Source organism: Rhipicephalus sanguineus, chromosome 4 (genome assembly GCF_013339695.2).
Source record: "Rhipicephalus sanguineus isolate Rsan-2018 chromosome 4, BIME_Rsan_1.4, whole genome shotgun sequence".
In the NCBI taxonomy this organism is placed as follows: Eukaryota; Metazoa; Arthropoda; class Arachnida; order Ixodida; family Ixodidae; genus Rhipicephalus; species Rhipicephalus sanguineus.
The window spans coordinates 4,586,728-4,658,816 of NC_051179.1; positions in this window are offsets into that span (position 1 = coordinate 4,586,728).

Genomic DNA, 72,089 nt, shown 5'->3' on the forward strand with positions numbered 1-72,089 from the left:
CAATGTCGCTTGCAGCATGCAGCGGCACTGTTAATGAGACGTCACCCGAAAGCTTCAGTCAAAACAAAAGATACACGGCACACGAAATTTTATCGTCGTTAAATAACTTAAAAAAAACTTCGGTTGCGCCTAGTTGGTACATAACTTTCAGTGCTTGCCTGATCTCTTCGTTGCCGTCCGTCCTGGTTTGCACTCAGGGGCGTAGCCAGAAATTTTTTTCGGGGGGCTTCAACCATACTTTATGCATGTTTGTGCGTGCGTTGTATCTGTGCGTGTATATATACACATGCAAAATTGAAAAATTTCGGGGCGGGGGGGTTGAAACCCCCAACCCCCCCCCCCCCCTCCCTTGGCTACGCCCCTGTTTGCACTGAAGTTTTCAGCTTGAAAGAAGAAAGGACTGTCTCATGAAGTCGAGTGGTACGTGGTAACAGAAAACGCACACAACGGGACACTGTGACAACTACGAGATGCACGACGTAAACGAAGTTTCAGGGGCTTTAACACGACGCGGAAGCAATTAGTGTGCCTCGATGTGTGCGCCCCTTAGGGTGTTGCCATTCTTTGAAGGGGCTGATGCCGCCACGACGCCATTTTTTGCCCCGCGTCTCGTGCCTCTCAGCGCAGCTGCCGTAGAGGGGTGAGACGCCGGTAAGAAGCCGTGGGCTAAAATATGGCAGCCGCGCCGCAGTAGACGCCGCAGATGTCCTCACCCTAAAGCGGACAAAACGCGCATCAAGGCACCCTAGAAGCAATCGGCCACAAGCGCACTCTCGAGTGTTGGTGCTGATATGGTGGCGCCATGTAGTAAGCCAGCCTGCAAACGCTCCTTTCTGTGCACAGTAAATTGCATAAATAGGCGTCGTATTCTTTCGTAAAAGTATTCAAAATAAACACAAAACAATATCCGCGTGTTTTAATTGTGCAGATGCTTCTTTAGAATTGATATGTGATGACAAGAATGACAACGTTCCGAGATGTCAGCGTTCTTGTGGTTAGCGGTCTCGCGGCCCAGCTTTTCCTCTAGAGTCAGTATATTAACTCTATGCTCGTAGGGGGCCGCCATGCCTGGCCGACCGAGGAGCCGCGTTGCGAGCATTTGCTTGGGGGCTGCTGAAACGCATTGGCGCACAACGCGGTGCACCACGTTCGTGGATCTCAGTTCGGGCGATGGCAGATTCGCAAGCGCTGCAGCCGCTCAGTCTTCTCTGAGTGTCGGAACGTGCATCTTCTTTCATGCGACTACATTTTCAAACAGTGGAATTGTGCCAGGGAGCTTGTCAAACATCGCGATAACGGTCAGCAACATCGTCGCGAGGGTTTGAATAGTTGCAATACTGTGCAGTTGACCATTCTTTTTTTAGAACTGTATAATATCAAGAAACCTTTTAAAGTTACGCATTTCCGTATGCTAATGGCCAGATGAAGTCTAGTAAGCTGTACCTCTTTTTTTCTGAAAGGCAGCAGCGACAGATATTTTCGTGCCGCGCTGCCGTCCAATTTTGTGCTGCACGATGGCTGTTTTGTGCTCTCTCGCAAAATGCAACTGGATGAATTTAATTAGGCAATTATGAAAGTTTTTAACGCAGAACGCTGTAGCTGAGATTACGTGCGGTTTCTAAGCGAGATTACTGCGAAAACACGGCCCGGCGTAGTGTCCGAAGCCTCTTGTAGCAAAGCTAGACGCAGCCCGCATGCCGGCGCCCCAACCTCTGTGTTCTTAAAGGGACCGACAACTGATTCCTCTCGACCCAGTTTTTTACGGCGCGACAGGAAGCTTACCCTTCGTAGCGTTTGTAGCTGTAGTGGTTTATCCTAAAAGCACGTAGTTATTTTATAAGCAGTATTTTTCGATCTGAAAGGCTCCAAACACGCATGAAGGCTTGCTCCAGCAACGCTGAGAATTGATAGCAATGCCGCTAGTCCTTGTGAAAGCTGTCGTTGTTCTGCTTTCGCAGGAGTTACTGTAGCTATGCTTAACCACCTTTGTTTCGAGCTTTCCAGCCATTTTTGAAAATAGCAAGCTGTTACAATGAGATGATGTGGCTTTACACACCTTCTCGGTATTTGTACAGCGTTGTGAGCGCCTGCGACCAAGGTTGCCTGCGCCTGTGTCATGGATAGCTTTTCGCGGCATGGGATCATTACACCAAGCAAAGGCAGCGCCACTTGGTTGCATACAACTAACGCAGGCCTATATGTGCATTTTTATGGAGTAATATCGGTTAATATAAAGAAATGAACAATATTTCAGTACTAACAGAAAAGTCATCGAACGCATACACCAATCAATGGTCACGTGACCGGCTTCATCGGACCGTGTATGATTTTGCCGCCAGAGGCGCCAAAGGTCATTTTTCGCGACTTTCAATGAAGAAATAAAAATATAAATCCGCGTCTCACGAGATAAACAGGGTTGGTTTGAGTCAATGCGACGGACAATCTTTCTATCAGTGCAGTCATCTCATTTCATGTTCTGGGCAGTTGTCGGTCCCTTTAAAGAGCAGTCTGCAAAAACACCCCATCGCACAGGTGCTTTGAATCATGATCAAAACCGACGAACATTACCTTTGAGTCCAAAAACTGTCCGATATTTGTTAAGTTCGATCCTGACCGAGCGGCGCGCACGCGTGCACTTTCTATCTCGACATGCCTTGGCAGGATATAGTTAAGTTAACTGCAATTGAAGGATCGCCCCTGCAGTGACAAGATCCCCGTCACACGGGCACTTTCGATCCCGATTGAGCCGGATCAGGATTTATCGACTCGGCCTTCCTTCACTGTCAAAGTGAAACTTCGTTCTTATGAAACCACAGGTAGACATGCCTCCCTGCTGTGAGGTTCAAAATGCATATGTTCTGTGGACATGAAGTTGTAAAGTGAAACAATTCGTTACTTTGAGGTTTACCTGTGCCTTTTTGAACAAATTTATAGCCAGGGTGGCCGCATTTTGTATTTGGGAAGCAAGCTTAAACACCCGCGTGTTGAAATTTTTGCGCATGTTAATAACTGAAGATGTTTCCAGTCTGCAGCTGCGGTGGTGCCTGTAAGTTTTCAGGAAAATTGAGAAACATTTGTTGGTTGGCTTCGCTGTTTGAGACAATATCTGGTGCGGTGCATGGATACTGTCTTTCTCATTTCAAGATTCGTTGTTGCCGTTCTAGTAATTCAGTTTATTTTTTTCATCCAGCAGGTGGCCCCGTTTTAACCCATGCATTTGCAGTGCAGCAGTTTGAATATGTAGAAAATATGGCCTCCTGAGCAAGAGCACCAGCTCACTTACTACTTATTGAAATCAAGGGCCTTGAAAATGTCTAGAATATACGCTGCACAAACAAAAGCCGCTCATCGTCCCGTGAACGTCGCAGGTCTGTTGCATCAGACGCTTCCTTTTTCGCTCGTTGTTCGGGCACCTAACGGCGGCGTAGTGCGATCCGGACAAATTTTTAATCATTGCGCTGCCGTTCCGAGTATGCGGCAACTAAGCAGCTGAGACCGCCACTTTCTAACAGCTCTGGAAGCAAAGCCAAGCAAAGCACTGACACAAGCGAACACGCGACGCAAGCACGGCTATCACCTCCCGCCATCAGCAGCCCCCGCAGTCGTCTGCACCACCAGGCGGCGCCTGGTGCCGAGAGTAGCAGCGCGGCTGACACTCGCGCTACGAGGCTAAGAATATTCATTGTCAAATTCCGCCATGTTGTCAAATTCCGCCATGTTGCTGATTTGATTGGTCACGCGAGGTCGTTCGCATTGTGGCGCTGCAATGGCGTTACGACACAGGAATCCGCGATGACGTAACGTGACAAAAAATAGTAAATTTTTTCCGAAGTAACGCTTCGCCGTACCCTGCCATGTAGAAATATAGGTTTAGGTTGAACAACGAAACCGAAATGTGGTAGTAAGCTGTGCCTACGGTCTACTTGCGGTTGATCGAAACTACTGCTCGCTTGACGAAGAGCCGTCATGTCTGCAACACGATTGGACATTGCACTTATGGCGCCCATTGCGTCACAGGACGTCACTTTTTGTAGCGTCAATATGACGTTGAGTGACGTTGCATCCTGCCAAATTTGCAGCTTAAAATGTGAGAACGATGAAGTATAGTACCTAGAATATACTTACTAGTGTGCCGACCGCGGGCGTCGCGGTGGCACGGAGAATGATGCTTTCCACCGGCGGCCACCAGACGGCGATAGCCGTAGGGACCATGCTATGCCGAGCGGCGTCTCTAGCCGACGCGCGCGCCTGCGAGAGACGCCGACGGGCTGTCCCAGCCAGCTTTGCGCTGCGGAACGTTGGTTGGGGTGCAAAGCGTAATCGAAGGAATGGGATTTCGTAGTACTAACAAGCGATCGTACGCACAGTTATCATTATTACGCTGCGCGATACTGCCTGTTCCTTCGAAAAATACTATTATATGCGACACATGACTGCAAATGCTAAATTCACGGCAATTTGTAGCTAATTACCTTAGATTTACTAATGATACATATTTTACTAATTATCTATTTAATCAGCTAACGACATATAATTATCTATTTAATCACCTAACGACACATATTTTACTAATTATCTATGTAGTCACCTAACGACGCTCAATGTAGCAATTATTGAAGTGTCTCTCACAAACGACAGCCGCCGGAGTTGGTCTTCGATTTGTGCTCTTTATATTATTCTCCCACTCGGCTAAACTTAATTAAATATCTGTGTCCGCAGGAGCGCTGAATAATGAGACCTGCTCGTTGTTTGAGCGGTAGCCACTAGTACAATATGGGACAAAACAGGTGCTGTCTTTATGCCTCGTTTTCTGCGACCACATCGCGGTTCTGTGAACAGAAACAAGTGCGAAACGCGCGCACAGAAAAGAAACCTAGCAATGACATGCGGAGGCACCATAAGCTACTGGCTCGAAAGCGACAACGCCCCACAAGTTTACCGCAACGGAATATTTCTTAACTCCGTGATCACAACCTACTGCGCTTACGAACAGGCACGGCCGCTACATAAAAAAAAAAGGGTAGCGGCCGTGGAACGGGCATCCGAAGCGCTCGGCGGTCGGCACACTAGTAAGTATATTCTAGGCACTATAGATGAAGTGCCCAAAATTGGCCGCCATATTGTTGTAAATTGAGTTGCTTGTTCGATGTGCAGCCTCACATACGTATGTGTAGATGTCATTCCGTGAGTTACTTTACAAGCATGTTTTCGGTTAATAATAATATAAAGTGTTGTACATGAAGCTTGCTTGTAAAAATAAAAGGTTATTGTTTAATTTGGCTTGTTCGAAGTTGCGGTTCTCGCCGCAAGAGAACGCTAGATAAGTGAAGCAAAATGGCGCTGCCCTTTGTCGTGTAGTGGCTGGAGCTGCAGGAAGAAAGAGAATTCCGCGAGTACCGCGATGTTTTTGTGATGACCGATCAATTGTTTCAACTGCGGTGCCAGCTGACGAAGGACATTGTGCGATGGCTGTGCGGGGAGCTTCGCCAGGACCTGGAGAGGCGGCGTACGGACACGAGAACAGCCCCGACCGTTGTTGTTTTTGTTGAGCTACAACGGTTTTGCACCCTTCGCTTCTTCGCACCGGCAGTTACCACGACGCGATCGCGAACAACGAGGACGTGGCGACGAGCTAGTCCAGTGTGGGTCTCACGATTCATGCTGTCATGGAAGCGATCGTCGAGCTCCTCGGCAATGAGTGGATCGCCCTCCCTGCCGAAAGGAAGGCTTTTGGCACATAGATGCAAGATTTGAAGGCTGCGTCGAGGTTGTCGACGACACGTTTGTGTGCATAAGTGCGCCACGTTCGTGTGCATAAAAGGACGACGGCAACAAGGCTCCCTACTTTTGCCGCAAGAACTTTTACGCCCTCAGTGTCATCGTGGTGAGAACAAATTTCATCTTATTCAATCTCGCGCATGCCGTTAGTAGAATGCAAAGCAGGAACGTGAAATATAGCTTTTCGCCACTATTCAATATTTTAACACTTGCCGTGGCTCCAACTGCAGTAGTCTAAAAGAACGCAGTAGTCGCGGTAAACGGAGTTTCAGTCACTATAAATAGTTTTGGCAGGGGTGACTTGACATCATAAAGATTCATCGAGCTTCATATTTGATCGTGGTAGCTTTTAACAAAAGTAATGCATGAAAAGAAATCAAACGTACTGATTGCGCTCAAATTTAAATAATAATAATATCTGGGGTTTAACGTCCCAAAACCACCATATGATTATGAGAGACGCCGTAGTGGAGGGCTCCGGAAATTTGGACCACCTGGGGTTCTTTAACGTGCACCTAAATCTAAGTACACGGGCCTCAAACATTTTCGCCTCCATCGAAAATGCAGCCGCCGCGGCCGGGATTTGATCCCGCGACCTTCGGGTCAGCAGTCGAGCGCCATAACCACTAGACCACCGTGGCGGGGCTTGCGCTCAAATTTCATAAACAGTGATATGCAGACATGCAGTAACTGCCACATATGAAATGAAAGATAAAGCTGTCGAAGCTGCGCTTCGAAAGCAACTCGGGAGAAATAAGTGCGTTGTACCACACAGTTACAGTTGTTCTGCATGTAGCTGGTTGTACTGCTGTTGCCGACTTCCTTCCAATGCAAACAACACTCTGCAGGTATGTGACCAACCTTGCCGATGACTGCCCTCGTACTCGGGGCCCGTGCACGACGCCTTCATGTGGAGGACATCCGCCGTGAGCCACGACTTGTAGCAAAGACATTATTCATGGTAATTTTATTACACGCTGCAGGGTTCTAACTGCTCGAGTCTCTTTGTCCAAATTTCTGCCCCATATGTTGTTTCTGGCAGCATACCTTGGTCGAACACTATCTACTTTAGTGGCACTGGTGTTCCCTTAAATGAAAATTCTCTCATGCACACATTTGACAAAACAAGTCATACTGAGACCCAAGGCAGCACACAATAATCCAACTTGCTCTCAGTGTATAATTGCAAATTGTCTTTCTATGTTCATGGGAAAGTCTACTAGTGCAAGGGAAGGTCAAGTATGAAAGAAAATTTCATGAGACATCCTATGATCCTTTATTGTAAAGTGGTGAAATAAATAGTCAGCACATGGTGATACAGAAATAGAATGCAACACTCTGAGGCTATGTTAATAAAAATACATGAAATGCAACTGCCATAAATGTTGTACATTTATAAAAACAATTATGCATAGAATGATAAACTTGTATGAAAAAATAAATACAAATAGGCAAGCGCAGCCAAGTGCTGTATAGCAATAGAATAAGTCAACAGACATCTCAAAGGTGCTTCAGTCATGGTTCATAAAAATAACTAAGAAACAACTCAGAAGATTGCAAAAGAAACATGCTGTCACTTTACATTCACGGCCCAAGCACAAAAAACAAACTAAGGGAAACCAAGCCTTTAGTGAACTGACCGTCTGCAACCACCCCTTGCACACCAGTCCCATGCAACCAAAGGAAAGCACAACACCCTTAACACCAACGAAGACGCGCCTTCTGTCACTCCCCTCACCTGGTCTATGAAAGAAGTTAAGGGTTGCAGTTTAACATATTTGTTGTCATTGCCCCTAACGAAGAAAGTGAGTTGATTCTAAACCGTCTGGAAGTAAATCCATTTTTTCGTTGGAGCCTTTCAAAAGTCGTAATTCGGTAACCTAACCAGACAAGCAATTCTGTAAATATGTCTAGCTGTAAAAAAAAAGGAAAGCAGTGCATATCAGTGACATGATGTCTTCGAATAAGTTGAATTGAGAAAGGAATAGTACATGTTCAAGTGTATATTCATGGTATGCTAATTGGATCCCTGTCCTCCGCAGGTGCTAGTGCATACCTGCTGCAACCTTGGCTGCTTAAACCCATCCCGGAGCACATCCTGCAGGATCCCCTGCTGCCCGATTCAACTGTTCCCACTCGTCACTGCGGTGTGTCATATAACCGTGCATTGGAGTCCTCAAGGCCTTCTTTCGATGCTTGCAGAGGTACAGAGCACTGTACTATGGCCCACTCTTCAGGTCAAAGATTGTCGCAGTTTGCGTGGTGCTTCACATCCTCGGTGTTCTGCAGCAGCTGTCTGAGTCAGACGACCTCCCTTGCGCTGAAGGAACTTGAATGAGGAGATGTGGACCTTTACAACAACAATAGCGACGATACGGCTACAGTAGGCATGTACCAGGCGGGATCACGTTGTGCAGTGGTTCACAGCTGGGCACCACTGAATGTGATGGGGTTTACATTCCTGCGAGATGTGCACAGAAACATGAAGCACAAGAAGCTCTTGTTTTTTTCTCATGACAACGTAGCCACTTGCAGTGTGTTCGATCATATACCTATCTCCTGTACTGGTGTTCTTGCAGGAATTGTATTCTGACAAAAGCTTCGTTGTATTGGTTCACTGAGAGTATGGTAACTGTACCAGGCAGTTAGGCAAAAGCCTGTTCATATTCTGCGGTGAATCATAACAGGAGTAGGTTGTTGAGACATAGTAACTCGGGAAACAGCCTGTGTTATTTCGCAACAGCACATGCAACTTTGAATGCCATTCTAGAGCCTTGTTTTCAGCACTTTGTTCACAATGAAAACCCAGTGAAAGACATTTCACATCATGTGATGACTGTACGAGTCTGGCAGTTGCTGTACAAACACTCTATTCATGTAGTAGCCACTCGTACATGCAAGATCACAAGCTTGCTCTGGTTGGTAGTGTATGTAAATACGTATAGTGCACAAAACGAACCAGCACCGAAAGGGGCGACGCGGACACAGCTCCTGTCCTGGTTTCTCCTGTGCACAATACAGGTTCACATGCAAGAGTAATACGTGATGTTTCAGAATGTATTGTGAGGCAATTGCAAAAATCCCCTTGTGGGGCAACCATATTATGGTTTGTCCTTGCAATAATAAAAAAGCACAGAAGTTGTCTCATTGTTTACATCATTGTCTCATCATTACTGCTGCCAACAACAACAAAGGATGCCTCTAATGTTGTGTCAGCCAGTTTTGAAACGAGGATAATTAGAAAAAAGACATCTCGTGCACAGTTTGTTCACTTCTTAGTGCTGCCAGTCTAATGCAGCATCAACTACGTGAAATACTACAATTCCTCTTCTTTGTCTGTGGCCATTATGCACTTCTTATCTGTATTGTGTAAGCAAAGTAGAAGTACCTTCTCTAGCTAACACCTTCGGGGATGCGTCACTTCTGCGGAATGAGATTCGCCTGGACCATATCTTTTAGATTAAACTGATCGTGCATAACAAGAGGTCCTGATACTTAACTCTTATTGCTTCTGCTTCTGTATATTTACATGATTGTAACTTTTATTTACAGTAGTCCTTACGCATCCTTAGCAAAACATATATAGCACCATCCTAATGATCGACAGGTCAGAACATACTTCGCGCATCGGAGACGTTGTAAATAGCACAACTGGCTGTTGGGCTAGTTCGTACACCACTTCAGATAAAATAGGCACTGAACCGCCACCACAACAAAAAAGACAGAAGAAAGAGAAGGGGCGTTATTAATACTTGCAATGCAGTGCAGCTCCTTATCTCTGTACTATCTGCAGCGCTTCTGGACGCCGCGGGCCTTGGGAACGAAGGGCCGCCGAAGCCCAACATAGAGTCGACGCACATAATTGTAACGATGCGGGCGTTGTCCACCGAAACATGCGTCGCCAAATCAAACGGCCCTTCGCCAGTACTCCTGCAATAAGCATGTGCATAGCTGAAACGTCAAGACCACCCAAGGGAAACTCAAGCTTACCTACTTCGCCATAGACGCCGTCACTCCGGCGGCGGCCTGCTGCTGGGGCCCAGGCAGTTAAAGCGCTCTGTCAGCGTCTGTCAGAGCTCCCGTCGTACCTCCGGCAGTAAGTCGCAGGCCACCCCTCCCATACGGGGACGATCGGTAAAAGAAATCCAACATCGCGGCCCACTGTTCGGCGATCCTGCCGACAAAACCACAGAACACGTACACAAAATAACCAGAGATATAACGATTGCGGCTATGTCGACGCTGGCTTGGCTGGCTCGCTTATTGGCTAGAAAAGTTACTATGGCTTCATCGCTGATCTCCAAAATAGGCGCTAAATTGCGGACGGTATCGTCTGCTTCACGACTTTAAAACTAAAGACATCACTTTTCTTTTATTTTTCTTGTTGCATTTACAATTAAATAAACAAAGTGTTACTTGATTCTACGTTTTCTTATATTTCATGTCCCCTTCACGTCACGTTTCGCAAGCAGTTCATGCGTTTGCGTCATCATTGTGTACACGTCACGCCTACGTCAAATTCGACAGAAAATGGCGGAAGTCCAGAATAGCACCATGGCTATAGTGTACTAGAATATTCTCCTAGTGGCGCGTCCACGAGGGAGGGACAATAGGCCGGTTCACGGCCGGTCTAGAGGCGCGCGCTCGCTCCTTCCCTTACGGCCTGAGCAGCCGCCGGGAGTACAATGGAACTTTTTCTATACAGTCACGACGGCGCGCTCCGCGTGAGGGCGTCGCGAGCCAACCGCCGAAAACGCGTTTCACCGCATGCGCTTCGTGTTGTAAACCAGCTGTGCACGGCCAATTTCTCGTGCTAATTACTTCTTTCGGTTGTAGCAAGCGGTGAAGGAAGTACAGGTGCGTGTGGGGACAGTCTGCCTTTCTCGGCACTCGGCAATAGAAGACGCAACGCAGCGCTACTAGCAACAATATATTTTAAGACCCGACCACCTTATATTCGATGGAGGCGAAAATGCCTGAGGCCCGTGTGCTTAGATTTAGGTGCACGTTAGAGAACCCCAGCTGCCACAGCAGTGCATTTTTGGTGGGCCACGCATATTTACAACGTCACAGAGGGGATTACCCATCTAACCTGAAAAAGATGAATGTAATGCGTGCAGTGCAAGTATTCTCGCTCCAAGTCATTGGCGCACTGGAACATCTGCGAAACTTGAGGGGCAACTCCTCTATTGTTCTATTCAAGGATGCAGCATCCACAATCAACTTCATGAAAGCCATAAAGAGATGGTTCGACATTCACAACACTACGTACAGTGGAAATGACTGCAAACTTCCCATCTCAAGGCAGGACGACAGCCGATTGCTGTGGCTGGAAAATGAATTTTCAGGCTACATTAAGCGCATCCAGGATTCTTCTGTCGCCGCTGGCGTAGGAAACTTTACATACGAGACGTACACTGCCCTGCTTTTCACCACAAAGTCCACAGTGGAGACAGTCCGATTTCTTCTGAGAAAAGGAGTAAACTATGTGCTCACGAAGAAATTTAACAGTGATCCTATAGAGGCAATGTTTGGAAAATTGAGGGCAATGTGCGGGGGCAATGACGCGCTAGACGCAAGAGCCGTCACAGCTGCTTTGACTCACATTGTCAAGGAAAAGGCGCTACCTTCAAAAGACATGGGCATTCACGACGAAAACATTGAAGACGCGGTGATGTCTATTTCGGAAGATGTTATTGAGGAACTTGAAGCTCTGCGAGAACCTCCTCGCAAACCACCGAACTCTGTTGCCTATTCAGGCTTGGTGTATTCAGGCTTGGTGTAACAGAAGCGGGCTTATGAGCGGCCTGCGCCACCACTTCTGTAAAGCGGAATTTACCAGAGTCATCATATATACTTGCTACCATGTTTCTATCGCATTGGTACCATGAATACCTTATAGAGTAACTTCAGAAAGCGCCACGGTAAGTCGGAAGCCGAGCACTCCCTGCGCGCGCTAGCCTCCGCAACGGCCGGGAGTGAGTTAGGGAGCAGTTAGGGTGCCTTGATGCGCGTTTTGTTGCGCGTTTTGTCCAGGGTGAGGACATCTGCGGCGTCTACTGCGGCGCGGCTGCCATATTTTAGCCCACGGCTTCTTACCGGCGTCTCACTCCTCTACGGTAGCTGCGCTGAGAGGCACGAGACGCGGGGCAAAAAATGGCGTCGTGTGAGCAGTTGGCTCGGAGCGCCCCCACGAAATTGCGGCCACAGGTAGCAACAGCCCCCCGTGCGCAGGCCGTAAAGGAAGGAGCGAGCGCGCGCCTCCAGACCGGCCGTGGCCGGTTGAAGCAAACGCCAGTAGACGCCACTGGTGGCGTTGCTGCGCCTTTTTCTAGTCGCCGAGCCCGTTCGGGCTGGATTGGGCCGGTTCGGACGCGCTTTGCGGCTGCTTACTTCGTTCGTCTGTAGTGCGACGCTACACTTTCAACGTGGTAGCACTTGTGAAAAAAACGGTGGAGGACTTGTTTGTGTTTTCTTTTTTTCTCGGATGCTTCTATGTACGATGCTAAAAAGAAAAAGAGAGTCTCGTTGTACGCCGTGAAATGGTGTAAGGAAACGCCGGAATAATTTTGTTTAGATGCGGTTCTGTAACTGATTACAAAGTACAAAAATTTTATCACAATCAATGTGCGTCTGTCGAGGCCTTTATTTATTTGTACGCCTTCTGGCATAGGAACGCAGCGCAGACGTTGCTGTGCACTTTTATGTAGTTTGTGACCAGCACGCTATTTAAATGTGATAGATATTGCGCCATAGAAGAAAGACAGGTCCATACATGCTGGGTTTGTGCAATGTATGATAAAAGTTGCGAATACATACTGCTGAGGCGATGTCCCGAACTGCAATGAATTCGCCGGTCTGCAGCCTTTACGCTAGCAGACGACGTTGTCGATACTAGTGTGTTGACGTGGTTTTCAGAAATTTTTTTTACACTATACTACAGTAAATACAGTCTTTTTGTGCTGTAATAAAAGAATCCGTTGCATAAGGAACGCCTACAAACTCGGACAACGTCAAACGCACCGGGAGACAGCGGCCGGTCTACTAGAAAAAGGCGCAGCGGCGGCACCTGGTGGCGTCTACACAAACGGGCACGCGCGCTCCTTCCCGGACGCGTCACTAGGAAATTGTTCCAGTACACTATAACCATGGCCCATGGTTACAGTGTACTAGAAGGGGGCAGTGGAACGAACGAAGCGGCCGCGCCTCATCGCGGATGATGCTCCGCCGGGCGATCGTAGCGGTGGCGCTGTAGTCACTTTGTACTGAAGCTGTGGAGAGCGTCTGCATTTGGCGCGCGCGTCGCAGCCTACGAAAGCGTGTAATTGCGTGTTTTGAGCGCGTTTAATGCATTACTAAGCTTTAATAGTTGTCTCAACGCCTGCTACGCGCCGTGGTGCAGGAGTGAATATGCAGGCGTGCCAAAATTGCGCCGAGATATTCCCTGGTTGTGGAGCCTACCGGCCCCTATAGAAGGCGACAATCGGATTTTGCACCTAGCTGCTCACTGATTGCTGTGCGGTTTGCAAGCAACACTTCGAGCCGCGCTACACTATAAGTCCCTACGAACATTGACTACGAAGAAATAACAAACCAGCGACGAAAGCCTACCATTCTTCCGCCGGCAGTCTCTACGATATCCAGAGCATTGATCCTTATATGCGCTCCAATGCGCTCGACTCTTTCAACAGTAACCTAAGCACAAATAACTCTATCACAACATTTATATTAGTGACGGCTGAGTTCTGCCAGTTTTGCTCTGTTTTTTTAATGACGAAAGGCTATCTTGTTTCAACAGCGTGCTTCCGCGGTTACTGAGTGCTTGCGACCTCTGAGTGCCTAAAATACCAGGAAACCGAGCCAAGAAGCCGAGCGGAAAGCGCGTGTTCACCTCCGAGGCACAAATTCATGCATCAGGGCTTATTTCAAGCATCTTAAAATGGGCAGATGTAAATATAGCCCGTATGTATTATCATAGGCGTGCGCAGGGTTCCCCATCAGGGGGGCAAAGGTTTATCGCAGCGCCCCCCCTACTTCTAAGTCAATGTATGGGGCAGATTTTGCGCCCCCCCCCTCTTAGGTGATTGGGGGGGGCGCCCCCCCTGCCTCCCCTGTGCGCACGCCTATGTGTATTATAATTTCATTGCTTTATCTGTAAAGTGTCAAAAGTGAAGCCAGGAGGGGCGGTGGTGCTCCACGCTTTGCGATATTATGTTTATATATATATATATATATATATATATATATATATATATATATATATATATATATATATATATATATATATATATATGGGTCATTCCATGCCAAGTGTCCCAGACGTGGCGCTCGCACATCACGGATTTCGCTGATAAAATTTGTGCCTTTTTCCTGTGCCACATGGAGTATTGTCGCAAAACATTTTTGCTCGAAAAAAATTTTGACGATCATGGCGCCCCCTCGAAGTTCGCTTGTATTTGTTAAACTGTGCCCAATAAAAAAATGTGTATAAAATCTATTTTTGTGTATTGAGCTTCTAAACCGCGCTTGTGCTATCGCAGAGGTTCTGTTTAGTTGTCCTATTCATTATTTCCGAATTTTTTATGTTTCACTACCAGTTACGCATCTTCAAAAACTACGAAAATCTTCAATGTTCGTGATTTTTTTCTGAGCTATCTGGAACTCTCCCTAACCAATCTTAATAATAGTGTGATCTTCAGAAAAGTGTATTGCAAAACAAAAATGTTTAGGAGTTAAATAGACTTTAAGTATTCCCAAAAAAAAAAATTGTGAAACTAGAAAAAATGTACGATTTCTCGCATGTTTGACCGTATTTTTCATACTGATGCGGTCCAAGTAAAAATCCTCGTCATGCGGCGTTTGATAGAAAACTTCATTGTTAAGTAATGCAGAAAGTCTAATCAAATCATTTTTTGTTTTAAGGAAGAAAATAATTTTTGAATTTGGCCCTCCGAACGCGTCCTGCATTTCTTTTTGTAGGTGCTTCGCCGCAAAGCACGTGGTCGCCCTTGCAGCTGACACTCGTCACAGGCAGAGGCAAGATGCGAGATGTATGTCAGTGTCTCGTGAGTGGTCGAAAGTCTTGTTGCGTTGGTGTCAGGGCGACGAGTAATGAATTCGCGTTACAATGTGAGCTTGCTTGGCGGTCCCAATGGGAAGTATGGACGCCTGAGAGCGTCGTTGGCACAATGTGCTAGATGGCCGTCTGCACAACTAGCATTAACATACTGAAAGAAATAATTCACATTGTATACACTTTTTTTCTGTGTATACGTGTTGTGCAGACGGCCCTCTAGCCAGGGGCGGATCCAGGTGCCAACTTTGGGGGGGGCGGTTCCTTCATCTGAGCGGGGGGGGGGTAGGGTAGGGAGGAGGAGAGACAGGCACTACAGGCAGGCGGGGGGGAGGACTGACACATGCTTTGGGGGGGGCGATCGCCCCTACCGCCCCCCCTCTGGATCCGCCACTGCCTCTAGCACATTTTGACAACGACGCCATAGGCTGCTCTCTGGCGTCCATACTTCCCATTGGGCCCGCCTAGCAAGCTCACATTGTAACGCGGTTGGAGCGGTTGGAGCGTCTGCAGCGCCGCCGCTACGGTCGACGCGGAAGGCATCAGGCGGCGAGGCGCGTTCACGCCACTCGACAGTTCTAGTACACTCTAATATGGTTCCGCCCAAAGAGTTTTAAATAAATCTTGCTGGAGTGGAGGCCGCCTATACTCACCAATGGGCCGCAGTGAAGCCGCGCCGCGCGCGCGGCGGCCATCTTGCCATAGGCAAGAAACGGGGGCTAAAGCGCACCCGCCGCGCTGACCGCGTCTCTCTGCCGTGGTTTTTAACGGTTATGGCGAGCATTAAGGGAGAAGTTGTCACGAATAAGAAGCCAAATGGCATATAAGAATACAGTCAGTTTCATTCTGTCTCTTTGGCGTTTTCCTTGCAAGCATGCACCGACGAAGTGTCTGTATCACTGGTTTTAAAAAAATAATCATCCTCGTAAGAGCACACCTCACGTTCTCGGCACTCATTTTCCTGTTTATGTCATTTTTCATGTGACGGAGTCTTGTGCATACGTGGAGTACGGCCACTTTCTTTGAGCGGAACGGAATATAAAAGTGGGTGTCCAAAGCACCCCACTCAAAGATATGCTCATCGAGAAGGATATGCTCATCAAAGCTGAAAGCCATTTCTTTTCTCAAGACAGGCTCAAAACCTCCAAAACCAATAGTTCTGGCCAGGCCCGTAGCCAGGAATTTTTTTCGGGGGGGGGGGGGGGGCACTTGCTGAAAACCTTGACTATTTGGGGAAAACGCCTATTTTCATGAATTATTTTCGATAAAACACCAGGTGTCATCAAAATTTCGAGAGCGCCCGGGCCCCCTGCCCTCCCCCCCCCCCCCCCCGGCTACGGGCCTGGTTCTGGCTTTGCATGGACGTGGTTCAAATATGGGCATTCAGCTTGCACTCGACTATTTCAATAGACATATAGCTTTTCGATACTATTTGGTCAGCTCGGCTCACTTATCGTGTCATTGAATAAATTAAAAACGCCGAAGTGGCATCCTAAGTCGTAAGTTTAAGCCAACGAGCATATTGCCGCGCGTATGTGCCAGTGGCGACGGCAACGAAGCAGCGCGAGTGTTTTTGGCCCATCGCGGGGACGAAGAAGACGTGGCAGTTTCTCTGAATGATAAAGCGTGTGGGCCTATCGTTCTCCGTGTCCTCGTCGATCCCACGTCGTTACACTGGTGGAGGTGCTGGGTAAGCTTCATGCTTGGCACTCCTTCGCGGAGCCGACAATCGAGCCCGGAATCGCCACCACGCGTCGAAACACCGGTCCACCGATTCAGTCGCCGTCTGTTAGGCCTGGCGCCCGAGCTCAACCCCCTGTCAGAAAATTCCAGCAATCGCTTGCCTCCTTCAACCATGGCCACTGCAGCTCCATCGCACCTGACACTGCAGAATCCTATGATTCCTGAGTGCTTTCATGGTGAAGCCTATGAAGACGCCCAAGACTGGCTGGACCAGTTCGAGCGTTGTGCGAAATACAACCAATGGGCCACCCCAGAAGCCAAGCTTTCGAATGTCTGCTTCTACCTGAAGGACAACGCTCAGACGTGGTACATCAACCGGGAAAGAAGCTTGGCTACTTGGGACGACTTCCGCGCCCAGCTGCTTGACACTTTTACCAGTGTCGACAGAAGGGAGAGTGCACAACGTCTCCTGGAAACCCGCATCCAAAAACCAAACGAGAGCGTGGCTATGTTCGCCGAAGACATGGCCCGTCTTTTCCGTAGGGCAGACCCCGAGATGCCGGAAGAGAGGAAGTTACGGTATCTCATGCGAGGAGTGAAGGAGCAACTGTTTGCTGGGCTTGTGAGAAATCCACCAACAACAGTAGCTGAATTCACCAAAGAAGCCACAGCGATCGAACGGGCTCTACAGCAACGGTACCGCCTGCATGACAACATGATCAACTCTGTAGCGAGTACTTCTGTTATGACTGTGAGCAACGAGAAGCCTCTACGTGAAGTCATCTGGGAGATTCTGCGAGAGGAGCTTCGGCAGCTTGGTTTAATTCCACCAGAACCGGCGCCGGCATTGTCTTTTGTCGCTGATGTTGTCCGGGATGAGGTCCGTCAGGCTCTTTCATCGCCCGGCTATTGTGATGTGCCGCGGCATCTTACTTACGCTGATGCTGTCCGACGCCCAATCATCGCACCTTCGACGCCGCCGGCTCCAATGCCTAGACCACCACCAACCCTCGCACAGCCGATCCCATCGCCGGCGACTCTCCCAACCTCGCCGATCTCGCCGCCACGAAGAATGCCGTATGGCCGACATCCAAACACCGCAACGTGGTTCAATGGAGAATCCTCACTGAACTACCAGCGTCGCAAAACCGATTTGTGGCGTACCGCTGACCGTCGACCGGTGTGCTTCCATTGCGGCGAAGCAGGGCACGTCTATCGAGTTTGCCGTTATCGCGACGCTCAATACTCGAGATTTCCTCCCCACCCTGATTACGCGACGCATGACGGTCGACGCACGTACAACGACGCTCTTCTCGACATACCGCCACAAAATCCAGCGACGCCCCGATCACGTTCTCCATCTCCTGCGCGGTACAGTTCACCGAATCGTCGCTGTTTTGCCGACGTCACTAGGGGCAGGTCCCCTAGCCCGCGACGGGGAAACTAGACGCAGCGACCTCCGGGGGTGGGGTTGCCAATCATCGAAATTCCGAACAGCCCCCATTACAGACGAAAGACTCGAAGTCGCCGAAGCCGAAGACAACGAGCACACCGACGAATACGACGAATGCGCCAGCTGCCGATGTAACCGACGTCGTCAGCGCTGACCTCGTCGTCCACATTGACGGCCATCAAGTGACAGCTCTTGTTGACACTGGCTCCCACTTTTCCATAATAAGCCTACAGCTAGCCGACAGACTAAGGAAGGTAAAGATGCCATGGTACGGACCCAATATAAGAACTGCCGGAGGTCAGTTAATGACACCTGTTGGAAAGTGCACGGCCCGACTCTTAATCGCTGGTTCCACCTTCGTCGCCACCCTCGTCATCCTTCATGAGTGCTGTAAACAGCTCATATTGGGAATGGATTTCTTGCGCGAATACGGGGCTGTCATTAACATCCGCGACAGGAGCGTAACGTTCGCTACAACCTGGGGCACTGCTAATGATGAGTAAAACCAACGACCTCGATTACGTATCGCCGGCGACGGCGTCATACTGCTGCCGCGGAGTTGCTGCCTCGTACCCGTGCACTGCGAGAGCTTGCAGAGCGGCATTGGCATCGCTGAACACATCAATGAGCTAGCATTCACTTGCGGCATTTCTATTGCCAGGACTCTCATCAATGTGATCGATGGACGCGCTGACCTCTTGTTGACGAATTTCAGCAAGGAACGCCGACACATTGTTAGAGGCACTGCCATTGCCTATTTCGACGAACTCGCGCAAATTGAAGATTGCCATCTAGTGGAGGAGGTGGCAGCGTCTCCTATCACTACACCGACACCTGTTGACGTTAGTCCGACGTTATCGACCGTCGAGCGAGACCGCCTTCTTGCGCTGATCCACAAGTTCCACGGCTGCTTCTCATCAACTTCAAGAGTTGGTCAAACGCCGCTCACAAAGCACCGCATCATCACAGATTCTGACGCCAGACCCATCAGGCAAAATTCTTATCGTGTTGCCCCAAAGGAGCGTGATGCAATTCAAAAGCAGGTGAAAACGATGCTGGAAGATGGCGTTATTCGGCCATCTAACAGTCCTTGGGCATCGCCTGTAGTACTCGTAAAAAAGAAGGACGGCAGCTTGCGTTTGTGCGTCGACTACCGGAAGCTCAACCAGATCACAAAGAAGGATGTGTATCCGCTGCCGCGTATTGATGATTCCCTGGATAGACTACGAAACGCACGCTACTTTTCGTCAATGGACTTGAAAAGCGGCTACTGGCAGATTGAAGTGGATGAGAGAGACCGTGAGAAGACCGCCTTTGTCACGCCCGACGGACTTTATGAATTTCAGGTTCTTCCTTTCGGTTTGTGTTCGGCGCCAGCAACGTTTCAGCGTCTAATGGACACTGTACTATCAGGACTTAAGTGGCAAACCTGCCTGGTGTACCTCGATGACGTGATTGTCTTTTCTGCTACGTTCGATGAACACTTAAGAAGACTGGAAACAGTTTTCGAAGCAATACGCGTAGCCGGTCTTACATTGGAACCTGAAAAATGCCGCTTTGGCTTTCACGAACTTCAATTCCTCGGACACGTCGTCAGCAGCCAGGGGATCCGACCCGATCCGGATAAGATTGCTGCCGTGGCGAATTTTCCTACCCCATCAGACAAAAAATCAGTGCGACGTTTTTTGGGACTATGTGCCTACTATTGGTGGTTTATTGCCAATTTTTCGCGCATCGCATGGCCATTGACACAGCTCACCAGGGAAGACGTCCCCTTCGCATGGGGCGAAGACCAGCAGCGGGCATTTCACGAGCGTCGTCAACGCATGCAAACGCCTCCCGTGCTCGCCCACTTCGATGAAGACGCGCCGACGATATTGCACACCGACGCTAGTAACGTGGGTCTTGGAGCAGTGCTCGTACAATGGCAGGACAACAGTGAAAAGGTGATCGCCTATGCCAGTAGGACGCTGTCCCGAGCAGAAGCCAACTACGCTACGACCGAGAAAGAATGCCTCGCCATGGTATGGGCAGTTCTGAAATTCCGTCCGTATTTGTACGGTCGCTCGTTCACCGTTTTCAGCGATCACCATTCACTCTGTTGGTTAATTAATCTGAAAGATCCATCCGGCCGTCTCGCACGATGGAGTCTTCGGCTCCAAGAATTCGACTTCCCTGTTGCTTACAAATCAGGAAAACGACACGCCGATGCCGACTGTCTTTCTCGGTCTCCTGTTGAGACAGCAGCCCAAGACGACGACGACACGGCCTTTTTGGGCGTCGTTGACACTGCCGCTTTTTCACAACAGCAGCGGGACGATCCTGAACTGCTACCGCTTATTCATTACCTGGAAGGACGAACCAGTAGCGTGCCGAAATTATTCGCAAGGGGGCTGACGTCGTACTGCTTGCGCAATGACGTACTTTATAAGAAGAACTTCTCACCTACTGGCAGCAGCTACTTACTCGTCGTTCCCTCGTCGCTTCGACGTGAGGTCCTACACGCCTGCCACAGCGAACCGACCGCTGGTCACTTGGGCTACACCCGGACATTGGCGAGGATTGGGCAATACTATTACTGGTCAAGACTTGCTGCGGCCGTAAAAACTTACGTGCAGACATGTCTCGATTGCCAGCGTCGCAAACCGCCATCTGTCAAGCCAGCCGGTCTGTTGCAGCCTGTCCAAGTGCCGACAACACCATTTGCACAAATCGGCATGGATTTTCTGGGCACCTTCCCAACGTCTCCTACCGGAAATAGGTGGATAATCGTCGCCACAGATTACCTCACCCGATACGCCGAGACGGGCGCTTTGCGAGGGGCAACAGCACATGAAGCGGCGCGATTTTTTATCGAAGCCATCGTTTTAAGGCACGGTGCTCCTGCAGTAGTTATAACCGACAGAGGTACTGCGTTCATGGCCGAGCTTTTGGACACCGTTTTTCGACTAAGTGGTACCGCTCACAGGAAAACAACGGCGTATCATCCCCAGACCAACGGGTTGACTGAACGTCTCAATAGGACCCTGGCTGACATGATAAGCATGTACGTAGATGTAGAGCACAAGAACTGGGACGACATTCTACCCTACGTCACGTTCGCGTACAACACGGCACGTCAGGAGACCACTCGGAAGACACCCTTCAGTCTCGTTTACGGCCGTGAAGTTACGACAACATTAGACGCAATGCTCCCTCACGAAAATGATGACAATGAGATGGACGCTGAAAAGTTTACACAGCGAGCAGAAGAAGCTAGACCACTTGCCCAGTCGCGAATCAACCAACAACAAGGCTATGACGCCAGACAGTACAACCTCCGACACAGACCCGTCACATACAACGTGGGCGACAAAGTGTGGGTCTGGACACCTATTCGTCGGCGTGGGCTCTCCGAAAAGCTATTGCGAAGATACTTCGGACCTTACACAGTTATCCGACGCCTCAGTGAGGTCAACTACGAGGTTGTTCCAGACGGCTCTCAGAGCTCAAAGCGCCGAAAACATTCGCCAGAAATTGTTCACGTGCTTCTGATGAAGCCATACTTGCAGTGACTAACTGCGCAGTTTCTTTTTTTTTTACCTTGCTTTCTGAACGTTGAACATCGGGGCGATGTTTATTTTTAAAGGGGGAATAATGCCGCGCGTATGTGCCAGTGGCGACGGCAACGAAGCAGCGCGAGTGTTTTTGGCCCATCGCGGGGACGAAGAAGACGTGGCAGTTTCTCTGAATTATAAAGCGTGTTTGCCTATCGTTCTCCGTGTCCTTGTCGATCCCACGTCGTTACAATATACATATGCAGAGCTGCCATCCTGCATTCCAGTCCTAAAGTTCACATATCTGACCAATTAGTCGCCCACAATCTCAACATGCTTCCTCATTTGTCATCAACAATCAAAGAACAGTACAAATTCTTTGTGCGGCATTGGGCTAGCTTTTCCGAGACAGTGACTCATCTTTGAAGCCAGCATTTCCTTTGATGGAATTCTGTACACCGTTCTCGTATAGCGCGCTCTGCTGACAGTGCTCGATTAAACTTCGAGCGTACATACTCATAAGCTGATGGAGAATAGAAGTGCAGCGTTAACGCAAACGCCCGCAGCTCGGATGGATACGTGCCTTTTTGCCTTTTCGTGCCCTGTGGAAGGGTCGCTGTATCTATGGGGGAAGACTGCACTGAACATCCACATGCCCTGCTCAGACATGAGCTTTTGATCCTTGATCTCCTTTACGAGGATCGCGCTTCGCTCTTTTTGGTCAGTCTGCAATTTCTTTGCTGCAGAATTTTAACCTTGAGCTGCTTTATCTCCCCTAGGGAAACATTAAGCATTTCTTTGTAATGCTGCCGTATAGGTGATGCAACTCTCACATCTTCAACAACTTTTTCAATTTGAACACGTACACTCTTAAAAAAATGTTAGGAAAAACCTTGTAACCACGAGCAAATAGTTAGTAACAGCAGCTGTTACTAGCCTTCTTGGACCTTTACTAAAGTTTTGCTACCTTTTTACTACCTACGTTAGCAGACACCTAAAAGTTGCAACGGTTACTACCTCTTGCGTGCCGTTACTAACTTTTAGGGGCGAAGCTCCTTAAGGCGGCACCCGTTCGTCCCTCGTAGTCGTCGTGGTCGTAGTAGTGAGTAACAAGTCTTACGCTTTGACCTCCAAGGTGGTGCCGGTGGGAGATTTCTCCTGTGCGTTGTTGAACAATAAAAAATTCGCAGCGTGCGCGTTAACTAAAAGCCGAATTCTTCTGTCTCTCATTCCCCATTAGCAGCCATTGGCATGTTCCAGTAGGAAACGTTAGTAGAAGTAGAAGTGTAAGTGTTAGCTAAAAGCCGACTTCTTCTGTCTCTCATTGCCATTAGCAGCCATTGTTTACCTCCAAGGTAGTGCCTGGTGAGATTTCTCCTGTGCGTGATTAAACAATAAAAATTTTGTTCAAAACGCCGTTGATTGATGAAATAAACCAACGAAAGACGCCAGATGTTTTGTAAAAGCAGAACGAAAGAACGCCAGATGTTTTTCTTAAAGTGTTGTAGTAGTAGTTGCATGTAGCCACCTCGCCCGATCGTCAACGGGCGAGGTGGACCGGCAACGGCGCGAGGACCCTGCCGTACGAGAGTTAAATCACACTAAAAGACATACTTTGCGGGCGATACACTCTAGTGAGCTTTCAACTTTTCGTCTTAATGTACATGATAATGAAATTATTTCTACGAAAAACGCAAGGCACACCTTGAGCAATATGTTTGGTTTTGGGACGCTAAATGGAACCATGAGGCGATGCGAAGCCGGAGCACTTGCACGATCGCGTTCCGTTGGCTTTCGTTGGGCATGCTACCGACCTCGCGTCGTGGAACGCGCGTCCTGTCTTCCCTCTAGCCTTGCCTTTAATTCGTACAGGGCGAGCGGGGAATGCGGTCGCTCTTGGCGCTCTTTCACTCGGGAGCGGACTTCTTCCTTGCATTTCACCGATCACAAGTGATAATGAAGGGACCACGTAAACCAACAGTACAATAAAAGTTTGATGTTTAATATATACACGATGTTTCACACTCTTTATATTATGTACTGGGCGCATTTCACGGAAGAGTTTCACGGTTTACAGATGATTCCCTCCGTAGCTTCGCCCCACTCATCGTCATTCACCCCGTGGATATGCTGTGATTTTTTTTGCCATGCACCTGTTAAAAGAACTTGTTAAACGAATCTTAGAAGTTATTATTACGAGCTTTTTACAACCTATTCACTAGCACGGGTGTTATGTTTGCCGCTCATAAGTAGATCGTGCGGAAGAGACGGCGCGGCACTGTACGTCGTACAAAGCTTCTTTCTCGGCTCTCTCGGCATGGTCTTTGACTGTGCAATTATCAACGAAAGCAAACTGGAGGGAGCAGCTCGCTCCCACGATGCCCCCGGGGGTTCCAGGTACGCTACCGTTCTCAGAGGTCGGCTCTTCGGGATTACAGCCCGAATGTGTCGGAAAATGCGGAGAGCAAGAATCTCCTGCGAGCGACAGCATGCTTGACCACAATAATGATCGGCATGCGCTTTGGGCGCGCCGACGGCAAGGCAGGATGGAGTCACAACAATGCGCGGTCCTAATGCGGAAAACGCGAGGACACGCAAATTGTCTTCCCGAAACCGTCTTCACTACCGTCACCGGGGGTTCGACTCGATGAGCGTGAGAAACGGTGCGAATGCCTCAGGTGCGCGATACAGATGTATTGCAACCGTGGGAACTCCTGAGAGCGTGGGGTAAAGAGAGAGCCATGATGGGAAAGAGTGCCAAAACGCCTGTCTGCACTGTAAAGACACTGCTGTCGAGATTAGGGACAGCCCAGTAGGGAGTGGCTTAACATGAGGATAAACGGATTGGATAAGGGAATGTCGAGGCGGACCACCAGTGGCCACCTCCCCTTTTCTTTGTTACCGCAAGGTACTTAAGACTGGACGGAATTCGTTTCCCTTCAGTCTAGGCTGTAATCACTTAACTGATCGATCAGTAAGACTCCGTACGATGCAACTTTCGTCTGGGCCGTAACCACTCGGTGGTCGAACAGTGGGACTCAGTTCTTCGTATGTAGTAACAGGGTTCTAGGCTCTAACTTAAGAAAAGTTAAGTAGAAGAGTAAGACGCTGTTGATGTCTATGTTATCATCAGTGTGCTTCGGCAAGATGTACATATGACTGTAAATATTTCGCTGCAATATACCTTCAAGTTTTTATTACCTCCAACCTGCCTCCTGCTTCATCGACGTCGATCATCTCCTTGACGGGACTTCAATCCACATCAAGGAGAAAACGAACAAGAAAAAAAAACATAACTGGCGCAGTCTGACAGGGATCGGCGAGCTCTACAGCACCATACACTGCACCAGCGCTGAGAAGACCCGAGGGGCAAGGCATCCAACAGCCACCAGCGGCAACGTCGAGACGATCCCACAGCAGTCAACTCCGGCGCCGTGGAGGAGATCCAGGAACGACAGAGCATTCAGCAAAGGGTGAGCAGGATTTCTTACGTCTTTCTCAGATTGGCATGGCAGTTTATGTGTAGAGCACATGGTGAGAACACGCGGGGGTGCTGAAACAATGGAGTTTAATGGAGATGAAGGTGCGAGTGTAGCGGATATGGATCGGAGGCGAGAGCCATCAAATGATGGTAGTCTCAATTCTGATAAATCAGCTGAGGCGAGAGTGCCTACTAAAAGGCAAGAATCGATGCAGCAGGCATCTCAGGTTTTGCCGTTTTCAAGTGCAACGAGAACGCTCGAACTTGAAATCCAAAGGCTCAATCTCCAGATTGAGTACGAAAAGCTATTGCAAACTAGAATGAACGCGGAACGTCTCAATGGCACGTTGTCCAACTCTGGGTCGGAGACGGGTGATCAGAGGCGACGGTGTTTAGATTCTGTCCAGCAATGTGCAAAAGTGCTGAAAGGGTTTCGCCTGCCCAGTGACGCGGATGTGCCATTATGGTTTGAGGAAGTAGAAAAACTGTTTGCTACTTACCAAGTACCGTATGACAGTCGCGTGCATTTGGTTATACCAGCATTAGCTGAACGAGTTCGTTACCTACTGCGTAACCTCAACCCTGAAGAGAGTGCAGATTACGAGGCAGTTAAAGCAGCAGTGCTGACGGAACTGAAGCTTTCTCCGGCAGAGTATCTGCAGAGGTTTGAAAGAGCAGTAAAGCGAAAGGAAGAGACGTGGGCGCAGTTCGCGTCCCGCGTGAAAACGTATTTCTCATACTACCTCCAAGTGAGAGAGGCCGATACGGTAGAAGTGATGGCCGAACTCATGGTTGCTGACCGTATAAAATCGGGACTAAGTACGGAGGGTCTGGAGTATGTGAGATTAAGGGAAGGCGAGGGATGGCTTAGGCCAACTGAGATCGCTAAAGTGCTCCAAACTTTCGAACAAGCGAAAGGGAAAGGGCGTGCTTCAAAGCAACCAGCGGTAGAAATGGGGCAAAAGCCGGCGACACGAGTAGAAAAAGGGGCTCTGAAGTGCCACCTATGTCACGGCTCAGGCCATTTCGCTAAAGAGTGCCCGAAGGCTAGTGATAAGGAGAACGACCCGAAGAAGGCTACCGAGCCAAAGCGGAAGGTCCAAAAGGTAATTTTAACCCACGAGACGGAAATTGAAATACCTGATGGCGTCCTTAGCGCAAAGGTGAAGTCTCTGAAACACGAGGGTGAAGGCACAAATAAACTGCAGTTAATTCCTGTATCATGTGCAGATGTATCCGCAGATGCGATTTTGGATACAGGGAGTGAGATAACTGTCATTCGGGAGAGTCTGCTTCCGCTAAGTTTAGTAGAGCCGTCTGGCACGGTAAGATTGGTGTCTGCTTTTGGTAAAACTATCGAGGCGAGGCTAGCTACATTGCCGGTCAAATTAAATAATCCGCGAGTGGTGACGCAACCTCAGAGCGTCGACCTACTCTGTGCGTTAACTGATGAGCTCGTCGAGGGCACAGATTGTTTGTTGACCGAGGAAGATTGGAAACTTTTGTTGAAGGCCAGCAGCTCTCTGGCACCCTGTCGAACACCGGCCGAGCCTGCCCATGAGGCAGAACAAGCAGTAGAGAAACCAAAAGTAGTGGCCTGCAATCTTACCTTGGAGGAAAAAGACGTTTCCGGGGAAGATGAGCAAATTGATGAAGAAAGGGAGGCGTCGTTAGGCCAAAGAGAGGAGTTCCGCAAAGTGCAGTTGGGTGACGCTACGCTAAAGAAATGTTGGGAAGATGCTCGTAGTGGGAAATCCGGCATGTTCATTTCAGACGGACTGTTATACCACTGCGACTCAATAGCAGGCACCCGAGTGAGTCAGCTGGTTGTCCCCAAAGATAAGCGCACTGAGGTGATGCACTTAGCTCATGAGTCACTATGCGGGGGGCATCTAGGGCCAAAGAAAACAAAAGCTCGCATTAGGCAGGGGCGTATTATCTAGGGTTCAAAGGGTTCAAATGAACCGGGCCCTCCGGTTTTAGGGGGCCCCCCAAGGGACAGAAAAAATGGCCGACCTCGTTGTTTTGTTCGAAAAAGTTTAACCCTCCTGCTGGATTCCCCTGATAGAAACAGATTATCTATTTCAATAATCAATATAAATGCTTCTAAGAGATTGTTCGTTGCATGACGTGCATAATCTTGAAGTCAGTTCCCAGTTCTGCAGTCTGTGGTAAAAACCTTTTACTCGCCCAAGACCATGCATCGCGTACAGGGAAGGAGCTGATCCAGCGGATGGACACATAGAGCAGCCTGACGAGGATTTTAGCAGCTACGGTCCAACACGCAATGCGAAGGAGCATAGAGAGTGGTTCCTGTTTGAAATATCGTTTAATGCGCTGAATGAAAATAACCGGTAAGAAGCTGACGCATAGGTATGCTATATTATGCTTTCATTATAGTGTAAACAACGCACCATGAAATAGTTGTATGTTAAGGAACTTCCTCATTATGCAAGGACTCCGAAGGAGTAATGGTTTGATTCTTCGCTTGTGGCATTGCCGTTCTGTCGTAATTTCTGCTTGGTGGTTATACTATAGGGAAACTTAAGAGACCATCACTTGGTAAAGGTTGTGCACAGGAAATATCTACAACATATATCCACTATCTGGCCGCCAGCAGACCCTCACCGCAATTGCTTGAGCGTTGTGGTGGGGGTCTTCAACCGACCATCACTTTTGAACTTCTTTTACGCAATGTCCTGCATAGCACATGTAACCACGGGCGTCTCAGGTGAACATGATGCTTCTCCGAGCCGACCGGATGCGCGCAGCTTGTTCGACATCACATAACACCGCTGCGGCGCTCAACGATCCGCGAGGCAGCACGGCTCTTATGATGCATTCTTCGGTTAAACAAATTTCGTGCGCCTTCACGCTCTGGAGCTCTGTACTCGTCGTTGTCACTGCAGAACAATCGGATATGCTGACCTTAAAGGTAAGAGCTTCAAAATTTACATTCGTGCGAGTATTGGAAACAAGTGCAAGCGTATTTCTTATATTTGGGCACTTGGGCACTTTAAGATGGCTAACAGGTACAGTGTGCACGTTTCGTGCGAGAGTTGCAGAGCTTCTATTTTCGTTACTTTGCAAAGATTGAGGCACTACCAACATCTTTGCGAGACCCTTAGTAATATTAAAATAATATTCAGTGGATTAACATTTGAATACTTTTATTGCGAATATATTATTACGCAATGACTAAGTGGGTGCGTTTGCTATTGTGTTGCTTCTGTCATTATCAACTAATTTTATGAATAAGCAAGTACGAGCTTTTCTTACTAACTTATTCAGAGCGGCCGATTTCGCCAAGCCTCCGAGATTTTGTGCTTTATTTTTGCCACCTTTGGAGCCTGTCGGTCACCATTCATTGGAATGAGCGATCATCGCTGTAATATTCACCTGAACCAGAACGCTTGAGAATGCAACCCGTTGCGAAGATATGTGAACCACAGTGATATAGAGATCTTATTGTAAAGTCAATTCCGGCTGTATCGTCTTATTCTGTGCACTTCCTTCATATTGTAGACAGATCCAGATCATGTCGAGAGAGTAATCTGTAGACAGGAAGCAGCTAGCAGAAACCCAAACTACGCGATAAACTGGATCTCGTCAGTGAGTTCATCGCCAATATCAGATTTCTTCGGTAGCGTTTCATTGTCTTGTTAAACTACCGTAATGTTACTCATAAATTTGTTTTGAGAGTATCCTTCATTGTCGCTCTTAGTAAAAATTATTTCTAGAAAAGCACACTTTGAATAAGTTACTTATAGATCATAAACTTGGCTTGCAGGCTCTGTTACTGTACCATGCCACGGAAAAAGGAGTTCTCTGGCGCTCGAAAGCGCCTTTTGGCAACGGAGAAAAAAAAAAGAACAGCTCAGCGACACTTTAGAAAAAAATGCCTAAGCTTTCTGGCCATTTTGCCAAGACAGAGCTCGGCCAGTAATCCGTCGACCAGTGAGACCAGTGAAGGTGACCCAACAGACCGTGTGCTCAGCGAAACTGTTTGTTCCGAAGCAGGCGCAAGCGAGGCGCTCTCTTCAATGGCTTTAAAGGCAACAACCTCAATGAGCATGGTCGGGGAACCAACTTCATCGCACACTGCGATGAAGCCCAGTTCTCCAGGGACGAGCAGCCCGACTGAGACAGATCAGCCATTGCCTGATGAGCGTCCTTGCATGTCTATGGATCCCGTGTACTGGTCTCCTCTGCGCGTAGCCACTGTCAACTTTTGGGTGGCACAAACCCAGGGTGTCTGTGAAAATGCTAGAAACATGCGGGGTGATTACTCCCGCTCGAAGCGGTACTTTCAGCCAACTGACGCGGCACCGAAGGGCTGCCACCGCCACTTCAATGAAGAAATGTTCTATGCACCAACGGCGAAGCAGTCTTGCGCGAATGGCTGCTGTACAGCCCTTCCAAATGATCTGTGTATTGCTTTCCCTGTACTCTGATGTCAGCAAGAAAGGACCAATTTTCGGAACCAGATGGGTTCAGTTCATGGAACAAGGCATATGCAAAGTTACAGACACACGAGGAAAATGATTGTCATAGACAATGCGTGCTTGACCTGTGCAAGCGACGTTCTCTCAGAACGTCGGTCATTCGATCCTTTGAAGAGCGGCGATGCGGTGATGTCGATGTCAGAGGGATGTTAGCACATTAATGGCAGTCACGCGTGTGTACACTGACATGGTATATAAATGTGCCTTCTTCACAGAAAGTAAGTCAGCGCCTGTCGTCGTCTGTGTCCCTTTTGTGTTCGTCCAAACATTCGCGCTGTTTTTCCTTCCTTTGAAGAGCACTCGGAACGGGCAACTTACTGGAGAAATGTTCTTCACCACGTAGTTGCAGTGGTAATGTTCCTTGCAGAACGAGGGCTCTTTCTCTCTCGGAGGATCCAATGATTTACTCGGGTCTCCTCAAAATGGCAAGTTCCTTGAGTGTCTTGAACTGATCGCGAAGTTTGATCCTTTCCTTGCCGCCCATATAAAGAACTTCGGGAACATTGGACGTGGCAAAACATCCTACCTCTCCTCTCAACCATTGTGGAAGAGGTTGTAGAAGCCCTCGGAGCTGAAGTCCGAAAAAAAAATCACTTGCGCGGTTGCGAGTGCCAAGTACTTCTCTCTTTCAGTTGATTCTACACCTGATTCGAGTCACAGGGATCAACTTACAGTGGTCGTTCGCAACGTTGCTAACGATGAGCCTGAAGAACATTTTCTGGGATTTTTGCCCATAACCAGTCACAAAGGGGAAGATCTCGCGAATAGAACGCTCGACCTCTTAGAAAATCTTGAAGTTAACTTCCAAGACTGTCGTGGCCAGTCATACGACAACGCGAGCAATATGGCTGGAAAATACTCTGGCATGGAAGAAACAAACACGGTGCTTGGACTGCACTTCTAAGTGTCGTATGCATTCCTTCTTTTCGTCTAAACTTCTCGCACAGTTTAGTCTTCTTTCAGTATGATCCAACGAACGAGACAAATCTTAATGCTGTCCTTGCGTCTTCGTCTCCTGATATAGTTATTTATTACGATGACAATCTCTCCACGTGCTCCGCAAGAAAGAAAACGCCCAGGTGATATTAAACACTCCGGGGAGGCTTAGAATAAATATGGCTTGTGTTCTTTGCAGCTAAATCTAAAAATCGTCAAGTCTCAAGCATGACCAGGTGACAAAACGGGAAAGAAAGGGGGCGGGGCGAGGGGGGAGAGGCCCCCCTTATTTTTTTGAACCGGGCCCTCCGCACTGTTAATCCGGCCCTGGCATTAGGTATAACTTTTTTTGGCCGGGTATGGCGAAGGAGATATTAGAGCATTGTCTTCGTGCCATGGATTTCAAATTCGTTCAGACAGGCGTCGCACGGATAGGGTGCCTATAACTCCGCTCACTAGACCAGAACACCCTTTCCAAGTTGTCAATGTAGATGTAGTCGGACCCCTGGACACACCGTCAGCGAGAGGACATAAGTACGCGCTGTGCTTAGTGGACCTTTGCACGAGGTGGCCAGAGGTGGTCCCACTGCGCTCTTTGACAGCTAAGGCGTCTTGTGATGCGCTGATTGAGATCTTCAGTCGCACAGGCGTTCCGGAGATGATCTGCTCCGATCAAGGCACTAATTTTAAATCTCAGCTCACGCAAACGATGCTGGAGAAATTAGGCTGCACACCAAGATTCTCAATCCCAGAACACCCAGAGAGTAATGTAGTTGTAGAGAGGTGGAATCGAGTACTGAAAAACATGTTGTATCATGTCATTCAGAGAGACTCCAAGAATTGGGACAAATTGATCCCAATGGTTTTATGGGCTTATCGGGAAGTTCCCCATAGGTAACAGGAGTAGCTCCGTTTCGTCTATTGTATGGAAGGAATCCCACGGGACCGCTTCTAATACTGCAGAGGACGTGGACGGGAGAAATCCCGGTGCCGGCAACATTGAGAGAAAGCCCCGCTAAGTATTTACAGCAACTTAAGGAGCAGCTCGAGACTGCCGCTAATATTGCTGAGCTAATGAGTGCAACTCATCAGGAGAGTTACGCCAGTGCGTATAATCGCAGCACCAAGCTCAAAGCTTTTAACGTTGGCGACCAAGTTGTGGTTTTCGACAATGATCGGAATTGTAAGATGTCACCTAAATGGCTAGGCCCATTCACAGTGGTTGGACGAGAGCGGGAACATTCTTACCGCGTTGAGACATCTGAGGGAAAGGTGAAAAGTGTCCACGCCAACAACATTCGACTTTACTATGCAAGGGTCAGTCATATTGGGGTCGTCTTCGATAAGGACCATGATTTTGGGGAGGTAGAATATGCTCCACAACCAACCACTATAAAGCGGGAAGAGCTAGTGCTAACGAGCGAGAAGGTTGCTCACCTTGATGCTGACGCGCAGGCGGAAGTACAGGCGGTGTTCCAAAGACATTGCACACTCTTTGACGGCACCCCGGGTATAGCGAAGGTAGACGAACATAAGATAGAAATAGAACCGTGCCACCAGCCAAAAAAGGCGTTTCCTTATCGGGTGCCGGAACTATTAAAGAAGGAAGTCAGCCGGCAAGTTGACGAACTTTTGACTTCGAAGTTGATCTACCCCACGGAGAGTGAGTTCGCACACCCGGTAGTATGCGTCGGAAAAAAAGATGGGACTATCCGCATGTGTGTGGACTATAGGGCGTTAAATGCTGTCACCAAAGTGGATGCGTTCCCTATGATGAATCCTCAGGAATTGATTTTCCGAGTAGGCAGAGTGCAGTTCATTACGGTAGTGGACCTTAGGCGCGGGTACTGGCAGGTACCGATGGAAGAGAAGAGTCAGAAATTCACCGCGTTTGTAACGCACGAGGGTCAGTACGCATGGAGAGTGATGCCTTTCGGGCTAAAAAATTCCGCGGCAACCTGTCAAAGAATGGTGAATAAACTCTTGTCGCAACATCAAATGTATGCCACGGCATACCTTGATGATATTGCTATTTTTTCTAGCACTTGGGAGGAGCACTTAAAGCATCTCGACATTATTCTTAAGGTCTTAGATAAGGCGGGACTGAAAGCCAGTCCGGAGAAGTGTCAGATTGCGCAATCCCACATACATTATCTGGGGCACATTGTCGGTTCAGGGACACATGCACCAGACCCTGAAAAAATAGCAGCGATTAAGAACCTGGTACCACCGCGCACTAAAAAGGAACTACGCAGCCTGTTGGGACTTTGCGGCTACTATCGCGAGTACGTCCGAGGATACGCAGAGGTGACGAGCCCGCTCACGCTGTTAACAAAGAAAGCGGTACCTAATAAGATACCCTGGCCGGAGGAAGCCCAGGCGGCATTTGAGATTCTCAAACAATCTTTGTGTGAGGCCGTGGCGCTTAACACTCCAGAGCCATCTCAGCCCTACTGGCTTTTCACAGACGCATCAGCTACGGCGGCGGGAGCATGCTTGGCGCAAATGTCAGCCGAGGGGCAAGAGAAGCCTATCGCCTTTGCAAGCCACCGCTTCTCACCGACCCAGATGCGCTGGTCGACTATTGAGAAGGAAGCGTTCGCAATAATATGGGCCTTAAAGAAGTTTGACTACTGGCTTTTCGGTGCCATAGTAAACGTCGTTTCCGACCACAATCCGCTGTCGTACCTTACAACTTCGACTCCGCACGGGGCGAAATTGACAAGATGGGCGCTGGCGTTACAGCGATATCATGTGTCAGTACAACATTGGAAGGGCGTATGTAACGGTAATGCGGATGCATTATCAAGGCTCCAGAATGGTTTATGGAAGCCATCAGAATAACAGTGCCATGCCAACTGGGGGGGACGTGAATGTTCCTGCCCACTTGCTGCTATATGTTGCGGACTGTGTGATTGTCAATTCAAGAAACAGACATTAGTGATCATACTGCTTGAAGCAGCAATGGTGTGCTTGATTGTTTAGCATGTACTTGTTTACGTTTCTTGTATTCTGTTCCCCTGTCGTGTTGTCTCGAAATTGTGTTTGATGTTTGTGTAGACTGTTGTATGGTTAGAAAGTCCAGTGACCTAATCGCGGCAGTGATTTATCGTACCACTGAGCGTAGAACAGCCCAGCGTACTCTTTAGGGGGGACGTGTTATGTTTGCCGCTCATAAGTCGATCGTGCGGAAGAGACGGCGCGGCACTGTACGTCGTACAAAGCTTCTTTCTCGGCTCTCTCGGCATGGTCTTTGACTGTGCAATTATCAACGAAAGCAAACTGGAGGGAGCAGCTCGCTCCCACGATGCCCCCAGGGGTTCCAGGTACGCGACCGTTCTCAGAGGTCGGCTCTTCGGGATTGCAGCCCGAATGTGTGGGAAAATGCGGAGAGCAAGCATCTCCTGCTCTATGCTGTCGCTCGAGGCGACAGCATGCTTGACCACAACAATGATCGGCATGCGCTTTGGGCGCGCCGACGGCAAGGCAGGATGGAGTCACAACAATGCGCGGTCCTAATGCGGGAAACGCGAGGACACGCAAATTGTCTTCCCGAAACCGTCTTGACTACCGTCACCGGGGGTTCGACTCGATGAGCGTGAGAAACGGTGCGAGTGCCTCAGGTGCGCGATACAGATGTATTGCAACCGTGGGAACTCCTGAGAGCGTGGGGTAAAGAGAGAGCCATGATGGGAAAGAGTGCCAAAACGCCTGTCTGCACTGTAAAGACACTGCTGTCGAGATTAGGGACAGCCCACTAGGGAGTGGCTTAACATGAGGATAAACGGATTGGATAAGGGAATGTCGAGGCGGACCACCAGTGGCCACCTCCCCTTTTTTTTGTTACCGCAAGGTACTTAAGACTGGACGGAATTCGTTTCCCTTCAGTCTAGGCTGTAATCACTTAACTGATCGATCAGTAAGACTCCGTACGATGCAACTTTCGTCTGGGCCGTAACCACTCGGTGGTCGAACAGTGGGACTCAGTTCTTCGTATGTAGTAACAGGGTTCTAGGCTCTAACTTAAGAAAAGTTAAGTAGAAGAGTAAGACGCTGTTGATGTCTATGTTATCATCAGTGTGCTTCGGCAAGATGTACATATGACTGTAAATATTTCGCTGCAATATACCTTCAAGTTTTTATTACCTCCAACCTGCCTCCTGCTTCATCGACGTCGATCATCTCCTTGACGGGACTTCAATCCACACCAAGAAGAAAACGAACAAGGAAAAACATAACTACGGGGATCCATTCAAGTTCATTGAGGCGATATTAGTAAGCTTAGTACCCGTCTTGTGTCTTGTACATTAGGCCATGTTGAGACGATATTACGCAAAACAGACATAATATATTGATTGTCTTAATGTTCTTGATTAAAAGTCTTACGCTACGTTACCTCGTGCACCTAATAAAATTGTACGCTATATAAATATAGGCGCATAACTTAAACTATTTATCCTAAAGCCTAGCTGCTCACCGGCACCAGCTGCGTACCCCAAAGGTAGGGCTATATATACTCTTGGAACCGCTTATGAATTATACGTGTCGCGTAGCCTTGTCGTTGTGTGTGTGTGCTGTTCTGATTCATGACATGCTGTGCGTAATTACCTAATGATATGTCGCAATGTTGATGCTGGCAAATTTGACCGTTATAAAAACAAAAGACTCGTGAGCGAAAGGATCATGGTTGCTAATGTTTTCTTGGTAGTAACCGTTACTACCTATTTTACTAGTTAGCAACGAGAAGGGTAGTAACCGCTACTAAGTGCCTTTGTAACGGCGAGGGTTGTAGCGGTTACTAACCTCCCCGTTACTAACCGCACTTACTAACAGGGTAGTAACATATGTGACAAGTAGTTAGTAAGCCGAAGTTAGTAAGTACTACAACCTTTTTTTTAAGAGTGTATAACGGCCGGAGTACCCGGCGCCTCGGTTATAGTCGCTTTATTTGCAGCCGGAACGAGCATTGCACAGTTTAGACCTACTGGTACGTGTTACACGCTGCACTGCATAAATCAAATACTAATAACGAAAGAAAAGGCACGAATGCAAGAAAAAACAGGTAATTGTGTATTGCCCAAATGACGTTACTTGTACCTCGTAGTTGCGAGCTACCCTTTTATAACACAACAGTGCAACCGATAACGAATCTAGGGAGTCGCCTATTTATATAATTTTAACGAATAGCAAACGGTGCGTCCTTTTCCTATTCGCGCTCCGAACAAGTGGTATCAACGAGCACAAGAATACGTATCACTGGGTTTTGCAATTGTTTCACAAACGCGTCAAGCACCGTCGGACAACTCCCGGGTCGCAGCCTAGTCCGTTCGAAACAATTCGGCGAGAAGTGCCTCTAACATATGTGATCGCCGTCTTTTGGCTTCCAGATTTCCCGTCAAACAGCCTGCCCCGACGTGCTTCGAACATTTGGGTCCTTAAGAAAGCGGTTAGGAAAAAATAACGACTGCCAGATGTGAAATTAGAGACAGATTGCGAGCTGTCAGCTTGTGTTCCGGCATATAGAGAAGTTTTCATCAAGCTCGAAATGATCTGCTTACAACTGAAACGTCATCCCAGAGTAACTTTTCGCTCGATTTATGTAGCCGTACGCAACGCACGATGCACCCAACAACGTCCGGACGCCACCACGTCAGAGAACAGCTGCAGCATGCGTTGCGGAAGGCGCGCTTTCTGCCTCTGGCAATATGGCGGCGCGCGGCTTCAGCTGAGGGGCGCCTCCTCCACTCCAGCAAATTTTATTGCGATAGCAATTATATGGACAGTCTCGGCTGCAAAATGTCCGTCCCCGTCGCCGTCATTCACCGTATATGTATAAGTATGTATATATATAGAAAGGCCACAAAGAAAAATAATTAAGATATTCTTTCCGACGCGCGGAATCGATCGGGCTACCTTGCGCTTTGCAGCCCGCCGCGTTAGACGTTAGGCCACGACAGCACCGTCTCTCAGCCTGCTAACGGCGAGCTATTTATATACACCATGTAATTCAGCATGCTTTCTTAGTGGCCACATAGATGGCGCGACGTGCGCGTGTGTTGCGCGCTTTAAAGATCGTCGCCCCGCCCCTGCGAACGCCGTTGCTGTTCGCTCTACAGGGCGTAGTCGCTTTCGTGCGCTTATCTCAAGGAAAGAAGGGGCGGCCGGTGGGGTGCTTCGCTTCGCTCGCTGCAGCGGCCGCGTTTGCGAAAGGAGCGCGCTGTTCAAACAGAAATAAGTAACAACTGTGACAATGAGTTCGCGCTCGTCTTGTGTGTACCTGTTCGTTTGTTTCGGGCGTCCTGCTTTATGTTTGAGCAGTGCGCTTCAAGTGTCGAGCTGTGACGCATTAGTTCGCGCTCGTCCTGTGTGCGTTCTTTCCGTGCGTCCTTTGGGCTCGAGCGACGCGCAGGCAATTTCTAGCTGCTTTCCGTTCTTCGCGTTTTATTTTAACCTCTTTGGTTCCGCCGTTCTAGCACTGGGAAGCGCTTTGGATCGAAAACCTGTACCATTACTACAGACCTCGAGAGCTGGTATGGTGACGCTGCTGCTTTCGCCCTCTGTCGGGCCAGTGGCGCACTGTTAGGATTGTCGCCTACGGGCCAAAACGCGTTCTTGGGCTAGTTGGTGCATGGTCTGACAAAAATTTGGAGGCACAAAGGAACAAGGACAAGAAATGACAGGACTGGTGCCAAACTAACAACTGTTTTATTGGAAAGAACATTGCATTCCAGGTAGCTTCACGCGCATGCGCGAGTCACATTGACAATCACAGTAACAGAATGACAACCTAATTTTAGTTATCAAAACTTGTCTAAAAAGTGCAATTCGTTGCGATATAAGTTCAAGGAAGGCACACTAACACATTGGGCACCCTTCTTATTTATGCAAAAAGCCTCCAACAATTCTCTGGCCACCTGGTTTCGACTTTTTCCAAGCACCCTGGTTTCAAAAGCTTCAAGAGCTTGCTCAAGAAATTGAAAGGCATGCGAAAAAGGGCGGAACCCAATCAGCATAAGGAAAGGCCGGAAATTATACCCTATATTCATAAGGTCGCCCACAACCTGAAGAAGGTTGTGGGCAGACACGATGTTCCCGTGGTGTTTTCCGCCCCTAACAAGCTCTCGCGGCTATGCGCCCGTGTGTCTCAGAAAAACAATAAGGCCGCCTGTGATATACAGCATGTAAAACCGTATTGCCCATGCGTAGTAGGGGTGGTTTACGAAATACCCCTCAGCTGTGGTAGGACATACATCGGCCAGACTGGTCGATGTTTAAATGTTCGATTAAAGGAACATGAAGCCTCCCTTAACAGTGTATCTGGTTTACACTTGCCTTCGCACTGCAAGTCCTGCGCATGCGCGCCCCGGTTTTTTGAAACCAGGGTGCTTGGAAAAAGTCGAAACCAGGTGGCCAGAGAATTGTTGGAGGCTTTTTGCATAAATAAGAAGGGTGCCCAATGTGTTAGTGTGCCTTCCTTGAACTTATATCGCAACGAATTGCACTTTTTAGACAAGTTTTGATAACTAAAATTAGGTTGTCATTCTGTTACTGTGATTGTCAATGTGACTCGCGCATGCGCGTGAAGCTACCTGGAATGCAATGTTCTTTCCAATAAAACAGTTGTTAGTTTGGCACCAGTCCTGTCATTTCTTGTCCTTGTTCCTTTGTGCCTCCAAATTTTTGTCAGCCTACGGGCCCGTCAGTTTCAAGGCGGCTACGACGGTTGTGGCGGCCGCTGTTCTCCAAGAACGGCAACCGTAGTTCTTTTTTTTGTGTTTGCGTACATAAGTACGCTGTGCTAACTTATGTTTGTTTAAGTTTTTCTTCCTGTCTGAAAAACCTGTCGAACTACAGCCGTTTAAAGCTGTAGCCGAAAAACCAGCATGCCGCGACTCTTGTTAAAGTAAGCATTCCACAAAACCTCGTCCCCTTCGCCTCAAGCCATTCGAGAAAGACAGACCCCTCCCAGTCCTTCTTTTCGCTGAAAACCGAATTGCCAGCCCTACTAGAAAAAACGGGGGGGGGGGGGGAAGCAGAGAGCAGAGAAAAGCAGACACTCTTTCCTTTCGCCTTTTCTTCTCGGTGGTTTCCGTCGTCCAATTTTCTTGTAAACATGCACCAACTAGCCCAACAGCAAGTTTTACCAGAGAAAACACAGCTGCTTGCGCCGGAAACAAGTTCTGTCCCGTCCCTTGGACACCACGCGGAGAACAGTAGATACCCCCCCCCCCACACACACACACACAAACACGCTCACCGCACTCACAACGCATACACAGACACACACACACACACACACACACAGGCGCGCGCACACACACACACACTTTTACAGACAGTGAGACTGCAGGCGTCCATCAATTCGTCACTGGTTGCCGTCTGCTAGGAAAGCGCATCGCCAGCCATGGCCGCCAGCCTGCGCGTGAACGTGAGGACAAGAAGCGACGATTGCGTGTTGTTCTGCGGTTTGCGTAGGATTGAAATTGCAATAACATGTGTTTCAAAAGGAGTTGCTCGTCGCTTGGCACGAAGTTGCACGCAAGTGGTCAGTGTGTGCACGTTCTGAAAGAAGTGATGTGCGCGATGGAATCTTCCGACATTATTGAGAAATTCATAGTGCAATTGAAAACCGTGGACTACAACGTACGAGTGGAGCTGAGCTCTTGATTTTTCAATGCTCTGCGTGTGCTGGGCAATATCGAACTCTTTTCGTTCCCAACGAAGAGGACGCTGCAAATGCGTGTCTGATTCCGCATCGGCTACCCCTGCTCGCCGTTCTGGCTGGTGGGAAATCACGCCTGAGGGCAGAAGAAGCAGACAGGCACATTGCCCCTCTAGGTGGCCGTTGCCAGCCTGCTACGCATTGGTCAGGTCGGAAGTAATGTATGATGTGCGTTCCGGACAAGGACGTGTCGGACATCCCGGAAGAGGTACCGAAGAAGGTGTACGTATTCGTGAGAAGACAGAGCTGCCGAGGGTGGTTCTGAGGAGAAGTAGCTGGGCAGACGGAGCGAAGTGCCGTAGACGAGCTCCGCGCTCGAGCACCCGAAGTCCGATTTCAATGCACACCGGATACCCAGAAGTACCACTGGCAGAGATTGAACCATTGCGATGGCGGGCCATGGGAAATCAATGCTGCCTTGAGCTGTCGATGGAAACGTTCCACGAGGCCATTGGTCTGGGGATGGTAGGCAGCCGTGCAAAGGCGATGCGTGCCGTGCAAGCGCAAGAGTTCGTGAAAGAGGGCAGACTCGAATTGCTGTCCTCTGTCAGTCACGATCTTGGTAGGGCATCCGAAGCGGGCAATACCGTCGATGTCGGTTGCGCTACAGAACTCTCATGTTACGCAGCTACAGCAACCCCAGTAAGTTGATTCTGAATGAAAGAGATATACTTCGACCAAGAGATACAAAACCTGTGCGATATTACAGACATTTCATTCAAATGAAACAGTTGCTCGCAGTTAAGACATTTTGAATGCGGAGCATTTCTTAGTCGCACCTGCGGCGTCGGCGGCGCCGTCCACACCCCCATTGCGCATGCTCGGCTCGTCTCGTGCCGGCAGCAAGCCTCTGCTCTCCCTCCCTCCCTCCTCTTCCTCCCTCCCTTCTCTCCGTCCCTCCCTCCTCTCTCTCGAACGCGGGCGGTGTGTATATAAGCGGCGGAGCGCGCGTTCGGAATTCAGTCAAGGGCGTGTTTACTTACCTTTCGCTTGACTTGACGCTTTGCTTGACTCGAGTAGATGCGATGGAAGCAACAGTACCTTCAATCAGCGTCCCACCACTCGTTGAAGGCAACGTTACCCCACCCTCACCGTCGTCGGCGTCGGCGTCAACAACAGCAAGTAACGCAAAAGACAAGGCTGCGAAGAGACGAGCATACGACGCTGAACGCAAGCGTTTGAAGCGAGCTGCGGACCCGGAACTTCGTGCATGCTGGAGCCGTTCAAGTCGTACTTGGTGTGCGCTTCGCATAACAATTAAGCATTCCCAAACCATACCCAATTACGCAACATTCACGCGATACCCCCACCACTCTGCGACGCATTTACTCGAGTTCCCCCCGTGGGAAGATGCGGGCGACTTTTTTTTAAGCAAAAATTTCTGTTCATACCCGAATCCTGCTACATTATATACATACATAATAACAAGTTTGCAAATGTATTGAATGTATTTTAAGATACATTTGGAAAGTATCGTATCGGATACAAAATTTGCAGTAGTGTCTTGTATCTGTATCTCAAATACTTGCGCCCCGAGTATCTTGTATCGTATCGCGTATAAAGACGTTTATTAGCGGGCACTCGGCGACGATACATGACAGCGACAGTCAAGGCGGGGCCGACTCTCAGCACGAGCTGCGTTCTCTCCGAAAAGAGCCAAAGAGAGCGACCCACTAGAAGGTGATCGAGAGGACGACCCATTACTGAGTTCGAACGCTTCGCTACAATTACCCCGGGTACGAAAAGGGAGCCGCCTGGCGACCTAGCAACTTGTCACTGTGAGGGGGTCATGGTAGGGCTTCAGGCTTTCCACGTTGACAATGTCGCGACCTCGACGGCGCATGTCCGAAGATGGTTCTGTGGGTTCGATCAGGTAGTTCACCGGGGACGTGCGTTTGAATACACGGTAGGGGCCTTCGTATTTGGGCAGTAGTTTGGAAGAGAGGCCAGTTTCAGTGGTAGGGACAGAGAGCCATACGAGCGCTTCAGGGAGGAACGTGGGCGCAGACGTGGTGGTGTCACCACGAATGCTCTTCTGGCGCTCTTGTTTATGCGCAGTAAAGGTCTTGGATAGCTCACGACACTCCTCAGCAAGTCTGGCTGTGGCAGAAATAGGCCCGCATTCAGATCGATCCGGCTTGTAGGGAAGGATTGTGTCGATTGTGGCCGACGGGTGCCTGCCTTACAATAAGGGGGAGAAACCAGTAGTGCTCTGAGGGGCGGTATTGTAGGCGTACGTGACGAAGGGCAGAATAGCATCCCGATTTGTGTGGTCGGTGGCGACGTACATCGAGAGCATGTCACCGAGCGTGTGGTTAAAGCATTTGGGGAGGCCATTCGTCTGCGGGTGGTAAGCAGTAGTTTTGCGGTGAACAACGTTGCATTCTTTGAGAATGGCTTGGACGACTTCCGACAAGAACACACGGCCTCGATCACTGAGCAGCTCCTGGACTGGACGGTGACGCAGCATGAACCGGTGGAGCAAGAAGGAGGCCACATCGCGCGCTGTAGCCGCAGGGAGGGCGGCAGTTTCAGCGTATCGCGTGAGGTGGTCTACACCGACGATGGCCCAGCGGTTACCAGCGGACGTCAGAGGAAGTGGCCCATACAAATCGACGCCAACGCGCCCAAACGGTCCGTCAGGGCAAGGTAGAGGTTGCAGACCTGCCGGCGACAGATGCGTTGGAGTTTTGCGGCGCTGACAATCGATGCAGGAGCGAACGAACTTCTGCACGTAGCGGTACATTCCTCGCAAAAAGTACCGTTGGCGAATGCGGTGGTAGGTTTTCGATACCCCAGAGTGTGCACACTTGTCACGTATCTCGGGAGCGCTTGCAATGTCGGAATGGAGTTGGGAGAGAGAGAGAAGAGAGACTTGGGAGAGACTGTGGTGGCACTGCAAACAAAACTTTATCTAACACCACGGCAAACAAAACACTAACACGCACTAAAAATTTACAACAAAAATTCAACAAGTGCAAACATGCTGAGTTAGTGCGCAATCACTAACACTACAAAACATTCGAGCTGTGTCTAGCTCCTCTCTACTCGAGCGCCTGGCCACTATGGCCTCTCAGTTAGTCGAGCTACACATGGAACGTTCTTACTCCGTTCGTGGAGTCCGCTGACTCAATCCAAGTCCAAAGTCGACGCCCAGTCCCGTCGTCGCAGCTCCTGTCGACGTCTCCGGGCCGTCGCCGTCGATCAGACGCCTCGCTGATCGTCTTCCTCGCCGACGCCTCGTTCTCCGTCGAGAGCACCGGTCCCTCCCAGCTAGGCCTAACTGTCGGCCTCTCCTCAGTGCCACTGGCTCGAACTGTCGACGTGGCTCTCCGGTGATTGTCGGTGGGTCGCCGTCGTCTTGCTGAGCTGTGGTAGTGCCGCAGGTGCCTCGAGAACTGTGTGATGAGGCTGCCGCAAGCCCGGGACGCCTCGCTCGGTAGACCCCGAGGTCGACGGCCACCCTCCCGGGGCATGCACAACGCTGCCTCCAGAACTCAGCCCTGCTGTTCCCGTCGCGGACGCGACGCTGGCCTGCACCACCTTGCTCCTCGACAACTCCACCGAACAATGACTTTCTCTTCTCCTGTGGTCTTTCTCGACGGCTCGGGTCGCGTGGCACGCGCCTTTCTCCGGCCAATGGCTTGCGTCGACGTGGCGGGGGTGCACACCATCGGGTACTTTTCCATTCCCCGCACACCATCGACGCCTTGCGCTGTCCAGCGCGCGCCCCGTGCCCCTTTACTCATGACACTGGGCCCCCTTTTAAGAGTTTTTTTCTTAAAAAACTGCTTCTTCTCTTCAGGGTTGCGGCCCTCGACTCTTCTGTTGATCTTATAACTTGTGACGTATCCTCTTGCCTTACACTTATGGTCACCTTTACATTCACTGATCTGTCACCAAACACTTTCGCGAACACGTCACCACACATTGCATAGAACCGTTCACAATGTCCACGCGTTCATCGTTCGTAAAACCCTAGACCGCAGTCTCTACACTCGCTGAAATAACTACTCACAATACGCCACACTCACTCTTCAAAAATCTGCACAAATATACTGTCTAACAAGGTCAACTCAAATAATGTTATCCATCAGTATTCTCAAAACCTATATCAAATCCAAGCATCCTTTTAACACTATAGGAGCCACCAGTTTGATACCCCATGCTTAAACCTGTGTTTTTTCACATTGCGCATCTTTTTCAGTTTCTTCCTGCGCCTACTCAGGACATGTCTTCTCAAACGCTCACTACAACTGATGACTAGCCCGACGCCTCTTCAGTTTCTCCTTACGTCTATTCGCTACCCAATGTCTCGGACGCTCACTTAAGCCGATGCCTCTGTTTCTTTTCACCCGACGCCTCTTCGACCTAACTTCCCCAGGCAGCGTCCTCCCGTTATGCCTGGCTCTCACTTCTAGCATCAACCTCTTTGCATACCAATTCTTACACCCTACTATGCGCGTTTTGGGGGCATTCTTTTTAGTTCGCTTTACGCGTCTGCCCTTGCCAAGTTCTGCAACCTTTATGGCGTCCTGATAATTACGACCAGCTTTCTTTGCTTTCAGAGCTGTCTTCACTTTCTTGAACTTTATGCTTGTACTACCGTGCGTCTGAGGCTTTCCATTCATCCTACTCCTCTCTGGTGTTACCTGCCGCAAACGCTGAGTGCTTGTTCTTTCAACAGGCATGTCGCTCAGCGAAACGCTGTCTTCAGTTTCTATGTTGCCTGGATGTTCCGCGTTCTTTTCTTCTATGCCCTCTTCAACAATACTGGCATGCAGTTCACTAATCGTTTTACTACCAACCTCTGCAACATTTGAGCCTTTTTCCTTCTGCTCATTCCTTAAAAGACTGATCTCCGCTGCACTACTAGCGTGCTCACTGCCCTTTTTCTCCTTGGAGACAGAACTCTGAAACTCAGGGACACTGACTTCTAACAATGAAACTTCTATGGGCCTTCTCTCATCCTGTCCAATACCCTCTTTGGCTTGTTTGGCTTGTGCCAATCGCAGTTGAAGCTCGAGTTCCTGCTTCTCTCGAGCATAAGCTTCTAACACTGCGGCATGTTTTGCCTCGAGCTCGGCTTGTTTTGCCTCGCGTTCGGCGCGTAGTGCCTCTAGTAAGGCTTTGTGCTCCTCTCTCTCATTCTCCCACTCTTTTCGAACGCGTTCCTTCTCGTCCTCAATAAACTTTAGGGCTTGCTCCTTATTGAGCTTTCTCGCCCGAATTACTCTTGATACCCTCCCCCAATCCATCCTTGCAACCCCCGACGATACGTGACTGGGCCCAGCGCTGGAAAAATCCTGGCACAGGCTCGCCACTTATTGTGTCACGTATCTCGGGAGCGCTTGCAATGTCGGAATGGAGTTGGGAGAGAGAGAGAAGAGAGACTTGGGAGAGACCGTGGGGGCACTGCAAACAAAACTTTATCGAACGCCACGGCAAACAAAACACTAACACGCACTCAAAATTTACAACAAAAATTCAACAAGTGCAAACATGCTGAGTTAGTGCGCAATCACTAACACTACAAAACATTCGAGCTATGTCTAGCTCCTCTCTACTCGAGCGCCTGGCCACTATGGCCTCTCAGTTAGTCGTGCTACACATGGAACGTTCTTACTCCGTTCGTGAAGTCCGCTGACTCAATCCAAGTCCAAAGTCGACGCCCAGTCCCGTCGTCGCAGCTCCTGTCGACGTCTCCGGGACGTCGCCGTCGATCAGACGCCTCGCTGATCGTCTTCCTCGCCGACGCCTCGTTCTCCGTCGAGAACACCGGTTCCTCCCAGCTAGGCCTAACTGTCGGCCTCTCCTCAGTGCCACTGGCTCGAACTGTCGACGTGGCTCTCCGGTGATTGTCGGTGGGTCGCCGTCGTCTTGCCGAGCTGTGGTAGTGCCGCAGGTGCCTCGAGAACTGCGTGATGAGGCTGCCGCAAGCCCGGGACGCCTCGCTCGGTAGACCCCGAGGTCGACGGCCACCCTCCCGGGGCATGCACAACGCTGCCTCCAGAACTCAGCCCTGCTGTTCCCGTCGCGGACGCGACGCTGGCCTGCACCACCTTGCTCCTCGACAACTCCACCGAACAATGACTTTCTCTTCTCCTGTGGTCTTTCTCGACGGCTCGGGTCGCGTGGCATGCGCCTTTCTCCGGCCAATGGGTTGCGTCGACGTGGCGGGGGCGCACACCATCGGGTACTTTTCCATTCCCCGCACACCATCGACGCCTTGCGCTGTCCGGCGCGCGCCCCGTGCCCCTTTACTCATGACAACACTGCGGACCAGAGTGGAACGACTCGCATATGTGAGAACGCAGACTGCGGGGTATTACTAGTAGCCACTGGCGGCCGTCGCTGTCGTAATTGCGTCGGTGGAGGAGGTCGTCGCGAACGGCGGAATGGTGGGCTTGACGACGCAATGCGCGAAAGGATGGCGTGACCGATGGATCAGTCAGCAAGTCTATCAGTGAGGCAATCGATTGATCCTTGCGCTGTTCCGTAGAGATGGTGTGAACGTCGAGTGAAGAAACGATAAAGTGAGACACTGAGCTGGGTGCATTGTCGTCAGGCAAGGGAGAGCGGGACAGGGCGTCGGCGTCAGCATGCTGGCGTCCGTTGCGGTACAGCACGCGGATGTCGTAGTCTTGCAGGCGAAGTGCCCATCGGGCGAGACGGCCTGAGGGATTCTTCAATGACGACAACCATCACAGCGCACGATGGTCGGTGACGACATCAAATGGGCGACCATACAAATAAGGTCGGAACTTCGTAAGGGCCCAGATTATCGCCAGGCATTCTTTCTTCGTAACGGTATAGTTGGTCTCAGCTTTAGCAAGCGTACGGCTTGCTTATGCTACGACGTATTCCGGGAACCCAGGTTTTCGCTGCGCAAGGACAGCGCCGAGGCCAACACCGCTAGCGTCCGTTTGTAGGGGCCATAGGGTCGTAGTGGCGTAATACGGGAGGTGATGTCAACAAGCGACGGAGCTTTGCGAAAGCGTCGTCGCACTCTGACGACCACGAATTTAGGGGCCCGTTGCTGCCAAGGAGCTTCGTCAGCGGCGATATGATAGTCGCGAAGTTTCGGATGAAGTGTCGAAAGTAGGAGCATAGTCCTACGAAACTGCGCAGATATTTGACCGACGTAGGTTTGACGAACTCTGTCATGGCCCGAAGCTTGGCTGGATCGGGGAGAATTCCGTTCTTCGACACGACGTTGCCCAGTATTGTCAGCTGCCGTGCTGCAAATCGGCACTTCTTTAGATTCAGTTGTATCCCGGCGTCGCTCAAACGCGTCAACACATGCCGCAGGCGTTGAAGATGCGTGGAGAAGTCCGGGGCGAAAACAACGACGTCGTCGAGGTAGCACAGGCACGTGTGCCATTTCAAGTTGCGCAGAACGGTATCCATCATGCGCTCAAAGGGCGCGGGCGCATTACACAGCCCTAACGGCATGACGTGTAATTCGTACAAGCCATCAGGCGTGACAAAGCTGTCTTCGGTCGAGCGTCATCAGCCACGGGGACTTTCCAGTAGCCTGAGCGCAAATCGAGCGATGAAAAGAATTCTGCTCCTTGCAGGCTGTCAATGGCGTCGTTTATTAGAGGTAGGGGATAAACGTCCTTACGGGTGATTTTATTCAGTCGTCAATAGTCCACACAGAACCGCACAGAGCCGTCCTTCTTCGCAAGAAGAACGACAGGAGACGCCCACGGACTGTTTGAGGGTCGAATAACGTCGCGGCCAAGCATGTCGTCGACTTGCTCGTTAATTACACGACGCTCTGCTGGAGATACGCGATATGGACGTTGCCGCAGTTGTGGTTAGGCGCCAGTGTCGATGCAATGCGTGACAGCAGACGTGCGGCCGAAAGAAGTTTGCGCGACATCGAACGAACGAAATTCTTCCAACAGGAATAGAAGCTGGGAACGCTCGACCGACGTAAGGAAGTCCGCAATCGAGGAACGAAAGACATCAGCGGATGACGAATCAGATGTGGAAACAGCACTGAGCGTACGGGAGCTGGCGCAGTGCGTGTCATCCGGTGCGTCCATAACTTGTGCGTCTTCGAGGGGTTCCGCTCTGCCAAGACATTCCCCTCGCACCAACGTAACAATGAACGGGGATGGATTGGTCACAAAAATATCCGTGGCGCCCTGAGTGACCTCAACGGTCGCAAATGGCACCAGCAAGCCTTTCCTAGTGAAAACGCGGTCACATGGAGAAAGGAGTACAACAGCGTCGCAGAGACCGGTGCAATAGACTGACACAGCCGATGACGAATTTGCAGGAACTGTGGTGTCGTCTTTGACGAATACCTTGGTCGCAGCCGATGAACTGTTTGCCGGCGTCAAGTCTGAGAATGGTGAGAGCTCTATTTCGGCTGGTGCGCAATGAATTGCGGCGTCGTGGCGGGCGAGAAAATCCCATCCCAGGATGACGTCGTGAGAGCATTAAGAAATTATGATGAATTCGACGGCGTACAGAGCGTCCTGAATGATGACACGGGCTGTGCATACCGCCGTCGGGTGAATACTTTGGGCGCTGGCTGTACGGAGGGAGAGCCCGGAAAGTGGCGTCGTCACTTTTCGTAGCAGGCGGCTTAGTTGAGCGTCCATAACGGATACGGCGACTCCAGTGTCGATAAGGGCAGATGCGCGAACACCGTTCACAAAAACGTCTATCACGTTCGATGGGCTTCGCTGAGGGCTTTCGTAGTTCGATAGCGTCGCAGCCCTCGCCTCGGGGACTGCGACGACTACTTTTCCTGGTCGAGTGGAACCGGACGTGGCCGCATCGGTGACGGCGAGCGGCGTCGTGGTGACGGTGAACGGCGGGTAGATGGAGCTGGGCGAGACGTCGGCGACAGAGGCGTAGGTGGGTCGTAATATGAGCGGTTCGACTGGCTGGTGGCAGGCGACACGTATCTAGGCGGCTGCACGCTATTGCAATAGCGCGCCACGTGGCCGGCGTAACCGCATGCGAAGCATATGGGGCGGTTGTCAGGTGTGCGCCATCGGTTCGCTGGGGCAGGGCCCGCCCATGGAGCAGGACGGGATTGACGGGGCGGCAACTGATAGGACTGCATGGTAGGCTGCAGTCGTGGCCTGTGCGTGACGTCGGCGTAGGTTACCGGTGCATCCACTTCGAAAGAGTGAGGTCGAGCGGAGGCTTCGGCGTAAATGTGTGGGGCAGCCGTAGGGATCGCTGGGGGCCTTCTTGCGACAACTTGGGCGTAACTCAAGGGTGCAGGAGCCGGATGGTGCTGGTGGTACTCGGGCATCACCTCCCCGATTTCCTCTCAATTGCTCGACGGAGGGGAGGCAGAAGTGTGGTCGACGGCTGTTGAGCGTACCGAGGGCGAGCAAAGTCCAGCAGAGAGAACTGGCGCGCGATTTCCTCGCGCACGAATGTCTTCATCTCTGCGAGCAACGCAGAGTGGTCGGATATGGTCAACAAGCCAGCGAGCTCGGTGTCGCGTGATGGAGAGCGACGGCCGGGTCATCCATCGCTGTCGGCGCAGCTCCTCATAGCTTTGGCAGAGCGTTATGACCTCTGCCACTGTGCTGGGGTTCTTGGCGAGCAGCATGGTGAAGGCGTCGTCGTCGATGCCTTTCATGATGTGCCGGATCTTGTCAGAATCGGACATGGTGGCGTCGGCTTTCTTCTAGAAATCGAGGACGTCTTCAATGTAACTGGTCAATGGTTCACCGGCCTGCTGAGCGCGTTCACGTAAGCGCTGTTCGGCCTGCAGCTTACGAACGGCAGGGCGGCCAAACACGTTGATAATGGCGGTCTTGAAGTCGGACCACGTCGTAAAATCGGATGCGTGGTTTGGTACCACAGGCCCGACACACCCTCGACGTATAAAACCAGGTTAGTCAATTTTCCTGCCTCGTCCCATTTATTGGCGACACTCACGCGCTCGCAAATCGCGAGCCATTCCTCCAAGTCGGTACCATCTGCGCCAGTGAAGACTGGAGGGTCGCGAAGACGAGGGACACCAGGACATGAGGTCGGTGTAGGCGGGGGCGTTTGCTGGGCGGCGTCTTGAGGCATGGTAGGCGGCAGGGTACGGGATCGAAGAGCCAGGGGCATCGAATGAGGGCCGAAGTTGTTGTGAAGGCCCAGCACTCTCCACCAAATTATAAGGACGTTTATTAGCGGGCACTCGGCAACGATACACGACAGCGACAGTCAAGGGGGCCGACTCTCAGCACGAGCTGCGTTCTCTCCGAAAAGAGCCGAAGAGGGCGACCCACCAGAAGGTGCTCGAGAGGACGACACATTACTGAGTTCGAACGCTTCGCTACACGCGATACGATTTCAAAGTATCGTTGTCCAGCCCTGTACTGTAGTAGGACTGAAGGGCGGGCGAGTTGGAACCTATCCATCATTGGGTATATCGGACATGGTGGCGTCGGCTTTCTTATAGAAATCGAGGACGTCTTCAATGTAACTGGTCAATGATTCACCGGCCTGCTGAGCGCGTTCACGTAAGCGCTGTTTACGAACGGCAGGGCGGCCAAACACCAGTGGCGTACCAACTCGTTCGCGAGTGGGGGGGCTGGCGTCGCTCACTCTGTCCGCCGTGTGTGTGTATATATATATATATATATATATATATATATATTAAGGAACAATCTGCACAATCAGATTGTGCAGGCTGGACCGCCCTATACCGCGACAATGCAGCAGTGTTTAATAAGATTTTGAAAATATTACCATGAAGTACACCCAAATTTAACCTGATCATCTGAGCATTGCATCCGCAAACTTCGCAGTCTTAGTCTGGCGTTGTAGATACGATAAGAATGAAGAACCTGCTGTGACTCTAGTACCTTAAATTCTCACTTATTAAACAAAACATGTTTCTGACAAAGCAAGGTACTTCGCAGAAGTCTTCAGAATAAGCCGAGTGCCAATTTCTTTACTGTTAGAGCCCTCTAATATCAAGTCTTTCTTAAGAAGAAGGCCAAGTTCAGTCGATTATTACTTAAAGGGACACTAAAGGCAAATATTAAGTCGACGTTGATTGTTGAAATAGCGGCCCAGAAACCTCGTAGTGCTGCTTTTGTGCCAAGGAAGTGCTTATTTTGAAATAAAATCACGTTTTTAGTGGTCCGCATCGCGTTAGCGCGCTTCAAATCTCCCGCCTGAAAATACGACTCTCATACGTCACTGCTGCCGTGCCCAACGTTGCCCGCTTTTACTGCGCGGCCGCCGACACTAGTAGCAGCCGAGCGGAAGTAGCGGGACCCACAGTAGCAACAACGGCGCTGCGGCAAAGACTTGCTCGGATGGGCACATTCAAAGCCGTCACCAAGTTGCGGTTGGTCTCGTAATCCTCAGTACGAAAGTGCAGCGAGCACACACGCAGAGGTTTTGACTGTTTAGCACACTGGCGCAATGGCATGACACTAAGCCACTTCGAGCGTAAGGGCGTTGTGCACCATTCGGGCATCCGGCAATATCACACGCATGCGGCATTTTGTCGAACTTTCTGTCAGAGCGACTTTCACGAGCGCGAAAAACACGCACGGCAGTACGCGATCCCGAAACTATCACTGAGACGGGCGAGGCACAGTTCGGCGAAAACGGAACCTTTGAACCATGTTTAAACCACGCGCGCCGTTCCCCATGGCAACGCCACGGAGGTTTTGTTTTCCATGAATCAAGCGGAAACGAACAAACAGCATTTTATTACGTCTTTTGTTGCTCGGAATGTTCCTTTTTACTGCTGCTAGTTTGATTACTAGTGATTTATTGTAGGCCGACTTCCCTACGTCATCGGGATCACTTTGAAAATGTCCCACTCGTGGCGCTCATCATGTGATACATTTAGCTTAATTTCTCGGTAAGTAGGGCGCTGCTGTTGATAATATTACCGTTTTAGAAGTTGTCATACATTGGGCTTTCACTCTGACATAAATTGTTATTTCCCTTTAGTGTCCCTTTAAGCAAACCACATTGAGCTGGTTGTGTATAGTTATAAGATTATAAATGACTATGAATTTATATACTAGGTGTCGTTCTATGCCCTCTTACTTTCCCCACTTTGGGTGGGGGGTGGTTGAAAAAGCAGTGACGTGGCCCCGTACTCCTCCCCTCCAGTTCCTCGAAGTAAATAGCCTACGTGAACTGTCTAAGCTCAAATTTTCCTTGAAAAAGATGTGGGCGATTATAACGTTAAGCTACCCCGCATTGTTTCCTTCCGTATAGGTCGTTAGCTGTTAATGATTGGTCGAAATTTTCTGGGTCATGCTCACAGCACCTGCTCGTAAAACGACGCAACATATGACGCGTAAGTGATCCACCGCGTAATTACCACGTACGCAAGACTGCGTAAAAATAATAATAATGAACTATTTTCAATGCGGCGTATTGTTTGTCATTGGTTCTTCGCTATTCGTCAAAAATTTTCTGTGCCATAAAATCGCCTATGTGCCATAAATCGACGTCACATGTCTACGAAAACTCGCGGCGTTAAAATGAAGTGTGCACAATAAGCAGCACATTACTGTGCTGAAGAATAACTCTTTTTTTTTGCCTTATAGCCAGACAGTGTCTCTTTCTGAACGTAATTTAAGAAGTCTGGCCGCCAATCACATTGGTAGCGGCTGCTTATAGCAGCGGGCGAGAGGGATTCATATGTGTATAAGAGCTACTTTTTTGCGCGTGTACAACTCTATGTGAACTCATCGTTGCCGACAAAGTGGTAGAGAGAGAAATAAACATTGTAAGGAATACACACAATCCTGTGCAGGTAGGCAGCCTTCTTAGTCCAGAAAACGGTGGACGCTGATCATCTCCCTGGTGAGGTATAAGTAATGGGGCAAGCTTGATAGCGGGGCTTCTCAATGTGCTCAAGTCCACTGCCTTGTTATAAGCTGCCACGATCGCTGCAGGCTACCATAAGATAAGCGCAAGTGAAGCAGGCTAATCGGATACTAAAGTGCGAATCTATTTTACATATCCTGGCTAAGCACAACTAAAATACTGGACACCTCTGCACACTCATCAACTCACAGCCGCTTGAATATGGAGCAGTGGCGATGCTATTCGTTTTCAAAGAAAGAAACTGAATTTCCTAAAAGGGAGAGCGTTTGATCGGGCTGTAAAACGTTTACTGGTTCCCGCCCATATTTGCGTCGCGGATTACTTAAATTTCAGGTCAGGCAGAGCAAAATAAAACCATGACAAATTGCTGTAATGTTATAGAGCCCCTGCTGAGCGATAGCCTCCTCTGCAATGCTCGAGCGCAAGACGCACAAACGTGGAATAGGCAGCCCGCACCGCAGGTAGCCTACAGTGCGTGGTCATGACACACGGAGGACAGTCGTCACAGCAGAATTGTAGGACAAATTTTATTACAACGTTACGTTATTGCTGCGTTCATGTAAAACTTTTGCTGACTTGTTTCCCAATCTGCAGCCGACAATAACCACTGTCGAAAGCGGGGGGGGGGAGGGGGGCTCCGCCCCCCCCCCCAACATTTCTCAGTGGGGGGGGGGGGGGGCTAGCGCCCCCCTTGCCCCCCCCCGGTAGATACGCTTATGCCAAACACGTTGATAATGGCGGTCTTGAAGTCGGACCACGTCGTAAAATCGGATGCGTGGTTGTTGTACCACAGGCCCGCCACACCCACGACGTAGAAAACCAGGTTAGTCAATTTTCCTGCCTCGTCCCATTTATTGGGGACACTCACGCGCTCGTAAATCGCGAGCCAGTCCTCCACGTCGGTACCATCTGCGCCAGTGAAGACTGGAGGGTCGCGAAGACGAGGGACACCAGGACATGAGGTCGGTGCAGGCGGGGGCGTTTACTGGGAGGCGTCTTGAGGCATGGTAGGCGGCAGGGTACGGGATCGAAGAGCCAGGGGCATCGAATGAGGGCCGAAGTTGTTGTGAAGGCCCAGCGCTCTCCACCAAATTATAAAGACGTTTATTAGTGGGCACTCGGCAACGATACACGACAGTGACAGTCAAGGGGGGCCGACTCTCAGCACGAGCTGCGTTCTCTCCGAAAAGAGCCGAAGAGCTAGGGCGACCCACTAGAAGGTGCTCGAGAGGACGACACATTACTGAGTTCGAACGCTTCGCTACACGCGATACGATTTCAAAGTATCGTTGCCCAGCCCTGTACTGTAGTAGGACTGAAGGGCGGGCGAGTTGGAACATCGTTGGGTAGCGCACAAACGAACAAGACACGAAGGAAGAAGACGGGACAAGATTTCTCGTCCCGTCTTCTTGCTTCGTGTCGTGTTCGTTTGTGCACTACCCGAGAATGGTTACGAACTGACAAGTGCCTAACTTCAATTCTGGTACAGTATGCACTTATGCAGAAAACTAGAAGAAAGAGAATCAGTCTTTGAATATAAAGGAAATAGTGGTGACCTAAGTAATAAAAAACATGTGTTTGAGATAATGGAGTTTAAAGTAAGAAAGCTGAAAAGCGGACATCTTTTGCCACAAACACCGTTCAAGTATTTTTTTAGTAGCTACGACCCTGGTAATCGTTCCCAAAGTCATGCCTTGCCTCATTTATGAGCTGTCGTGCAGCTCTATCTGCAATGTGTCGTCGATTATGGTTAACTTCTTTCAGCAAATTGCATTTTGGGCAGGCTTCAATCCTAACGATTCCAGAATTTCGGCATGTGCGATACTGTCATCAATAAACGAAAGAACAGCATCCAATGTCGCAATTTTTTATGCTTTGAAGCCTAAACAAAGAGAGGAAAGACTCCACGACGCAATTCGAATTGGCTCAACAGTTCCACCGCACAGTTTGCACGCATATTACTGACTAATTGCATCACAAATAATAGCCATGTTCATTAAAGCATACCCGTTGTCACCCTGCATGCGATTCACCGCAAAGGACTCTGAAAAGGCTTAGAGGTTCGATAATGACAAGCTTGCTGGTTCATCAATCGGCACCTCAGTACGTCGCTGGCATTTATTCGCACTTACAAGAGAACTGCATGGATTACCGCGAAATTTACACTTGCTGAAGACGTTCTTTACCTTCAGCAGGCCCGTAGCGAGAGGGGGGGGGGGGGTCTAGAAATTTTTGGTGGAGTACGTGCTTTTACCAAAAGTAAATAATAAAAATAAGTGTTTTTCTCAAATAGTCAAGGTTTTAAGCAAGTGCCCCCCCCCCCCCCCGAAAAAAATTCCTGGCTACGGGCCTGACCCTGAGCAACTTATAGACAGGGACGACAGACACAAGGTGCAATGAAGCTAAGAGCTCAGAATGTTCGAACAGACGCGCTCCGAAGAACAAGAGCGAACAAAAAGGCGCACAGCGTCTTCGGACTGTTCAGAAGTCACCCGACAATTTCTTATACTGGGTGTTTCAAAAAATGTGTCCAAAATCCTAAAAAATTCAGGAAAAGGCGATGTTTGCTCGCTGCCTTCACAATTCCATTTTCTGTGGCGACAGCCATATTAAGGTGATTAAAGACACCAATTCGGACAGTAATTAGGAAAGTTAAGTTAATTTACTTTTTATTTAGCGGACTTAGGCGGTTATCTCAAATGGGAGAACTAAAGTTCTTCATGCGAAGAACCCATCGCAGCTTTGAGCTATTGGCCTCGAGATCTTGGAGTGGCGCCGCGCCTCTTGCGTGTGACGTCAGAGAGGGGACTCAGATGCCGCTCTTCGCGCGCGCGCTCGCTGTGTGAAGGCTACTCGACGCTACCGGTCAGTCTGTCCAGCTCGAGTTATTGAAACATGAATGGGAAGTTCATAAAGCAATTTGTACTGAACGTTCAAGCAAAATGCCCAGCGATATCGAGCGGAGCTACCGTCAGGAGCACGTTCAGCGTCGATTGCTCCTGGTGTCGTCTGCTAGCCATCAATGTGTACATCTGCATGTATGGCGACGATTTCTTTTCGCGACTGTTCTATGGCCGTGGCGATCTCAAAATGACTTTCCGGCCCATTTTCAATCACTAATTTCAGCGTTCGGGCTTCGGCTGTGCTGCACGTGTTCAGTTGCCAAGCGCCTGCTCCTTCGATTCAATTCCTTTGTTCGGAGTTTGCCATTCAAATCAAATAAATGGTCTTTACAGGGAACAACTTTTGATTAAATCCAAGTTTTCAGCAGCTACCGTGTAAGCGTATCGTAAGTAGCTGAAGTTTAAACAAGAAATAAAAAGGTTGGGAGCACGTGTGAAAAGGGGATGTACGAAGGTGACATGAAATATATCGTAGGTTGTGAGGAGTTGTTTTTTCTTTATTTTTGCAGCATATTTTAATCCCTACGTTAATAAATTACCGTTTCCTGACTCGTTCCCGGCCGTTTGAAAGCATGCTGAACAGAATTAGTGTAATCATACTAACGTAGATAAATACAAAGCTTTCGCATCGAAAATCGTAGTAAGATGTATTTGCTATAAAATAGTGTAATTCGCTCTCAATGGTCGACTCCTGATAGGGCGTGATGCGGTCACTGTACTAAAAAGGCACGCAGGGTCCCTCATGCATTCGCCTAAGACGACTCGAAGGCGAAATCCATCTTCTTCTTTTTGTTCAGTCGATGTATTGTTCCTTCCTCGCCCCCTTCCGGATGCCTTTTGGACATAATGTGGTTTCTATACATCTCCTGGTTTTGCATTGCCTCCGTGATCGACGCACCAATGACGGAGGCAATGCAAACTGACGTTGTCATGTGATGACATAATCATGTGACGTTATGACGTCACAAATTTTGGCGGTCTGGATGTCATGAGGACGTCATAAGGTGACGTCATCGTGTGACGATTTTTTGCATCACTCGTGTTGACGTTGCCGAGTAGGGTCGCCTACGTTGCATTTTCGCGTTTGATCAGGAGTCCAAAGCTTTCATCGCAAAATATTTAGCCTTCTTACAGCGCGGTAAAGAATAGCAATAACCATCCAAAGCGGCCAAAAGAATGATGTGAAAGAGTTCTCTTACTCCTCTTCCTCGACATATTCGCCCATTTTTCCTGCTGTTTATCAAGCTGTATTATCGGTGGCAAATGAAACACGAACAGCGGAGCGCGTTCCCCAAGCATTAGGAACTGTATAATGCGCGCCGTCCTGTCATAACCATTGACAGGCACGCACACCCGATTAGGCAGCACTGCGCAATCGAAAGCATGAATCTGGCTCACGAGCGGCAAACCGCAAGAGCGTATCTATCTCTAATCATAAGGGTGCGAACTGTACCACACGCACCACTGCTGGCGTTTCATTCAGAGGCGATAGTACGTGTAACAAGTTTTAATGTGCACCCAACTCGCCCAATCTACGCTGGTTGTCCGCAATAATCCGCTGGTCGATGAAGTTATCAATTTTATTTTGTCCGGCCGACGTTTTGTGTACTTACTGCAATAGGGAGTGGAGTGTGAACTTTCGTTCATGTCTGTTTACATAACGCTAACGTTTGCGAATAAGCCGTGAAATTCATCGCGCTTCGTTCCAAAGCAGCGTAGACTATTTAACTCGGTTGACGGGACGTTTGCACTTTCACGTGAGCTATTTCAACGCCATCCAGCCCTTTTAGTGACGTTACGAACTCTGTGGCATGATCCTGACCGCGATGGCTCTGTGTATATAGAAGATACGTTAAATGTTAACGTTTCATAACCTCCAGTAATGCTAGCAGAAATCTATAGAACGATAATTACATGAAAATACAGCTAGTAGTCGAGGAACGCCGTGCGACGCGAGCTGCTGATCTAGCCGCAGCCTAGCAGACGACAAAAGGTGAATCCCCGCGTTTAGGTCACCGGAGCGTAGAGTGCCTCGATGCGCGCGCCCCCGCTTAGAGGGGTGTCAGCTTTTCAAAGGGCAGGTGCCGCCTCCTTGGCCTTGGCGGCAGCGTGGCCGCCATTTTGAATCCCCCGCACCGGTCGCTTGTGCGTGGAGCGCGTGCTGTTTTTAGGTCGGTGCTCGTTTCCCTCCAGTTTTATGCGCTCGCTACCGTCACCATGGCCGGGTGTTGCGTGGGAGCTGGGAGCTGTATCGTTTTAGAAGATATGAGGTTTCTTTGGACAGTAAAAATCAAACGTGACAAGCGGCATTCGAAGAACGCATTATGCACTTGCAGCGTAAGTTTCCGGCCGGTATTTCGAATACACATGCAAGGATAAATTCTGCCGGTGTTAACTTTGCGTAATAAATGGACACACTGATATCAGCTACATGCTTAAAATGCTTTGGTTCACGTGTGCATGAATCCTGCGTTTTTCTTCGCAAACATTCTTTACTGCACTTCGTTGGTCATGTATCTGCCTTTGATTTTTGCTTTCGCTATTTTTGTGATTTGAAATGTATCATGGAATATATTATGCGTGTTTGTCTGCAGACCAGATCCTTCTATTTTCCTAATAATAATTATTTGTGAGAATTTACGTCCCAAGAACCCCGATATGATTATAAGAGGCGCCGTATATATATATAGTGGAAGGCACCCTAAATTTTGACCATCTGTTGTTCTTTAACGTACACCTAAATCTAAGTACGCGGGCCTCTGTCATTTCACCTCCATCGAAATGGGGCCGCTGCGGCCGGGATTCCATCCCGCAACCTTCTGGTCACCAGTCAAGCACCATAACTAAAACCACGCCGGGTTCTTGTTTTCTATATTCCTTTCCGTGTTTCAAGTACGCCTTCTGTGCTGGTCTGATGCCCATCTATGTATGTGTGCAGTTTCTGTGTTTCAAGGTTACATTTTCGTCCTGTCTTAAATAATTACGCAGTTCCTGTTTTTTTTAATCATTTACGATCACTGTGAATCGGCTAGTGGCAGTTGTGTTTTATTGTGTAATTTGAGTTTTATTTGTGTAATTGCTTCTGTCAGCGCGGCATTAATGCACACAAATAAATAGCCTGTACACTGGAACACACACACACGCACATTCAGCATTTTATTTCGTTGAGCAAGCATAACTTATTTATTAATAATGTAAGCCCTGAAGGCTCATACAGGAATGCGCATACAAACAGTTCTCGCGAAGCCTCTATACAAAGAAGACTCATGAAAACAACAAGACGGGGAAGCATTGTGTACAGTAGACACGCTATATGTCAGTAAAAAAATACAAGAAACAAAGTCAAGTTGTACAATGAGTACGTCATGGAAAACCAGTTAATGAAATAAAAACTCACGGGCTCCCTTATGCGTTCGCTTAAGACAGTCCGAAAGCGAAAGCCATCTTCTTCTGTTTTTTTGCGCACAAAGCGCGGTTTTGCATTGCCTCCAAGATCGGAGGCACCTTACCTGGTTTTGCACTGCCTCCGTGATCTGCCCACTTTTGACCAAGTTACGATGTCATGTGATAACGGCATCATATGACGTCACGTCAAAATTTGTGAAGCATTATGACGTCATATGGTGACGTCATCACGTGACGATTTTTTGCGTCCCTCGTCCCCAACGTCGTGGTACGCTGACGCCGTAGACGCGGGAGGCCGACGGTCCAATTTCGCGTTTGATGAGGCGTTTAAGGCTTTCTCCCTAAAAGATACGTCCGCCACGGTGGTATAGTGGTGACGGAGCTCGGCTGCTGACCCGAAAGTCACGGGTTCGATCCCGGCCGCGGCGGTCGCATTTAGGTGGAGGCGAAAGGCTAGCTAGAGGTCCGTGTACTGGGCGATGTCAGTGCAGGTTAATGAACACCAGTTGGTCAAAATTCATAGAGCCCTCCACTACAGCGTGCCTCATAACCATATCATGGTTCTGGCAAGTAAAACCCCAGATTTTATTAATAATAAAAGAGACAAATAAACGACGCCGTTCATCTGCCGCACAAAGTGTAAAACAGTATTGGAAACACTCAATAATTTGGGCATGCGAGAAAACCTGCAGCTACAGAAAAAGAAACTGCAGATACGAAAAAAAGGAAAAAAACTCGCTGATACTGCGCGCATGCAAAGTTTTACGGCACACTACTCAACAACGTATTCATCGTTTTGATAAGAACTCGTGCAACTCGAGCGCCGATACAGTAGCGGCTACAGATTGTGAGCAAGAAATGTCAGCAATAATAATGATAAAGAAGCTTTCGTTTGATTTTAGCAGGATATTCACACCATACTGCCCCTCAGCCCTTTATTCTGTGTTCAATATGTATGATGCCATTTATAATAAACGAGTAAATTGTTTGCCAACTTAGGAAAATGAGCCACCGTAATCGCGCTTAGGTAGCTTCGCAACACTAAATTGTCTGTGTTCAGATACATATACTGCTGATGCTAACACGTATACAAATACTTTAAACGACTATTTGTGTATTTGGAATGCAGAGCTTACGAAAAAATTAAGTAAGGCTTTAGACTTTGTTGTTTCCCGCGTAAGGAAGAGGATTCGTTTTTAACATAACAGAGTCTATGTCTACCTCTAGCGCATAAGACATGCACAGGCCGTCAGCTTACATGAATTACATGCTTCCTTAATAAACATTTAGGCAACAACAGCAATAGAAGCTGCCCAAGCTTCAAAAAAGAAAAGAAAAAGAGAAAGCTCACTAGCGTGCACTTATTTCCGGACGTATCCGCGCACCGCAAGCGCTTTGTGTAGCGCGTTTCGCATGCTGCCGAGCTGCGGCGGGATTCGCAATGGCGGCCGTCGTAGCAGACGACGCGCCTGTCCTCACCCTCAGCGGAGCGCGAGGGCATCAAGGCACCCTACCGGAGCGCCGTTCGCAGCGCCGCCATCGGTGGCTCACTAGAAAAAGCGGCCTCTAGTGATTATTGTGGCGTAATGAAATTGAACCAAATTCAAAGGCGAAACCGAAATTGAAACCGAAGCACGGATGAGCACAACATGCAGACGACGAGAATGCTGTCCCTGTTCAGAACAACGATTACAGAGGTGTAGTTCTTCCGCCTTCGTTAGAGGGGCCCTGCGACGCTTTTGCGAAGGTCTTATTTAGCGCTGGAATGCGTGTAGTAATGAATGCCGAGACGAACGCAAAAAGAATTACGAAAATTGGTGCATGAAAACTGATGGTATTAGTCTTCAAAGTTCAAAACGTGAGCAGACGACGACAAGAAACGTTTTCTTTCGCATTTCACTCTCCCGCTGACGTCAGAGGCCGTTACCCATCGCCGCGCGCCTCTTACAGAGACATACCGGAAGTCTCGCCTGATGGTGGCCTACACAAAGTGCCTTGCCACCACTTTTTTTAACGGCGTTGCAACCACGGCTACGACGAACCACGTGCGTCGACTAGCAGACGGTTCCATGGTTAGTCGTGTAGTGCACACAATGAGTGTGGATGATCTAAAAAACCTTAAGCACGAGCTCTTGCGACGTAGCAATGCCCTGCATGTAGTGCCGTATCCGTACACACCGCTGTAAACTGTAAGTGCGTCGCTGAGCCCCGCGCAACGCGAGGACGGCTCCGAGGGCCCGGACGAAACGCTACCGCCTAATGACGCGGAAGGCGTCGGTTGGTAAGCGTGTATCCATGGCCTCCGAGATTAGCCGGCGGGGCGCGCCGCCGGCTAATCTCGGAGGCCATGGTGTATCCATAGAGTTTCCTACAATACTTACTAGAGGGAACTCTGGCGCTAGTGTCTATGGGAGCTGCAACGCATGTCGCTTCAGGGGAGAGGTTCTTTGCAGGAAGTTCCACATGGATCTCCTTTGCGCATGCGTGGCCACGCCTGGCAACCATGGGCAGCGCGCGCTAGCAGACGCCGCCCGCCGACGGCTATGAGGACCCAACTAAAAATGTCGCTCTACAACGGCCGAAATCAAGCTTAGAAGAATAAGAAAAAGGGACGAAGGCTCTCATGCGGTTACATTTGAAAGAAGTATTGGGCGTGCAGCTGCGATGGGTGATTATATGCGCTGCACGCAAGCATCCGCAGCGGCCCGCGACCCATACATCTAGCTTCATGAAAATATTAAAGGTCTGTGCTTGTGCTACTTCATTCCATCCGATACAGATGTTACTTCAGTACATTTTGAAAGTGAAAACTTCAGCGCTAATAGGACGGAACACGCGCACTGCGCCAGCGGCCGTATAATGAACCGCTGTTCCGTGTTCCGTATTCCGTTTTGGCCGCCATTAGCGCCCCGTGATTGGTCGTTTCACCTGTCACTCACGTGATGTGTCGGAAGCCCAAATTTTGGTGACGTCAAAATGACGAGTACGCGCTCATTATGCTAAAATATACGGAATCGGTTCCGTCGAAGCGCGGAACAGCCAGCGAGTGGCCCCGTTTCGACGGAACAGCAAACATGGCTGTGCCAGCGTATTTCTCAGAGGCTTTTTCGTGTTGTTCGTGGCGGTCGCTCGGCGGCTTGGCAGCGCCGTGGGCGCCCGACGACGCGTTCGACATGCCAGTCGATGAAAGAGTTCGCCGTCACTTTCGCCCGAAGAAAGGAAGGTGCGGCGGTTGTGCGACGAAGTGGCCGAGGAAGGCGCGCGACGGCGCGACTGAGCTGCGCTGTCGGTGCAGCCTGTGGGTGTTGTGCGGCCTTCGGTTTTTCGCGACTGGCAGCTTTCAAGCCTCGTTTGGAAGCGAGGATACTATTGTCATCATGCAAGCTGCGGTGAGCAGACTGTGTGCGATGTTGTGGCGGAGGTAATCGTGCACGCCGGGATCCGTAACAAGTGGGTTCACTTCCCGTGGACGCCGGATGAAAAGGGGGCCTTCAATGTTTCCTACGGCTGCCGGCGTCATCGAATGCGTGGACGGCAGCGTTGCCGTCATCATTGCACAGGAGGGCGACCATCACAAGGCGGCATTTTATCCCCGCAAAGGACATTATGCCCACATCGTCATGCTAGTAAGTATCGGTCTTCCCATCCTTTCGAGCGCATGTCCGCGTAGCGAAATGTGGCTCACAGTGGTTCACGCTTTCGTCAGATCTGCGACGCAGACATCGGAATCCTGCCGTGAACCACTGCGTCTGGGGTCAGACTACGACGCCCACGTCTGGCGGACAACGCGGCTGCGTGAGCGTATCGAAGGGGCCCGGATTGCCGCGGCCGTACCTTCTGGCCTCTAGGTGAGCAGAACAAAAAGTTGGGATATTCACAGTTTGAGCTAACGGAATATTTGCTCGCGCTATGGTTAATGCCCTGTTTGATTAGCTCCAGGTACTTGGTAACTGTGACAACTGACGGGATGTCGCTCGCTGCATGTGTGTCATCTTGCAGCTATCGGTTATCCACTCCATAATATCGACAAATGACCCACATTGTCCTGACAACCCATTTGTAGTAGTCATGCTTCGCATAGTACGGGTAAGTCAGACTGGTGAGGTGTATAGCATTAGATCGTGTAGATCATTCTATCATTGCTATCTTTGTGTGGCTCAGCCTTGTGGATCCCTTACATTGAAGTAGTATTTACAACACACCACTTGTATTTGTGCAGGTGACAGAGTCACAGAGGCTAAAAACCAGGACCATGGCTCCTGACATCTCTCAGAGGCTGTCCTCTCAGAAACAGTGTTAAATAGGTAAGTGCTAGACCGCACATGCTGCAGTGCAGTCTGTAATGAAGCTTTGTATTGGGCTAATGAAGAGCTGCTTTCGCTGCGTTCAGCAGTGCTATACCCTCCATTAAGAATCAGAATGTGCATCTCACATTGCTGCAGCATGTGTAGTGTTGCACTTGTCTTTGCATGGCAGAAGGTGACAAAAATGTTCATGATTTCAGCGATGGCTACAATAGTGAGCATGGCAGTGTTGTCAGTGATGACCCCCAACCACTGCATGGACAAGGAAGGTCATCACACTCCACATGTATTCCTGGACAAGCTGTCCGCAATGGTAATCCACTATTTGGCTAACTGCACCACTGACAACAGCACTAGGCAAGTGTAGCTTTGTCACGTATCTCGGGAGCGCTTGCAATGTGTGATGGAGTTGGGAGAGTGAGCGAGGCGGGAGACCGTGGCGTCACGGCAAACACACTTTATAAAACAACACGGCAAACAAGAAGTTAACACCAGAGATTAACTAGAAGTAACATATTCAAAAATGCCCCGCGGTACAAATGAATACACCAAACACTGCTAACTAAGCTCGGCCTGAGTGGCCCGAAAGTCTGGCCACTATGGCGTTCCAGTCTCGCTACGCGAATCGAACGTTCTTACTTCGGTGTGCTCGTCGCCTCGATCCAGCGCCAAAGTCGACGTTCGGCGTTCGGCCCCGTCGTCGCTGCTGCTGTCGACGTCTTGGGGTCGTCGTCGTCGATCCGCCGCCTTGTCCTCGTCGCCGATCCTCCGGTCCTTTGTCGAGAACATCTGTCTCGTCCGGTTAGGCCTAACTCCTGGCCTCCCCTTGGTGCCACCGGGTCGAACTGCCGATGTGGCTCTCTGGTGACTGTCCGTGGGTCGTCGTCGTCTTGCCGCGCTGTGAGAGTGCCGTAGGTGCCCTGCGGACTGCTGTGACGGGGCTGCTGCAAGCCCGGGGAGCCTCACTTGGATAGCACCAAGGTCGACGGCCACCCTCCCGAGCTTCTCGTGCTGCTGCCCCCAGAACGGAGCCCTACTGCTCTCGTCGCGGGTGCGACGCTGGCTTGCAACACCTTGCTTCTTGACGGCTCCAACGAACAATGACTGCTTGATCCCCTGGGGTTCCGCACCTCAGATCGGGTCGCGTGGCACGCGCCTTCCTCCGGCCAATGGCTTGCGTCGACGTGGCGGGGGTGCACACCATCGGGTATTTTTCCATTCCCCGCACACCATCGACGCCTTGTGCTGTCCGGCGCGCGCCCCGTGCCCCTTTACTCATGACACTGGCCCCCTTTTCAAGAGTTTTTTTCTAAAAAACTGCTGGTTCCTTCCAACCGCATGGTTTGGCTTTATCTTTCTTGCTTGTATTCCGTCCTCTTTCCTTGCTTGATTTGGGCACCGTCACTACACCACATTGTCATGCACTTTCATTCACACTTCGTCGGCATTCCTCCTCACATAGTTCGCACACCACCGCTATCATTGGTTCCATAGTGCACGTTTCACTTCACGAAATTCACCTCAGTTACATTGCTCTACTCATGAAATCTGCTCCTACATTTTGTCTTCCTTTTATGTATTCTATGTGGAAGCAGTACTCCTGCAACATTAAACTCCATCTCATCACCCTCCCATTCGTCAACTTTGCTCTACTCAGAAATTCGAGGGGTTGATGGTCTGTTTGTACTCGAAAGGGCTTGCCAAACAGATATATGTGAAATTTTTTTATGGCCCACACCAGAGCTAGACATTCCTTCTCAATAGTGGCATAGTTTTGTTCCGCGCTATTCAACTTTCGACTGGCAAAAAACACCGGATGGAGTGTTCCGTCTTTCTCTTGTAGGAGTACTGCTCCCAATGCCTTATCTGAGGCGTCTGTTCTTAGCACAAACTCCTTCTTAATCTCGGGAGCCAATAGTATGGGTGGACATGATAGCACCTTTTTTAATTTCTCGAATGCTACTTCGTGCGCTTCCTCCCATTTCACTACATTACTCGCTCCCTTCCTAGTTAACTCAATCAGAGGCCCGGCGACTTCGGCATAGTGGGGAATGAACTCTCGATAAAATCCGGTTAAACCCAGGAACGACTGCACTTGCTTTTTGGTTTTCGGTTGCTTCACAGCTTGGATCTTATCCAGGATGTCCTCCTTGGGACTCACTTGCCCTGACCCTAGTTTGTGCCCCAAAAAATCCATTTCATTATAGCCTAACTCACATTTGGTGGGCTTGACCGTCAGCCCGGCACCTCTTATTCTCTCAAACAGCTTCTCTAATGCCTGCATATGCTGCTCCCACGTATCCGTTGCAACAAGAATATCATCAATATAGTGCTCCACATGGGGCACATCATCTAAAACCTTCCTCATCAATCTCGTAAACATTGCTGCAGCTGTTTTCAGCCCAAATGGCATATACTTAAATTGGAACAATCCTCTGGAACAAGCAAAGGCTGTCTTTTCCTTCGATGATTCTTCCATGGGTATCTGCCAATACCCTTTTGAGAGATCTAGTTTGGAGAAGAACCTCTTGTTTGCAACTTTCGATACCACCACATCTATCCTTGGGATGGGTTCTGCGTCAGTCTTCAGAATGTTATTCAGTCGCCTGAAATCTACGCATACTCTATTTGACCCGTCTGCTTTCTTCACCACTACGAGGGGTGCATTATAAGCCGACCTGGCCCTTTCAATTATGCCTTGCCTTAACATCTGGTCCACTTCTGTTTCGATTGCTTCCTGCATAGCCATGGGTAGGGGGTATTGCTTCACGTGCACCGGTTCTTCCGTTGAGCACTGCAACTCGCACTCCACTACCTTTGTACGCCCTGGAATATCGGAGAATACCCCGCTGAATTTACTAATTAGACCTTTCAATTCCTTTGTTTGGCTAGTCTCAAGGGAAGGATTGATTGCTACTTTCTCCGCCCCCATTGTCTTTCGTACTGTGTACGTGGGTACCTCCTCCTCATTTTCTTCCGCGATCACCATACAGACACTAGCCCTCTCTTTGTTTCCTTCCTTTTCAGGCCCCTCCCTCTCTTCATACCGCTTTAACATATTAATGTGGAATACCTTTCTTTGCTCATGAACTGAAATTTCGTAGTCCATCTCATTTTTCTTTTGCGTGACCGTGAATGGTCCCTTCCACTGCATGAGCATTTTGTTGTTCTCCGTGGGCAAGAGGACCAGAACTTTATCTCCGGGGTTTAGGGTCCTATGAACTGCTTTGCGGTCATAATACGTCTTCTGCTTTTGCTTAGCCTGTTCTAGCTCCTGATGTGCTATTTTACACGTTTCTTCTAACCTGTTTCTAAGGTCTAGCACATAGGTATATGTGCTCTTTTCTTCCGCTCCTAATTCTTCCTTGGACCACAGTTCTTTGAGAATCATCACTGGACCTCTGACCGTCCTCCCATACAACATTTCAAACGGGGAAAACCCTAAGCTAGCCTGTGGTACCTCTCGATATGCAAACAAAAGCGCAGGCAGGTACCTATCCCAATCTTTGGGCCTTTCCTGGCACATTCTCTTTAACATTGTTTTCAATGTCCCATTAAAGCGTTCCACCAACCCATTAGCCATTGGGTGGTAGGGTGTGGTTAGCTTCTGCTCAATGGACATTAGTCTGTTTACCTCCCTCATCATCTCTGAGGTGAAGTTTGATCCCCTATCGCTAAGCACCTCCTTCGGCACCCCATATCGTGCGAACATTTCCAGGAGGGCTTCAGCTACTTGGATAGTGTCGATGGTTTTTAGGGCAATTGCATCTGGGTACCTGGTGGCTACATCCACCAGAGTCAACACATATCTATTCCCTTTTCCTGAAACTGGGTTTATGGGACCTACAATATCTATTGCCACCCTGTCGAATGGTAGATCTACGATTGGCATCCTACCCAAAGGTACCTTCCCGACTCGCCCTTTAGCCACTGTTCGTTGGCATACATCACACGATTTGACGTATCTCTTCACGTCACTCTGTACTCCTATCCAAAAGAATTCCTCAGTGATCCTTTCCAAAGTGCTTTTAATTCCCTGGTGACCAGCCATTATACTATCGTGACCCAATTTCAACACCGTTTTCTTTAATTCGTCAGGCACTGTGATGCAGGTTCTTTTTATTGTTTGTAATAGCTCTCTAAGACCGAGCCTAGGAGAGCTTTATTGAGGACAAAGCCGTTGGTTTATCGAACAACACACAAAACGTTTAATTACACTGAAGGAAAAATAACTATACATAGGTAAACACTTAATAAAAAGATCACTGCACGCGGTAACACACTCTTAATAACAAACAAAAGGCATGTTCAAAGACTTAAACTGTACAGTCTACTTCTGACGCGGCTGAGCAGAGAAGCGTGGAATAAAACCAGTTCAGTCTCACCAAATCGCCGAGGCTTGACGGATGGAGTTGACGCGGGCTGGCTGGTGACGAAGACGAAACGGTGGCTGCTGGGCGACGCACTGAGATGCCAGGGCAACCTGGCACGGCAATGGATGCGCAGCTCGGGCCCGTAGCCCAACTGCTGCTGCTAGGATGCCTGCCGGCACCGAAGTCCGCAGGCCTTGGGCAGGAGTTCGCGTACCATGGCTGGGGTGCCCTCGCTCGGGAACGCGACGGCAGGAGGCTCCGGCCAGTTGAAGTCCTGGAGGCTCGGGTCCGAAACCCGACGGCCTGTCTTCAGCGCCCGGTCCGGTTCCAACCTTCCGCTTGTCTGGTTCCCTTCGAACTCCCCACGGAACCCTCTGAGGCGAGGCTTTTTCTGCCCTCGGGCACACTTGTCCACTCCTCATTGGAGACTGCTGGACCTCGGTGTTAGCAAGTAATTGGCCCCTGACCTGATCCGTGTTGGTTTCTGATTGGGCCACTTGTACGTCGAATCCTTGCGCCTCGTGCCCTCATGAAGGTATTCGTCGTCGTCGTCGTCCATTCGGCACTCTGCCCACCTCCGCGCTCGCACGCCTTGTCTTTCTCTTTATGATGCACACTTTTCAAAGGCGCACAATTCAAACGCGCACTCCACTCATCACAAAGGCCCCTTTTTCGAAAAGTTTTTCGCTTTGAAAAACTGCTGCTCAGTGCGCGGAACACATAAGTGATAGACAGCACACAACATTGCTGTTGTACACTAATCCGTTTTCAATACAGCAAATAAGGACACAACAATAGCACTCACAACACAATAACTGCTATCATAGTAGCAGATTAATGATCTGTTACTGTAACGACCTGACCTTGTACTGGTAATACGAACAGAAACTAAACAATAAAACTCTTCATCAAACACTCACTCAATATTAGTCCGTTCAGTACAGCAGACCGGTCATTACCCAGTTCCGCTATTCAGACCAAACAAACACCCCTAATGCACCATGACCATTCCAAACAATACGCTCGTTTAATCCAAGCCAGCTTTCCCTATACCCTCAAACAGCTGCCACATAAGCTATTCACCTTACCTCACATCCGACATCACTATCTGTACATCACCGTCCATTCAAAGACACGAGAAAGTTCACAACAAACTCGGATATTTACAAAACATGTCAATCCGTTATCCAAAGTCAGGAACCTGAAACAGCGACCGGTCATTGAACTCGACGCTCAAGTTATAGCGTCCCAAACCAGGCGAGTGGCATCATTCAGACGCTCAAGAAACAACCGTGGCAAAGACGTTGTGAAGCCTGTTTGCTGAAACGCGCGTCTGTACCTCTGCGTGAGACCACACGGACGCTCAGCGGAGTTTCTAGCAACGAAGCAGCAAGGATTCAATCCAAACACGAGGCGTTGCCTCCAGACGCACCGAGACATGAGCGTCTGAACGACGTCTTCGCTTACGGGAGTGCCTTCCTCTGACTCGCGAACTTTTAACGAACCTAAAACCTTAGAGAAAAGACATTCTGCGCCCGGAGACGCCACGGGAAGCGCATCAGACTCGTCGCTGATCATAGAGTAATGTCCTTGTAATATGCCAACATCTCCTAGTTCGCCTTCAACCGACTTAGCGCTGGGTTCCACGCTATGGACCTTTCCATATTGATCATGCGGCTCGGCCACATCAATATATACTGGGGAAAACACCTCCGACGCTAAACTGTCCGCTTGGACAAGTGCTTCTGCACTCTCTCCATGCTCTTTCGGAGAGACCACATCTGTAGAAACCCGATAAGGCTGACTCTCTCTCTTTAGGAGCGAGTGATTCACATGGTCTTCAACCATGTACGTGGCGCCTGTTACCATCTCCTGTGGTACACAAGGATCGGCGTCCAAACTTTTTTCACGGCACTCGCCTTCATCACCTAGCCGACCTTTTTGTGCTCCTTCGGTGGAGCTGTTGAGAGGCAAACCTACCTCTTCCTGATACGTGCCTGGCCTCCCAGAGGTTCCAAAGCACCAGTCACTCTCAATGGAACTACCTTGTTCCACGCTTGCGAATCTATCCTCCGCTTCATCAAGCTCTGCAAGAATCTTGCTTTCTTGGCCGCCTACCTCTCTGCCATCCTCTATCTGAGCTCCTGGCTCTATTGAAAGGCTATGGCGAGGTTCAAGGCTAACCATGCAGAAATCCGACTTACTCCATGGAAAACTGCTATCTGAGCAACCATCAACCACCTGCCCATAACTCTGGCTCTCAAGGTGCGTCTTCTCATCCATTGCCACTTCGAGTCGCCGCTCAAGTGCTTGCCTCTCCACTTCGAGCTGTTCTATTTTAGCCCTAAGCTCCGATTCGAGCTTCTCCTTCTTTGCCTTTCGTTCTGCAGCCCGTTCCTCTCGCTCTCGCGCCATTCGCTCTTCATACCAAGCTCTGAACTCCGCGCCCTCGAGACCCATGCGGTCTGCGAGTTCCAATATTTCCCACGTGCTCGTCATGGCTTTAACTATTGAACAATCAAGCTGAAAAACAAACGGCTTTGTCCTGTCGCTGCGGACGCCAATTTGTTATGCAGGTTCTTTTTATTGTTTGTAATAGCTCTCTAAGACCGAGCCTAGGAGAGCTTTATTGAGGACAAAGCCGTTGGTTTATCGAACAACACACAAAACGTTTAATTACACTGAAGGAAAAATAACTATACATAGGTAAACACTTAATAAAAAGATCACTGCACGCGGTAACACACTCTTAATAACAAACAAAAGGCATGTTCAAAGACTTAAACTGTACAGTCTACTTCTGACGCGGCTGAGCAGAGAAGCGTGGAATAAAACCAGTTCAGTCTCACCAAATCGCCGAGGCTTGACGGATGGAGTTGACGCGGGCTGGCTGGTGACGAAGACGAAACGGTGGCTGCTGGGCGACGCACTGAGATGCCAGGGCAACCTGGCACGGCAATGGATGCGCAGCTCGGGCCCGTAGCCCAACTGCTGCTGCTAGGATGCCTGCCGGCACCGAAGTCCGCAGGCCTTGGGCAGGAGTTCGCGTACCATGGCTGGGGTGCCCTCGCTCGGGAACGCGACGGCAGGAGGCTCCGGCCAGTTGAAGTCCTGGAGGCTCGGGTCCGAAACCCGACGGCCTGTCTTCAGCGCCCGGTCCGGTTCCAACCTTCCGCTTGTCTGGTTCCCTTCGAACTCCCCACGGAACCCTCTGAGGCGAGGCTTTTTCTGCCCTCGGGCACACTTGTCCACTCCTCATTGGAGACTGCTGGACCTCGGTGTTAGCAAGTAATTGGCCCCTGACCTGATCCGTGTTGGTTTCTGATTGGGCCACTTGTACGTCGAATCCTTGCGCCTCGTGCCCTCATGAAGGTATTCGTCGTCGTCGTCGTCCATTCGGCACTCTGCCCACCTCCGCGCTCGCACGCCTTGTCTTTCTCTTTATGATGCACACTTTTCAAAGGCGCACAATTCTAACGCGCACTCCACTCATCACAGGCACCATCAATTGCAGAACTTCCCTCCCGGAACTAAAAACACACTTGCGGTAGACCAGCCCCTTCTGCTTGATGTATTGTGCTACAGTTCTACTCCTTTTTCGCCTTATGATTTCTCCTATCCTTTCCTCACATGCTTTGATTGATGGGTCCTTCTCTTGTAGCTCCTTGAACTTTGACAGTGTTATGTCTAGCCCGTTAATAGCAGTGACATGCAGTGGCTTCAAAGTCTTGACTCTCTTACTGGCTGCCCTGGTTTGCACCGCTGCTGCTACATCTAACCTAGCCTCCTCTCCTTCAATCTCTGAGTCTCCCTTCTGTTCTGGGCTTTTCTCCGCCCCTCTCCAAGACGGGTCGGGATCATCTGCCTTTCTCACGCCCGGTACATTGCCTACAATCAAATCGTAAATGGGGTCTTCCATGCACCTCGCTGTCACTAGCCCTGTATAAAAGGGCGTCGACACTTGTATCCTGGCCTCTGGCAGATATTTGATGGACCTGTCGACAAACGTTACTGGCTTTACTTGTCCGGTCATATTCTCAGGGGACACCAAACTTCTCCTCACTAATACCGTATTGGCCCCTGTGTCCCTCAATACTGTGGCCTTACGCCCTTGTACTTCCCCTTCTACTACCGGCATGTCTTGCTCGTTTTGTTCTTCTCTAGATCTCACTACACATGCAGTTTTCTCTACCGTCTTAGTTCTGCATTCGTCGGCCCTGTGCCCCTTTTTCTGGCACAATTGACAGGTCACCGGTGTTTCGTTGCGACTACTTCTTGTACGGCAATTCATGGCTATATGTCCGGGCCGGTTACACAGGAAACACCGCGTTTGTGCTCGGGGTTTATCTAGGGGAACCCGATTCTTCCCCTCTCTCTCTGCTGCCATAGGGTTGCTATTGTTGCCTTTTTCTAAATTCCGCACCCCTTGTGCCTCCATGAACCGGTCAGCCTGCTCGGCCATCTCCTCTACCGTGTGCAACTTCCTTTCTTTCAAAAATACCGCCAATTGGCTGCTGCACCGATTTAGGAACTGTTCGCCAACCATCCTGTCGCGCACCCCTTCGTACGTTTTTTCCGTCTCGGACAATTCTATCCAACGATCAAAGTAGTTGGATAGTCGACACGCAAACTGCTTGCCAGTTTCAGCATCCTCGGGCTTACACGTTCGGAACTTCTCCCGAAACCCTTCAGCCGTCAACCTGAACCTCTCTAATAAAGTCTTTTTAACTATATCGTAATCTAGAGATTCTTCTGCTGGCATGCGGCCAAACACACTTAAGGCCTCTCCCACGAGACACAAACTCAGGGCGTTTGCCCACTCGCTTCTCTCCCAGCCTTGCCCTACGGCGATTCTCTCAAACCGATGCAAATAGGCATCGAGGTCGTCCCTTCGCTCATCGAAGGGCGCCATCAGCTTACGCGGGCAAATTTGTCTAGGCCTGGGAGTAGTAGAGTTGTCCAACGCCGTCGCGGGGGTACTCGCGCTACTAGGGTCGCTGCGCGGACAAGCGTTCATCTCTGCTAACTTCAACTTCAGTTCTAGGATCTCCTTCTCGCGTTCATGCTCTTTCTGCGCGCGCTGCTCCTCACGCTCAT